Source organism: Dermacentor silvarum, chromosome 3 (genome assembly GCF_013339745.2).
Source record: "Dermacentor silvarum isolate Dsil-2018 chromosome 3, BIME_Dsil_1.4, whole genome shotgun sequence".
In the NCBI taxonomy this organism is placed as follows: domain Eukaryota; kingdom Metazoa; phylum Arthropoda; class Arachnida; order Ixodida; family Ixodidae; genus Dermacentor; species Dermacentor silvarum.
This window is the reverse complement of record NC_051156.1, coordinates 131,358,123-131,430,211: the sequence shown is the minus strand read 5'-3', so window position 1 is coordinate 131,430,211 and position 72,089 is coordinate 131,358,123. Positions and strand designations below refer to the sequence as shown.

Here is a 72,089-nt window from a genome sequence, read left to right as displayed (position 1 = left end):
GGAAGAGCAGTGTTAGGCTCCACCTAGATCTGGAGTCCCACGCGACAGATCCTCAGATCACATCCTCGTCAAGAAAAAGACACGAAAAATATTTGCGTGACACTGCTTTGTTTTGCACAAAGACTGTGAAGAAATACAAGCGCGCGTGAGCAACAGACACATCACAATGTTGGGTGGATAGCGGATGACGCTGTAGCCAGGTCAGTTCCATTTAAATTTTAATATGTAAATGTCATGGGACAACGTCACGGGGCAACCGCCGTAACGCGCAGCTGGTGGGAGCTCGGCCGAGCCACCGCCAGAGGCGCCTGCTGCAGTCACGGACACCGCGAGCGTTCGGCGCTAATGCGGGGAAACGGAGAAGCGCGGTTGGCGTCGGCAGCACCTCCGCGCGTTGTCTCTTTGGTGTTGCTACAATTTGTTTCTCTCTCTCGCTCGCTCTCATTTTCTCTTTGTCTCCCGAGCATAACGCGCGACGCGAGAACTCTCTCTCGCTCTCATTTTCTTTTTCTCTCCCCCGAGCATAGCGCGCGACGCTCGGTGAGGTGGTTTCTTGGCAACGCTGTGGCAGGCAGCTGCGGCGTCTCTGGTTGCCACGGCTACGGCGCAGCTGGATTTTTGTGAAACGCGCACGTTTTCCGGCTCGCTTAAACAGCTTCGCTGTTAAAAACGTCCCCACGGTCCTATCGTGTAATTTTTTCTATATCAAAGCTGGCCGTAGATGTTCAAATAACTCTACACACTAAACGTAACATGGCAATCATTTTCCACTAATATACACTTGGTGTGACTTAATCAAAACACTGGGAAGGTTGATTTAAAAAAGCTGTATAACTATTCCGAGTACCTCAATGAATTGTTTTGTACAAATGGTGCAATTCGCCTGCACAATTTCATCTTCGCATACACGTCATCCATAATGTTCCGGCAATTTTGATAAACTGAATCTTGGTGGCAGTTTAGGACGACAGGACGACGTGTTGATTGCGGCAGCGTTCGTAAAAGCAACTTATCAAGCTCGGTGGCATCTACGTGCTCAATTCACTGGGAATATAATAAGGTCCCACATTTTTGCACTTTTCGTACATATCACTAACAACGTTACCTTTATTTTCACAGAATATAAATCAAATTCCTTGTTTAGTTTACATAGAACAATTAATAGGAAAGCCTACAATGTTCCTTGCGGAACGCATGGACGTAGAGCAAGCGAGAGCTAAGTAATTATCTGCAAACCCTATACTTATACCAGCAACAGTACAGTTTATATACCCATTACAATTAATGTGACCATATTATTAAGCATGGTGTGTCGTGAAGTTTTCTCTGGACACTCCGAAAACAGCGAATAACAGTCATATCTCGCTTTCGTTGTATTTGTTGAAATTGCTTTTTTTTTTAGCGATAGGAATTATTTGGACCCTCCAAGCGGAGGGTCCAAATCGTCGTCTTCACCGTAGTCTTCGTCGTGAGGTTGCGTATAAAGTCCAAGGACGATAGAATCGTCACCGCGTGCCGTATGCTCTATGTGCAAGTGAAAGCGCACGACGGACGCGCTTTCAAGGACAGTGAACGTGCGGCGGAGAGCAAACGCGACGTCTTCCACCGTGCGAAAGGCCGTGGGGGATGGTAGAGAGGGAGGGGAGATGACGTTTAGCTGCGGCACCAAACGCGTATCTTGGGACTGGGCGGAAGGCAAACTGGCGACTCAATCTCCCACGCGAAGGAAGGAAAGCGGGAAGGCAGCTCGGGAGGGAGGAGGTACGGCTTCTGCTCTGCGAGCAACTGCGTACTTGTACTTTGCGCGGCGGTGGGCTGTCGCGCGCACCGTATCTTGAAAGCGATCTCCACACGACTACTTCGACGCGACAAGAAGAGAAAGTAGCGACAGACGTGGAGCGTGCTGCACAGTTGCAAGAAGAAAATCGGTGGAAGGCGGCGGCACCACAGGCAGTAAAATACCCGATATGGTAGCAACTTTATGATTATATTACTCTCGATTACGGAGAGCCGGCAATTTTTTTGCTTTATGAAAATTGTTTTAGGCTCCCAGAAATGCAAACGCGCTCCACAGTTAGTGCGATTGCAATTCAGATATTCATTGATTTATGGGCCTTAGCTTTCCAGGTAAACACTGTGGTTACGTGGGACACCATAGTTGAGGGGTCCGGATTAGTTGGAACGTGTAGCTATGAAATTGGCACTTGAATGTTTTAATTGCGCCTTAACTTTCTAATTACAAGAGCATGCATTCTCACATATTTAGACTTCTCATCAGCTCTGCAATAATCGAATGGCGTTAGCATCTTGTAGAAGGCGCGTACGAGTACGCTATTCGCACAGTATTCTTACCGAACGCACAAAGTAGCTGCTTTGGATCGCTTCTATATCAGTTCTTGAAATGGGCCCCAGTGGGCCCAAATACAAATTTACATTTTATAGCAACGTATTTTTCGTACCATGACGCTTGTGACTTTTTTTCAGACGGCGCCTAATTCACTTGCGATATTGCCTTAAATTTTCAACGTATTGGCACGTTTCGTTCATCAGATAGTTTTGCAGTTAAACCTGTGTATTCGTACCGCTCAATTACGCTTGCGCGTCTGCGATTAGGTTACCACTTGGAGCGCAGCCAGTCGCAACCAGCATGTTTTTACACCAAATGCAGAGATTCGAGCTAAGGCTAAATAAATACGCATGTTGAGGTTTTCCCGTTTATCTCAAAATTTAACCTGGCTCTTTAAAGAGTGCCCGTAACATTTTGCGAGTATTGCTATTGCATTGGTGTCTCTTGTGATCATTTCATGACCTACGTCCCCGGCAGACAGCAGATCTGGTGGCGTGGATGGTATCCCTGAACCTGGATTTTACCAACGAGGCAAGATTGGCGACAGTCAACCCAGTTGAAATGATTGTACGCTGCTCACTCGACCTGGGAGTCCCGGCTTTATTCTCCATTGTTCTACAAGAGGACTTGTTTATTTCGGAGAAGAGAGCGATAAAGGTGCGGCAGTGTATCATGAGATGTATACTTTGCAAGCCAACTATACGTTAAAGTGTGTTTGTGCTTTACCGAGGCTGTAGTGATGCTACCCGTAAACGGAATGTTGTCAAGGGTTAGAATATCTTGATGAGCTGCGTTCCTCGCAGCTAATAACTATCTTTTTCTTTGTTGTTGCATACGAACGCAGAAAACAGAAACCAACGAGGCGGTGTGTTTCGCCCGTTTGGTTTCGCTGCGCGTACATACAACCAAAATTTTATGCCCGCTAGCCAAAACTAGCATCGCGTCTGCAGATTCAAAACTCCTGATGGGTACAAAAGATGAAAAATTGAGTTAAGGAAGTCGGGTGTCGTCTAGCCCATATTGTAGCTCGTTCCAGCAATAATTTGTACTCGTTCCTAATGAATAATGTTATTTTAGTTAGAGGAATAAACGTGTGATTAAGGTCCCCAACGCCAAGTTCGCTTGGCGAAATGCACGACAGTTGACAGGTGCGTCCGGGTGACTGCATGACTAGTCTGTAGCCACTCAAGTGGTAGAAGAGGGACAATAGCCTACTGGAGTTCCAGTGATCTCAGACCAATGCGACTCTTTATTAGAAATTCAAATACTTTGGGGGCGGCCAGGAGTATTTGTATATAACACAGGAGAGTCAGCAAGGCGTGCACATGAGCATCATAACGTCACCTACTCAGCACCAATTTATTATGCGAAGCAGGACACACAATGCATATTTTGTGGTTTCAAAATATCCTGGCGCAGCAGCCAAAGTTGTCGGAGTGGGTCTATCGTTTGAGAGAGCAGTGGGTCTATCGTTTGAGAGAGCAGTGGCTCTATCGTTTGAGAGAGCACCATCGGCGCTCTCTCAAACGATAGACCCACTCCGACAAATTTGGCTGCTGCGCCAGGATATTTTGAAACCACGAAATATGCATTGTGTGTCCTGCTTCGCATAATAAATTCTAGAATTGCATATTGCATTCTTGTTGGGAAATGGCTGAAGGCTCCTGACAGTCGTCACCCGTCGTTTCTAGTAGCGCTAATGCTGAGCGTCGTGTGAATGAAAGTCATAATTTCAAGATAAGCACTGCTTTCGAGCAGATACCACAAATGTATGTCACATTGCGATGGTACAAAAAAGTGCCGTCTCATCGGTGGTTTGGAAAGCGCCCATTGTTCATCCTAAAGCTTGTGAATTTGGAAGCCTAATGAGCTAAGCTAGAAAATTAATGCTCCGTTGAGTGGTCTTACATACGTGAAATATCCTTGACTGGCACCCGTTATTAAGGCGAAAGCCTTCGATGGCTCATTGGTCGAAAATTTGACCATCCGGAAAATTCAATGCCCTCAAATTTTAATGGCACCAAAATTGGGGGTCGAATCCTCGACCTTTGGTGGGAGTCGAACCACCGAACATTGCTGTTAATTACGGCAAACGCAATTAGGAGACAGCTAATTCCGATAGCGATAATTAAGGCATTCGAACCCACGACCTTTGGTGGTAGTTGAAAGCACGACCTTGGGTGTTACTTAAGGTGAAGTTTATTACGATGCTGCCATGTGGTAGCACCATCATGCTACCGACAAAGGTCGTGGTTTCCAGTGCCTTAATAAACTCTACGTTAGTTAAGATAGAGGAAATTAGGGCACTCAAACCCATGACCCATGGTGGGAGTCGCGCCTGTGACCTTTGGGGTTATTAGGGCGCAGTTAATTAAGGCACAGTTAATTATGGTAGACTTAAGGTACTCGAACCCACGAACTTTGGTGGGAGAAAACAAGTAATAGTAAGTAACAAAGCATTCGAATGAAAATGTCAGGTAATTTAAGTAATGTCTGATGAACGCGCAGGCTTTCACGTTGATTATCTTTAGCGTATTCTAAAGTGGCTGTCTATTTTTCCCTTGAGAAAGTAAGTCCGCTTCCGTAACAAAAAAAGAACGGTTTCCACCGTAGTGTAGCTCGGTAGACTATTATTGCTCTAATGTGGGCTCATTTCCGCAGCTTTCCAGTGAGACAGCCTTGTGACGTTTTCTGAGAAGGACGCAAAGCAGACAAACGGACAGCAGGCGCTTTACTTTGTTAGGTCGAGTTACCAACTGGACACAACAGCAGAACACTAACTAGGGGCACACCGGCGCGGTTGCATTTTCTTCGTGGTCATGTACAGAGCTCAGTTATGATTTGCAATTTGCAGACTTCACAAGCACTTTAGTGATGAATTGCATGGGATTCATACTGGCTAAATAATTTGGCAAGCCAGCCTTTTCGCTGTGGCTTGATTTTGCGCCTATAGGATTGAAATCAAAATTCGTATAACAAATATTTCGTACACTATCAAAAGGAACGTACATGGTTAATAATTTGGTATTTTCATCAGCTCACTGAAGATTAATATGATGTAGATACTTGTCGTGCACTTCGGTACACTTGAAATCATTAGGAATTTGCGCCTTAAGGGTCGCATGCTGTTTAAGTAAAATATATCGCCGCAATGTTTTACGAGCACGATATTCCTCTCTTGCTTTTTCCTGGGCATATGTTAGAAATTTGCCATCATTATTTCTAGTTAGGAACTGAATTTTTACTTCTTGGTAGTTGCATTCCATCCTGATTACTGGCATTTTGGCTGCATTACAGCTCAGTAAAGAACTCATCTGCTATAATCTTTCCATTATTAAGGGTGCTTGTTATGCTTCCCTCAAGAAGTATGAAGTGTAGTCCATCTAAAAAATGTCACAGTTTCGCCCTAAGGGCGAAGCAATTAATGCGCTAGCAACACAGCAATGTCATACGAAGTAAGGTGAGCGGCTTTGGTAGCAATATGAATTGTAGTAAACATGAGCTGATTAAGTGCGCAGGTGTGCTGCGGCGTAAGTAGACCGACATGAAGAGAGACTCGATGACCACGAGAAGGCGCGTGTGAAACGGTGGTGTTGATGAGAAGCGCTTCCCGTGGGCAGCGCGTGCGAAGGGACACACCTGTAGCGCTGCACTGCCGATCCGGGCAGCATTGCATGTGTAGCGCGCGTTGGAAAATGTGGCCCGACTATTACTAACTGTGATGTGAGCGCGCACAAACAAACATGAATAGATCACACTGAATGACTGCAGACAACGACTGTCAAAACGCTGGCAGCAAGCGCATATACGCCGCAGCGGGCGAAGGTACGTGCGGTCTATCGCTTCAACGGAAACTGAGCGGCGAATGCACAGCGCATAAAGGTCAGAGCCGTGTGGAGATAAGAGACGGTGCGAGCGTGCGACGAGCGCGGTTGTTGGCAGAGTAGAAGTGCCCCCCCCCCCCCCCCCGCTCCCTCCGGCGCTCGCTTCCCGCTTCCTTGCTTGCGCGTGGGAGATGAGTGCAATCGCTCTCCGTGACAGCGTGCGTCCCCGCACGCTTCCGCTCGGGCATACGGCGCGCGGCGAAGATTTTATCTATACGGTAACTCACGGCGACGGCGACGGCGACGACGACGGCGACGGCGACGCCGATGGCAGATATCCGGTGGAAGTGTCCATAGAATTGCTATCGCAATAAAAATAATTTACGGGGTGTTACGCGCCAAAACCACGATACGATTATGAGGCACGCCGTAGTGGGGGACTCCAGATAAATTTCGACCACCTGGTTTTCTTTAACGTGCCCACAATGCATGGGACACGGGCGTTTTTGCATTTCGTCTCCATCGAAGTGCGGACGCCGCTGCCGGGATTTGATCCCGCGACCTCGTGCTTAGCAGCGCAACACCATAGCCACAAAACCACAGCGGCGGTTGTAGCCCATCTAACCACACCGACACTGAGGAAGGGCAGGATGTATTTGACTACCTGACGGTGTCACAAGTCATCCAGTAAATAAGAATGAATAGCCATGTGTGTATATCTGGTTACACTGACGTGTACATGTGCTAGTTGTGCTACATTGAAGACTCGTGACGATATACAACCATGGCCAAGTGATGAGCTTATTTCATATTGTTAACTTAGACGGTACTCAGGCAAAAAACTTAATGAGAACCTCTTACGCTAGCATGTTTGTTCTTGAGAGGAAATTGTTGCGACTCCTCATGTTGGGACATATGATTAGCGGAGGAGGCCGGTCAATAAATAGGAGCAAGTATGAATGAAAACTTTTGTGCATTTCGTCTCCTTCTCGTACAAGCGCAGCAACGTTTTCGTCGTGTAACTCCATGCTTCCCTTGTTATATACTCATTCCTCGATGTTTAAGGTGCTACTATTTCAAGAGACACTTGTTTTGTTTTATGCACATTTCATATTTGAGCGCGTTGAACCTCAAATTTGGTATACGTTTGTTATACTAGCGAGTATCGAAAAGAAACGCTCTTATTGGTATGTAATTCACTCTCAGAAATCTCTTAATTGTGTGCGTGTTTCCATTGGCCAAACAAACCGTTCGACAAGCATTTAAGCGTTCCTTTGAAAACTAGCGCACAGTGACAACTAATAACGCGGCGGTGAAGTGTAGCTGTCCGCTTTCAAAATTGCCATCTCTCAGCCTAGCGTCGTTAGCTGCAATCACAGTGTGGAAGTATTACGAACGCCTTCTTCCTGTATTTCTTTGCAGATTGAGTACAGCACAGAAGAAATTATTTGGCTAGAGAAGCGCTTCCGGATTAAGGAAGGGGATAACTGGAATCATTACGCATTGTTACTCCGCTGGTATGGTGTCAACCCACCTCGTGACTATGATCTGGCTGTGAAAATCTTCGCATACGAGAAAGAGCGTGAGAAACTTTAAGTTATTTCTCCCGGTGAATGGCCCAGCAAAGCGGAAGTTGTAGGCATGGTTTCTACCAAGCTGGCATGGCTGTTTGTTGATAGTAATTACATATTCTTAATGCGTTCCATGCTAGAGTGCACTGTTATTCATTTGCTTTGTTGTGTGGTGAATGGTAGTATAAAGCCTAAACACTGAAATTGTAATTTGTAACTAAATATACAGACGAAACACACAAATGCGACCTGTGTAACTTTCCAGCAGAATCTGTTAAGATGACATCTTTCTCAGAAACAGCAAGAAAGCGAATGCGTTGCGTGTTAAGTTGGTATGACTTTCACGTTAAGGGGCATCAAGTAGCTCCATGAAAGTCTAATGCGCTCTTCTACAGCTTAAAGAGCATTGTTATCCTCTATCGCTTTCGTATTTATGCCACTTTGGAGCTTTTCATCGAGTGAGAATGTGTTCCTGAAGGCTCCATTTTTTTCATCCATTCGTATAGAAAGTCTTGTTTCTTTTTCAGCTGCGTGCATTATAGCAGGAACACCCTGTATTTACTCCAGTGTGATAATGCAGCTATGATCATTTACTTATTGCACCAAATTTCAATTTGCTGACGTCCTGACTTTTTCATGCTGCAGTTCGAGATATAGCCAGAACAACAATTGTACGGAATGCTCCCCACCTGCAGTTGGCCATTCGTAGGCTCGGTACATACACAAAACCATACGTCACAGCAGGTGGGTGCAGTTTGTCTGTTATCTCTTGGCGACACAATTTTATTGGGCAAATTATACGGAGATGCTGCATACCGTAATTTGTAGTAAGGTATGCGACCGGGCAAGTTGGTGTTTATCCATGATGTTCGACAGCGCGAATTGAGACACAATGCGGCAAAAGTCGCGACCAACGGAGAGAAGCGCCAACTTACAACTGATGTTAATTTACGAAAAAAAGAAACATATCCGCGGGTAGCAAATGTTTTTGGAAATTAAAATCAGTTGAAAGTCACCGACTATCTCCGTTCGTCGCCTCTTTCGCCGTCTTTTGTCTAAGTTCGCGCTGTCAAACATCACGGTATTCTCTATAGTAAACTTTTGAGGTTTCTTATAGCGGTGCATTTATTATACAGGGAACTTTTGAGCGAGAGCGGCATCATAAAATTGCGCTGTGGCTGCTTGATTCAAAGATATCGCGTTAAAGATACTTCGCAGCGTTCGTAACAAACAGGACGGCCGTGCTGCAGCACAAGCCATGCAGCGCAGAGAGCCGCGCTGATCGTAATCCTCAACTTGGAGAGGCTCACATTATCTTGTCTCACGTACGGTTTCCTTGCGGTAAGCATTACAATGAGGAAACTTGGCGATGAGCAAGCGAAAGTTTGAAGAAGTGTGAAGAAAACTGCTGACGACATGAAAACAGAAGGCCAGATTTATTGATTTCGTGGCCGCAGAATGCCAGCCCTTTATTCTCAGATAGAGTGTACAATAACTACACTTCAGCCTAAGAACTTGCAAAGAAGAGATATAGCGAAACATTTAGCCAGAACTCATCGTATCTTCAATGAAATTGAATCTAACTATTTGTTTTTTATTTACTTAAAATAAATGGAGGGAGTTGAAGGAAAAGCAGCGACGAACGGCTTGAGGAGTTCTCGACCTCCTGTAGCAATTTTGGCAACAGCACAGAGCAAGAAAGCATGAACATTATACATAGAAGTCAAATTATAAGCCATATAAACAGCTGATAGAGGCAAGAATTACTAGAAGAAGAATACAAAGCCTAGTTACAACTAGAAACATGCGATATAAACCGGGAGCATTGGTGTCAGATGCCAGCGACGAAGAAAATATATACACAACTACTATGCCCAAGACTCTGGTTTAAAATGTACAGAATAAATGGAAAAGGTAGAACATCATGAATACATAAGTTCGGGTCGCGGCGCTACGACAAACCTATAGAAACAATAAACATGGCGCTGATAGAGACGAGAATAAGAAAAAAAAACGAGAAGTGTACAGTCTATGCAGCAATGCCTTCGAAGATAAATAGATGAGCACAGTCCGCCGGTCCTACACAAAAAGTATTATAACCTGACGCGTCACATTCAATCAACAAGCAAGGGAGGTATTTTTTGAACAATTGGAAACCGTACGTCGAACGGAGCCTAGAGACCTTCCAGAATTCTATCATTCGTGTTTTATAGAATAAAATATTGCGTTCTAAGCTCACCACGTCGTTTAACAGGAAGTCTTTTTTTTCTCTTTCCGAGGTACTAGGTGGCTAATCTTTACCGTAGAAGTCATTGATTCCTAATATACGGTAATTTCTGAACAATTGTGACGCGGATTCTGCAAAAAGAAGGTTATAAAACACACGTAAAGCCTTTTCTGAGCCTTCAGAATATGGAGTAGGTATGTCTGCGCTGTTCCTTTCCCCATACTAAGTGGCAATACAACTTACCATTATCGTGGAAAAAACAGTGTGCAGTCATTGCATTCTACCGTTGCTAACACATGGGGCAAAACTTGAAGGTCAACATGGAAGCTCGTCTACAAGTTAAGAAACGTATAAAGAGTGACTGAACGGAAGATGTAACAATGTAACATTAATAGACGTAATGTTACATTGTAACAATGTGACATTACGAACCCTACACAACAATTTGCGAGTTTCAAAAAGAAGAGATTCATTCAATTTGCTGGTTTCGAGAGAACTGCTTTTCAATGTTCTTTCCCTATCCTTCGAGCTCTGCATTACTTTTCCCTTGCTCTGACACTTGTTAGACTCCTGGTTAGCTTCGATGGCGTCGGTCGCGAGTTCAATTCCCAGGCAAAGAGGAATTTTTCTTCAACAGCGAAGCGTTACTTGTCAGAGAAACCACCGCTTTTCTGTTCTTTTTGTTTTTTTTTTTGTTTTTTGCAGCTTCGGCTACTGTCTGCTAAATGAAAAAGTCTCTGTCTTTATTTTTGTACAAATCAATATGCATAGAATTCTTCATATTTCTGAGAAATGAGCGGAAATTTCGGGACGGAGCATGAAATATTAGTAGGACTCTCAAATTGTAAGTCTCGTGAATTCTAAAGTTAGGCAACATACTTATCGTTTCTTTAGTAGCGAAAATTTATCACATGAAGTGCATTCTTACTGCCAGGTGACTGAAAAAAGGCACACTGTCGTTAAGTTTAGATTGCCGTATATTATGAAACCAATATTTTACCTAGCTAGATTGCGGAAATTTAGTATATCAAAGATTTTAACCAATCATTGCCTATCTCGACTACATTATCAGACGTTATTACGCGAGCCGCTCTTTTGTGGCAATTTCGTGCCACAACTGTGTTTCAAGTACGGTTTTCGGTTATGCTACACCAACGTTCTACTAATGTCGACGAAGTATTCTCGATAGTTTACGTGAAGCGAAAATCTTAAGCAAATAAATTAATTTTTTGTACTTAATAAGTGACGTCTGGGGTAAATAAAACTTGCAGAGCAGCGCCAAGGCAACTGAAAAAAAAACTAGTTAGCGTGCGTAACTTTGTTAACATTTCTGGTGTGTTCTATTTAGCAAGGCGATCCCATGTTATCACACCATAATCGAAGGTTCATTGGATAATTGTCTCAGAAAAAGAGATGGTGTTGAAATGTTACACCTCTTCCGAGTAAGAAAGTTTTGCAAGTTGATCTTTACATCACAATCAATGTGTTCGTTTTACTTTCACATATACGAAATCTATACTCCGATGTATTTGCATTCCACTATCTTAAACAACTTTGGAAAGCTCATTGTTTTTGTGGAAAATGGTGCTTTGCTGCGTTTTTTATAAACATATATCTGCCCCTTTTCGCCACACTTTATACACATTTTTTTTAAAGCTGAGTATATACTAAGTTTTTAAGCTAAGTCTGCGTTCCCAGCCTAAACATGACGTTATTATTCTAGGTGACATCGATAACGTTTGAAAAGAAATAGTGGTCCCAGAAATAGTGGTCCCTCAGAAACGTTGCAAGAATTTTTTAATTAAATTTAACTGTGTAGCGTATCGAAACTTCGCAGTAGGTTGTGAGGGATGCCGCAGGTGAAATGCCCTGGAATGATCTCGACTTCATCGAGTTTATTATTGCCCATCTAAGTAGTAGCACAAAAATGTTTTCAATTGTGCCTTCGCCATAAAGTGGTGGCCATGCGGCCAGGAATCACCCTGTTTTCATATAATAATATGTACTGCTGCCCATTTTTATGGTTAGCTGATTTCCATAGTGGAAATAGAGGGATTTTATTGTAGCACGTCACTTCAACCATAGCCTTATATGCGGCTCGCTATGAAACACTTCATAGAACTCCGTACAGAAGTCGGCAGCCTTCCTTCATTTTCTCCTATGGGCTAGTCGTGAGCTACATTGAATGCGCACTTGTGGAAATCCTCATTCTACTTCTTCTTCTTTCTGAGGTTTTACGTGACAAAACCAGTTCTGATTATGCGGCACGCCGCAGTGGAGGGCTCCGGATAAATTTTGACCACCTGGGGTTCTTTAACGTGCACTACAACTCAAGCACACGGGCGTTTTTGCATTTCGCCTACATACAAAGGCATACACGTGTATACGTGTTTAGATATTTAGATATACGCTTGCAGATTATGTATTCGTGCATTTACATACACGGAAGTTTGGGAGGTAGTTCGCAATATCGTCTCTGCTTCCGCAGTTGTGAAGCAGTTTTTGTGGGGCAGTTCCTCAGTCGCTCTGTATGTGGCCCTCAGTGAAGAATATTGATAAAACGACACTAAAATATTTGGAAAGTCGTTCAAGGTAGAACTTAAGAAACTCGTTTAAGATTGAAAGCAGGGCTAGTGGAGTGAACGTCTTTATAGAGGGGAGGAATATTGGCCTCCAGAGGAAAGAATGTTGGATTGGCAACAGTCCCAGCTGACGTCGCAATTTTCTCGGACAGGAGTTGGGAGCAGGTAAAGCAGCTACGAATTGCAGTAATGCAAATCTTCTTTCATTTGTTAAGAAGGGCAGTCATTAAAGCAGAAGAAAACAAAAGAATATTCTATGAGAGGTAGAGCGAAACTTTTTTTTCTGCCAGTTAACGCTCAGCTAAGAGACCAGCAGTTTTCCACTATGCCAAACTGCAAACTTGAATATGCATCCCATCAACAAAGGAATTTTAAGTTTAGCATTTTGAGAATAACAGTAGGTAATCCTGTTTAATAAAAAACTATCCAAAGTCTCGTGGCCATTGTTTCATTGACACTTTGCGATCTAAGGGCATTCACGTATGGATCTCTAATTTATTAGGCCAAATTGTAACTGACAACTTCTATCGATTGTCACCATATCGTCACCGGTAGAATGAAAGCGAGCAAGCGCAACCTTTTAAAAATAAACAAGAAAAGACAGATCACGTTTGAAATATGCTAATCAAATTGACAGTGGGCGATATGCTACTCTTACACTGCCGTAGTACTTATATTTCGTTCGTGTCCTGCGTCTTTTTATTTACCAGAGCAATGGGGCGACTTTTTTTCTAAGTACACCAACAACATCTATCGGGGAGTGGACTCTATCCAGCTTCAAACGCACGTGGTCAACATGCTCGCGAAGCTGCTCAAGAGCAAGTCCGTGGGCGAGAGAGGACTGCGACACCTGGTGACATGGAGCGTCTACACGCAGCTGGTGGAATACACGGTGCCAAGGTTGCTGGTTGGCCCCAATTTAGCAAGCGACGCTTGCTATGAACACGTCAGAAAGGCGATGAAGTTGGCTTTGGTCAGCCCCTACTTGCAGTCGAGTGCGTTTACCACTATGCTGATGGCACTTACGTTGAGGGCATCGTAAACGCGCTCGACACCTTAGAAGACATTCGGACGTCGCCAAAGCATCTAGGGATTAAAGTCTAGGTTTAAAGCGGAAGTATTTCGTTGTGTGTACTCTTTGTGCTATGTATTACTTTGTGCTCGTAACAACATTCAATTCAAATATCCAGCGACCAACTAGCCGTTTTATCAGCATTGTTTATTTAATTTGTACTTGCGTTACTGTATTTCTTGCGCGTTCGCAATCTTAAACTTTCCCAAGCATAATTTTATTCCGACTTCCTCGATAACCAAAATCTTAACAGTAAATGTGTCTTCTGATACTCGAAGACTATTTTCCGCTTGTGTTGTCGCTCTTTCTTGGAAGAGGTGTAAAGATAGCCCCCTCACATACATTCTTCCTTTATTTCCATGCCAGAGTTAAGCATTCCCGCCATTTCAGCACCCGGACTTCCTTCGTTCTACTTATTCAATTTGTTATTCTGCGTTGTCATTTGGGTGAAAAATAGTCAGTTAATAAACTCTGTACAAGAATGCAGTTGTATTGACGAACACAATTATCCATGCTGTAGCATTGGCCCGAACGACAGTGCGTGTTAGACCAGTGCCAATCACTAGCCAGGTGCTGAAGAGCACCTTTAGTTTCTAGTTTTTTTCTTTTTTTCTTTTAGGTTTCCCGCCTATTGGTCTACGCGAGATGGAAACAGAAATAAACGGATTTAAACATATTGATATTGGTTAAAGTTCAGTGTAAGCCAACGTCCGCTTTGATTATCTTAATTCGTTTGCATGTTTTATCGGCTATGCAGTCGTGAAGCCGTTCATGCTGGAACAGGTGAGGACCATGTTCGCCAACATACGCAATGTGTTCCGGGATGCGTTCAACTTTTCAACCTGGGTCAAGGGAGATGTTCGCGAAATCGCCCTGCGTAAGCTAGACAGCATGAAGTCATACGTGGGAAGTCCAGGACAGCACCTTGACGCCGCCTTCGTGGAAGAACTTTATAGTTAGTACTTATTTTGTGTTGACTGAGCAGATGTAGTGCACAACATTGTTTCCTGTAAGCCAATATTGGTATTTGGAAGCGTGCCCATCAGTGAACTGGATATTATGTATTCATTATACTGCAATCTAAGCTGGAGCTTTGACACAGCCATAAGCTGCATGAACGACAAGCTAGGGGGGCTAAATATATTGAAAGTCCTTGTAAACTGCTTTCCTTAATTTTCGCAGCTGTTATAAACAAGAAGCACTAGCCAAGTAAAATGTTGCATACGATTTTTTTACACAACATGAACTTTATTGCTGCCCCGCCTACCATTCAAAAATATTTACGCACTTTCATTTCACATCTCAGTTCTGAAGCATTTGATAGAGTTGATCTCTTCAGTGTATTTTGTAAATGAGGGTACTACGGAATAACTTGTTGTTAATTGACACCTTTAAATGGTTTTCTCCTTGATAGGTCATATTCAGCTGTTAATATTTATGCATGTAATCCGTTGCTGAATTTGTCGTTGTATGCAGCAGAAGCGGAAAGATCAGCGGCAGCAGTGGAGTGAAGTAGAGCAGTGTTGACTTACAAATTTGTCTCATTCACGAAGCATTCTTCCTGTTTACGTAGAGTAGACGAGCATGTTCTCTCAGCATCCCGATTATGCCATTCTTATGTCTCCCCTACAAGCTGACTTAACCTCTCTTAGATAGTGGTGCGACTCAAGTTGATTATTTTTGCATCAAGGACTACATTGATGCTTTTTACTGCGCTAAAAAGAAACTGCATACTACTATCTGCACTATGTGAGCTCACACGCTGACTTTATTTAAATAATGCTAATTCGTTGTAGTTGTTTTAGTACAGGTCCAGTTAAATGTTGATTCAACATTTTCTTACGCGAATAAAGCACTGATAACACAGAATACAATAAACGATGTATTTACACAGTGGATAGCAACGTTGGTCACTCTAGCTAACAGATTGTGCGTGACTATCTCCTTCGTCGTAGTTTTCGTCGACACGACAGCGTTGCGACCTTTTTCATGAACGTGCGTGACATAAAACGCGGCAACAGAAGCGTAAAGATCAGCGGCAGCAGTGGAGTGGTAGGATGTAAGGCGATAGGCATTGACGATATTACTTGATTGTGTTCAAGGTGACGTAGTAAGAGCAGTGGGAACGACCTCGTACGTAACGGATGTCACGGAACGAACCGCTTGGTAGGGTCATGTTTACCGAGAGAGCTCTCCTGAGAGCCGAACGGGATCAGAGTGGGGACCAGAGAAGCACTCGTCTCTTGACCTCGCAAAGAGGTCAAGAGACGAGTGTGCGCACTGTGGTGCGCATGGGTGGCTCAAGTAATGGCATTACTTGCATATTTACTAGTTGGGGCTATATAAGGCGCTATAAAAACCAACGTTCGAAAACCTACGCTACCTCTGTCCATGGACAGAAGTAATGTAGGTATTCGACCGTAGAGCAGAAAGAACGGAGTAACCAGCAGTGGCACGGCGTGATGATTGTAGGCGATTGTTACACAAGGCGCAGCGAAACCCCAATCGGTGTGGTCAGACAAAGCATACTTTGAAAGCATGTCTATAAGGGCCCCATGAAGATGTTCGGTGAGGCCGTTGATGAGAAGGTGAGATGCTCGGTGAGCATCGCGGGCTTGCGGCGTGTTGCACGCGCAGTCAAAATGCCAGCGATGGCTCATGAGACGAAAATGAAGTGACGATCAGTGAGCCGTTGGCTTGGTGCTTCATGTTGTCAAATACCGTCGTTTAGTAAGAAATCGCCGTCCTCTGTGGCGCAGCTTGTGAGAAGCGCTCACGTGAAGGCGTAGCGCGTGGTGCAATCTGTGGGGATGGTGAGGTACCTCTCAGAGAGAATACCTCTCTTAAGGGCCAATTGTCCTCTCAGCAGTCCCAAATCTCAACACTCCTATCCCGAATAGAAAACATCACTCAGTACATACACTCGCTCGAGTCCAAATTGGATAAGTCCCTCACCCAACTGCCCGTAACAACTACCGTCCCATAGCAGTAGCAGCCGCAAGCCGCCGGTGCAGGAAAGCGTAATGCCACCACTTCGACCGAATCGTTTCAAATAGACGCAGCCATTACAGGGGCAGTCACGAAAGCTGTAGACGAGACATTTCAAGCCAGTGACGCAAAGCTCCAAGCCCGCTTTAACGCCATCGATGCGAAAATCGAGACCCGTCTCAATACCATTCAAGAGGAGATATATGCTCGTTTCGCCAATGTAGAGCAGGCAATCGCCTACACGCACGCTTCGCACAAAGCTCTAAAAGAATACACAGAAAATGCGCTCGCTAGCGTTAATAAGCATCTTGGACGCCACCGCTCTTCATCGCACAGTCGCCACTCCGTGCCCCAAGAAACCACTCCCGTGAATTAACCATGGCTGGTATCAAGCTGATCGTATGACAATAGAACTCTAGGGGGTATCACAAATAACGGAGCCATCTGCAGCAGCTCGTACAGAAATTGCAAAATGACCCGCAGGCCAACACCGAATCGATTCCGGACGTCATTGTGTTTCCAAGGAATGTCCGCACCGGCCAGCCTTCCAAGCTACGCGGCGTATCATCAGCTCGGCCCACACGGCTTCCCTTGCACTTCCATGCTCGTACACAACAACCTCACGGTCACAGCACACGATATAGAATACAAAGACATCCCACATACACTCGGCGAAATCCTACCACTAAAACGCGTCGACCGCTCGCGATTCGCTCTCAACGTTTATGGTTCACTGTGCACGTGTGAACCTTTGCTGGTAAAAGCATGTATATTACGGAAAAGTAAGGATAACGGCGGGAACTAGCAGAGGTGATGTATATAAGAAAGTTAGGTGACCATTGTATCAGCGTTCCGTCGTTGTCTGTTTACAAAAATGAGTTTAGTTTACTTGATGATACAATGTGATTAGGCTTGATATCTATAATATGTGAACTCATTGTTTATGTTCTTGTATGCATGCCTGAGGGTATATAAGTGAAGCATCGGTGAAAATAAAAATCAGTTGCGAGTGTGCGCCAGTCCGTGTCTTTTATTGTGCCATCCGTGTCTAATTTTTGGCGCCTAAAACCATATCTAATTAATGTTCCCCGCCAAGCATACGTAGAAAACTTCTCTCGTCGTTTTCAAAAAACGATAGCGCTCGCCGGCGACGTACAACTGCTCGTGCTCGGCGATTTCAACGCACGTCACAATAGGAAGCTGCGCCGCCACGTCGAGGCACTCGCGCTCGAGATCGACAGCCACAGTCACGCGCTCGCGTGGCAGCAGTGGGGCCAGCTGTGCGACAGCCTAAACGGGCAAATGAGCAGCAAGGAAGCGTGGCATCTCCTGCGTCACTTGCTCGATCCCGGCACGTCAAAGCGGTCGGCGCAGAAACATCTGCAATAGCTCCTGCACAACTACCCGGGAACGGACGCCGACTTACTCGGCGAGCTAGCCGATCGCTATGTGGGCCTTGCCCCGCCTAATACACCGCTACCGCCACTACCCCCTTACAACGGCGACCCAAACTGCACGCTCGACGCCGATCCCGAGCTTACGCCACGCCACCTATGCCGACGATATTACACTGTGGGCGGCCACGGGCTAGGACGGCGAGATCGAAGAGACCCTTCAATAAGCCGCCGGCGCCGTTTTTCTCCGCGCAACGCAGCCAGGCCTCAAATGTTCGGAGAGTAAATCTCAACTCCTGCTTCTCAGCCCTTCCGACCGGCGCAAGATCAAACAACCTCATTTACCGACCATCCAAGTCTACGTAAAGGGCACGGCCTTACCGCAAGGTAACCACATGCGAATCACCCGTCTTCACGTCCAAACAGGCCAACACAACACCACCACACTTGACCGGCTGACCGTTGCGGCCACGCAGATGGGGTCTCATCGCACACGTGTTTGCCCACCGGGAAGGCATGCGCGAAAAGGAACTTTTCCAACTTATTTACGTATTCGTGATATCGCGCATCACCTACGCACTATCGTACCTCCGCCTTTTATGCACCGAAAAGGACAGAGTCGAAAGGCTCATTCGCAAGGTCTGCGAGCTAGCTCTAGGCCTTGCCCCCACCACATCCACGACGCATCTCGTTAGGCTCGGTCTTCACAAAACTCTCTACGAATTCATTGGGGCCCATCGCACTGCCCAAATACAACGTCTTTGCGGAAGCAAGACCGGGCGATGGATCCTCAATCACATCGACCTCACTGCATCGCCTTCGGGCCAAGAACCGATCTGCCTATCCCTTTCCATACGACAACGCTTCGTAGTCAAACCACTACCGAAACACATGCTGGCCGGCCACCACGACGGACGTCGACAGCCGAGGGCGCAGGCCCTACACGAGACCTACGCCTCAAGCACAGAGGCGGCATACGTATATGCGGCCCGTTACACCTCGCAGTCGAAAGCCTATACGCACTCAGAATTATGGCTAGCCACACTCCCTCAGACATGACCACTGACTTACGCATCGCCGGCTACGTCCGCGCCCAAAACCCCGCCGAAGCCGAAGAAGCGGCTATCGAGATTGCGGTATCTTCCGGTTACAGCACGATACTTAGTGATTCGAGAACCGCCATATTTCACTTTGCTCGCAGCACCGTCGCCCTTGGCACCCTACGCCTTCTTCAACCCCTCGCTCGTCAACCTGGCGACGAGGAGCCCCCACCCATCTCGCTAGTTTTGGTCCCGGCGCACGCAGGCAACCCGGGAAACGAGAGCGCCCACCAGCAAGCGCGACGATTCGTCAACCGAGCGGCGAGTAGTGCCTAGCATCCCGAGAAGGGCCCCGGCGAGCCTCTCACCTCGTACCACTAAATCGCGCAAAACTACCGCCTTGCCCTCCAAACGAAACCACCTCCGAACCCCGAACTCGCCGGACCCCGGCAAACCATTCGGCGCCGCCTCCAGACCTATTCGTTTCCTTGCGCACATATATACAGTCCCATATACCACGACCTATTTAGCCCACACTGTTCGCAGTGCCGCACGACCGCCACCCTTGCCCACATACTCTGGGACTGCAGCGAGGACCCATCCCCGCCTGATCTCCTGACCACTCCCCCACCTAAAGCGTGGGATAACGTGCTCCGGGACTGAAGCCTCGACATGCAACGCCGGGCCATTCAACCAGCCGAGGAAGTGGTCACCATCCCTCCGTGAAATTTACTTTTAAAACATTAATACCACTGCAGCCACGGTCTGCTTTATAATATATATCTAAATAGTCATTGGCGAATCGGAAAACTTTTTAACTATACCTGGTAAGCCATTGTGAATGTTTTTATCCACTCTGGCAAGGAAAGTATCGCTGAGGATTGGGGCAACCTTCGAGCCAATAAATATCCCCGAATTCTGCACATACATAGCACCTTCCCATCCGATAAATCTCGATTTGATATAAAGAGACAAAATTTCCAAAAAATTTTTCAACAGATATTCCACTATCGTTTCTGTACAAGACTTCATCATTGTCGTAACATATGCACATGTTGACGATTTTCATTATTTCTGCGCGAGGAATCGAGTAGTATAAATCCTGTACATCAATACTGAAAGTTCCACAACCCTCTGGATTTTCTTCTCTTAAATATTCAACTCGATGGTCTAAATAAATGTTTTTCTCTCTCTTTCTCTTAAATATGAAAATACCACTTCGGAAGTGGTGCCTAGCATTCGCATTTCCTAGCAAAACTTAGCCAAGCCTAGTAAAACCTGGAAGAAGCTAGGTCGATCACCAGCTCCGCTGATTGCTCAGCCTTGCACCACCAGTGCAAGCTGCCCACGTTTTTTTTTTTTTTTTTATTAGTGAAAACATAAGAACTCAGCACACAATGACCCGAAGGGAAGGCTGCGGGAAACTATATGTAGTCCCTAACTAAATTCTAAAAATTTTAACTAATTGGAAAGAAAGTGGAGCATGAACTACTCGCAAGGCGGGTGTCTTGGTAGCACCACCTTAATAACTATTTGTGAGGTCGTGCTTCCCCTTGGCTGTCTTCTTGTGGCTCCTAAGCTTCCCCTTGTTAGTGCTTAGGAGCGCCACTAGCCATGATATTTCGCCAACATTGATAGTTCTTGTCGCAGCATAATATTCTCCGCAGAGAAATGTTACCTTACCTAAGAGAACATCCTCTCTCAAGAGGGTCGCTCGTTACAGATCTTTAGAAATTGTCTCGTTACGCTATTTTAATTTCATTTGAGGCCAATAGCAAATATAGTATTCAGAGTGTGTATATAGTAGTAACGCTTGTTCCGAGTAGCGCTAATTCGGACTAACTTGTTTTTGCTATTCTTTTACGCTGCACAGGACCGTTCCCTGACGTACCCCAATATGGTCTTTTCCCGACATGGATCAAGGCTTTCTCCCTTTCGGCCCATTATAACTGGACCGACCAGACGACGACGCTGTACGACGAGGCGGCTGTGAACGCCTTTTACGCAGTTTCCTTGAACACTATTGTCATACCAACCGCAATCATTCAGCGGCCTTTTCATTTCTACGATGGTCCACTGGCTCTCAGCTACGGTGGCCTCGGAGCGGTGAGCGTTTGGACATTATGTCGTTAGGTTGCACGAAAGTCGCACTTGCACGAGACAATAAGTACTGGCTGCCAACGTCTCGAAGGACCCGACTAGAAACCACGCGTGCTTGAGTGGCGGCGCTTCTTGCTCAGTTATTGATGCATATTTCACTCGTGCTCGATATATGAGCTGGCGTGAATCAGGTCCTTCCGAAGCACATTTAATTTGCAGCAAAGAATTCGGCGCTCATTTACTCTGTTCACTTTATCTGAGTATATTTCTTAATTTACTCTAACTTTTTCTTTATATGATTAAATTTCTTAACACTTCATTCATCCTAATTGAGTGGTTTTGCCGGCATTTGCGAGTTTGAATGCGACTCTTCCTAGCACATCTTGGTTTGATCCATCGACACCACTTTGCCGTGTGCGGTTTGTGCAGGTGCTGTGGTGCGTTTGCTCTGCGGAAACGTAGACTTCCGCTTTACAGCGTCTGCGTGGGCTAGTGAGACCTCTCGGTTAGTAACCTGGCATACATCCGGCATAAAGGCCCCTTCCCCGTCACAGAACCTGATTTTCCTCTCATCTCTTTTAAGGCGAAGCTGTTTAGCGAATCCCCCGAGACTTTCCAGGCCGTGGCTGCTGGATGGCTGCGGCAGCGGCGGCTGCTACTGCTGCTGCTGCCGCCTCACCGAATAGATCGCGCGCAGGACAGCAGTCCGACCTGTACTGCCCTTACAAGTGCCTTATTTTCTGCGGGATTAATCAGTTATGAAGCAGGTCATAGATAAAAATCCTCATTGGTACAAATATAAGCCAAAAAAGCGAAATCATTTAGTTCAAACTTTAGTTAAAAACAAGGTTTGATAAAAAAAATATCTATGCTTCGGGCCTTTTCTAACCATTGGGTCCCAACCGCACGTATATTTCTGCGAACGACCGCTGCCGTTATGAGATGATAACAGCGTGTTGGGTGATTTCTGTACCATGACACACACCCAAAGCGGGGCATTGGCCAAGGCAGGTACAAATTCATCCAAAGAAATAAGAAGAGAAGAGGCTGACGCAACTATTCTATAAAGATTGGCGTTTAGATCTTTCTAGGTTGAATTGGGTGGACCGTGCAAGACCAGTCTTATGCTCAAATTTTCATGCCAAACGATCAGATAGCAAGAAGCATTTCCAATTCACGCTAGCAATTCACGGGCGCTGCTGCTCTTCGTCGACTGGAAACCGACACTGCCGAAATAGATCACAACACGCACACACCGTGACTGATGATGCATGTCGCAAGTTTGCGCTGTCAAGAGAAGTTTCGGCGTAGTGTAGTTACTGCTGCACCAAACATTTACACAGATGTTCCCAGACGACCTTTTTTGAACTAGCATCAGGGTAAGTTCTTTAGAGAACGAGTTAAAGCATCCCAAAATCCTTACGCAGCACGCGACGGTAACACATTAGAGCAGCGCCACGCCGGCTCACTCAAGCTAGAGAGGAGGAAATGCTCTCTGCGTGCTCTGTTCTTCTGTTCTTCCTTGCCCGATGAAAAGCTCTATGCACCTAAATTATTTAGAATGCGAGGGTTCACATCACAAAAGTACAGAAATGGTTATGAGGGGCCGCCGTAGGGCGGCGGGTTAATTTTGAGCACCCTGTGTTTTCAGCCTCCATCCACAGGTCAGTGTTCTTGCATTGCGATTCCATAAGAAAGTGGCCGCCGTCACCGGAATAAGAACGCACAACCAACGCCATGGCCAATAAGCCACCGCGCAGGGCCCAAGTAAACGCAATGCATACTGTTATCTTAATTTTCCTCCTGCTCTATTTGTGCTATAGTGTAAAAACTTGTTCTCTAATCTTTAAGGGTATCCGCACTGTTCGCATTTTTTTGCCGTGCAATGTTTTATAGTACACCTTTCAAAAAATATTGCGAAATGCAAACAGCAGTTGATACGACAACAGTGCAATGTTCACGCAAAAATCCCACAAAGGTGAAAGCGATGTTTGATGCTTGGGGAGGGAAGAATCGCGATCAGGTGTGATGCTCAGCGGACCGAGTGCGGCACATCTGTAGATTTCTATAAAGGATGTTTTACATGACTCATGCCCAGCCTTGAAAAATGGGCGTGCGCGTTTTGACTATTGAACCAACTTAGTATTGATCAGTCTTTTTGAGCAAATCAGAGTATTTTAACTATAGGGTTAGTTAATTACTTACTAATGTGGAACTATAGCCAACTTTTAAATGTCATGTTTTAAACGCAATATCTTCAATAGAGGAGTTGTACAGCCTATTGAAATATATCCGGATAATTTATCTCCGTGATGATTGCTGCGGTGGTGTTGATGTTTTTGCAGATTTAAAGAAAGGGCGCGAAATTTGAAAGACACCACGTTACTTGGATATTGCGCGCTGCTACATTAGCGCGCTCAAACATGCTACCAACGATTCATCGAAACCACAAGCAGAACGAAGGCATGAACATGAATTCAGCAATGGACATGGATCGAGTACAATGGTGTTTGCTTCCATGTTTGCTGAGACGTTTGTTGAAGCAACGAGGCGAATGGAGTCAGGGTTTATGCTATAAAATGCGCATGACAATTTTGAACCTATGTTCGAACTTCTGCTTTCTCGCACCTTTAGCAGACGGCCATTCATTGTTATCACATTTGTTCCTCACCAGATGTTTCCACGCGCTAGTTAGCAATTACGCGGCTGGTAATATTGTTTCTAATATTGTTAGGCACCAATTTCAACCTTTCACAAAAGACTGTGGTCGGCTTACAGATAGTGGGCCACGAGATTATGCACGCATATGACGTAAGAGGAATCAAGGTTGATGACAACGGCATAACGCGACCCTGGGCAACGCCCGAGTTCACAAGGGAATACACCCAAAGGGCGCTCTGCATTCGACAATCGCACAGAGGTGCTGTAAGTACATTCACCTAGACACTTTCTGTTACGATGCGCGCTGTTATGCAACTATCTGAAGGCGTTCATTGCAAGCGCATTCGTGAATCATTAGTGCCGAAATGGGGATCTGTAGTTCAAGCCACGTAGCTATAGCTACTTACTTCAAGGCCCGGGCAACTAGGTGATGCTAAACGAAGAATGTAACACTGAGGGGCACGACTGCTGTACGGCACCTAGGAAAAAATGAGCCTACGAATGAACTTTATTTCCTTGCAGTTATTTCTGTACCTTGTGTTATTAATAAATATGCGATTATGTATAGTTGTAGTTATCACTCCCAGAACACAGTTTACTAATACAGAGAACTGCTTGTATGTTGTGAGTTTAAGTTGGTAGAAAGTCTGGTGGTTTCCGTGTGCACTGCGACAGCAGGGGATTAGTATTAACAGCCATGCTAGCAGTACGTAAATTTGGCATGCATGAGCAACAATAAAACGTTCTGATGCAGTGGATAGGTTCAGTTTGCTGACAGTGTGAGGGAGGGCAGGCGACGTTTAGATGTGGCACCAAATGCGTATCTTGCGACCGGGCGCAAGGGGCACTGGCGACTCAATCACCCACGCGAAAGGAGCAAAGCGGGAAGGCAGCGCGGGAACGATGGAGTGCGGCTTTTGCTCTGCGAGCAATTAACTGCGTACTTCTACGTTGCGCGGCAACGGGCGGTCGCGCGCACCATATCTTGACAGTGATCTGCAACACGGCTCCTACCTTTGTATGCGATGTGCTTTCGCGGCTCAGCTCAGTTTCCGTTGTAGTGATAGACCGCATGAACCTTAGCTCGCTGCTGCTAACGCGCTTGCTCACGCCAGCGTTTTGACAGCGCACGTCAGCAACCCGCAGAGCTGTTGTCGACGGCGGCGGCGTTTTGCCCGCGTTCGCACGATCGCGCGCGGCTTTGGTGACGTGTTTACGAATAACGTGCCAACCTTTGCCGTGCACCTTATGGCGGTGTACCGTAGCGACCATAAGGCCATGGTCCCGTGGCCACTAAATAAATGAAAACCACCGCATCATATATATTTCTCATTCTTTAATAGTTCAAATAACCAATTACACGATCACATCTTGATAGTCATAATTGGAAATGCATAATTCCCACCATAGTACAATCTTCACTGGTCTTCCGTCTCCGCCCCAGTGGAAGGGCTGACAGTTTTTTTACGCGTTCTATGGTTTGAATAACCACATGGCGCACATGGAATCTGGAACATCATAGCTATTACAAGGGCGCTCTCTTCCGACCTCTAAGCCAGTTGGGAAATGACTGTAAGTGACATCCCGTACCAGAAGTAAGAAGTGTTGAGTTTGTTTTCTAGTAAGATTCAGAGGACGCTTTAGCTCTCGTGGTCCTATCTAAATGCACGAGAAGGGACGAATTGTTTTCTTCAGCCATGGGTTCACTCATTGTGATTAGGATTGCTGCACCTAAATCAAATTAAAATGTAGTAGCTCTAGTAATGACGCAAACGATTTAAGACATCTTTTTAAAAACATGAAAATTCCCCAATTTCTTAAAGCAAACTATCACGTTAATAATCCTAGCTCAGCATTAAACTATACGACAGTTCCTTTAAATTGCACTTACGTTCTTTAAACAATTTCATGTAACTTGTAATTCTTATATAACATTTTTTTTCCCTTGAGGTGGTCCAACTGATAAAGTTTACAGTACTATAGCAGCAGAAAAACATCTTTATATACAGAATACGGACGGGTTACTACCCCAGTCCGCTAGAGGGGGTAGGGAGTGAAAAATGGAGTTTGTCCAGCAGGGTGGTGCCCCTATTGCAGGGGCACCACTCCCGGCGCTTTTCGCGGAGCCGTTCTCGGAACGCGAGCTGCTCTTTGGGCGAACGCACGAACGTGGCTCTACCATCATAGAGCAACATACTAAACGACAAGAGCGGACACTCAAGCCATTTGGCGGCCGAGCTATGGAGACTCGCCGATTCCGATAGGTGGCAGAGCACACCAAGCAAAAATGTGGCGGCAGCTGCGGCCGTGACTAGCAGCTGGACAGGCGGCACGGCCCAGCACGTCCGAAGCCCATTCAGGGCCCGTCGCCCCGTTGGCGGGCTCGCGATGGTATTATTCTGTAAAATGCGTCCGTGGATCGTTATTGGGTTCTTCTGACGCTACTAGCTTCGTCGCCGTTTCATGGTAAGGCCACAGGAAGTTCTCTTGCACGTTCTTAAAGACTTATTCTCTTCGTATTTCACTGTCTCACTGTTAGCCGTATGAACGAGCGACGGAGGGGGGCATGGCGGCCTTGAAGCCATAAGCAGCTGCTGCCCATTTGTAACTTTGAATTTTATGTTCCATTGTTCAATCTTTTTTTTTATTTTGCACAGCAATGAGTGGTGATGCCAGCGATAACAGCGATGCGGGAGCGTACGAGCTGTGAGACACGTTTGAAACAATGACGAAGCTCGAAAAGAAAAGAAAGTGGTTAATTATGAAACGCCGCCTATGAACACAAATCGTTTGTTGCAGAGGGCTTTGGGTTGATTGATTCAAGAAGGTTGCGCGCAGCAGCTTCTGAAAAAGTATGGTGAGCCAGTTTTGCAAAAGAAATAAGGTTATTTCTAAAGCCGTACACGTTTCATATATTATTTGCAGTATGGCAATAATGCGCTCTCTCTCATATTCTGTCCCAGGCTATGTGTGCTCAAGCGTTGTTAGCTGTTGTGCATTGAACTTAAGATACGTGTTTTCATGTTTTAATTGTGTCTGGAGTTTTTACATTAGAAAGTTTCTTTTGACAGCCATTCTTTGTGATGACAGACAATAATGCCATAGACTATTGATGTTTTAGATCAGAAAAACATGCATTACACCAAGGAACATGGCATCTTCATGCAAAAGCTTTGAAGGCTCCAGTATTGCTTACGTTCTGCCTCTGTCATTCTAGCTATTGCAGGAATATCCACTATTCCTTCCTCAAAATACGCTCTACAGCCAAAGGACATCATTCATATTCAAGGGCCAATTTCCAAGTATCAGAACACAATTGCAAGGCTTCGAAGACACCACGTGAAGCCCCCACACAGTCAAAGTGCTTAATTAGCTGACATGCCAAAATTGCAATGAGGGACTCATTGGATTACTCACATGAGATGATTATGTTGGCGCGTGCCGAATTGTTGATGTATCCATTATATTTTGGCACACAAACATTCACATAAACTTGCTACCTTAATTCAACCGCCCTCGTAGAAGTCCAAGAAAAAGCGTTATTTATTCCTTCTAAAATATTCCCATACCGAGTAAATTATTTGCTGGCTTGTCTGTGTAGCTTTTTTTTTCATTATCTGGATACGTGCAGCACGTCTTGTGTGTGTTGTTATGGTTGTGTAAAGATTATTGCCATCAGGCCATAAATTTCCGACTATTCTCCATAACTTGGATTTCGCAGTTTCTTCCCCTTTTTATGTGTCTGCCAGTTTTCTCACAATCTTGCTGCAATAAATTGTTGTCTGCTATTCTCGAGTTCTGGGCTGTCCAGCAAGCTGATTGATATTGAAGGAACATGACATATTTATTTACGATACTCCTTTCGGTGTGAGTTGTTAGAAGTGCAATATCACAAACGATAAAATTCCCCTTCGTCATTAACAGTTGGCATGATTGTTGTGCTAAGTTACAGCTTCAAACATAACCATATAAATTTAAATAAAACTAAAAAAGTGAGTAAGGCCACGGTGGGTTAGGCCTAGCGACGGGTTCGGCGGCTGCTTCCGTCCGATGCCTTGCTCAAGTGCCGACGAGGCGCCCCGGGGACTGTGTTGCGTGACTTCGTTGGCTTGTCTTCGAAGGGGCATTGCTGCTGGGATACCAGGGACTACCGTGGAAGGCTGCAGCAAGTCCGAGGAGCCTCGTTCGAACGTCACCGAGGTCGATGGCCACGCCTCGGAATGCCAGCGTCACGGCCTGCGGAACCGAACACCCGATGCTCCCGTCGCCAGTACAGTTCTGGCGAGCCAACCTTCCTTGACCGAAGCCACTCATACAATGACAGCTCATTGCTGTTCTACAGCTTAAGCTGTTATAGGCTCATTCCAATAGCCGTTTTGGTTCGCGATAGTGTCCGCCGCCTCCGCTGGGGACCGTAACCGCTATCGCCGGAAATGCGAAAAAAAACGTACCCGGTCCCCACCGGGATCGAGCACAGGCCCGCTGCGCAGGAGTCGGATACTTTAGCACTGAGCCACGCAAATACTTGCTATCAGGCAGCGGAAAATGCCCTATAAACGCGCCCTAGGCAGGCGCGCAGGTGCAGATGACCGGAGCCTCCACCAGTATGCTGGCGCCATCTAGGTAAGGCGCCTGCAAACGCAGCGTGCGCAGGCGCAGACGACGAGATGCGATTCAGACGAGGAGCGCAATCATCGCGATCCCGAGCTGCCTGAGCTTCCGCCAGTATGATGGCGCAATCTAGTTAAGGCGCCTGCAAACGCAGCGTGCTCGACATGTAAGTTGCATAGAGCAATTCTATGCTGCATGTAACTGGACCTGGTTCACTCAAGCAGGCTAGGTGACTATTTGTCACCAGCCCGTTTTCAAGATTCCAATAAAGAATCATCATCATCATCATCATCAACAACAACGTACCGTGCCACGGGTCAAGGGATGTGAGATGTGAGCCACGCATTCTGGATATCTCTTCGGTACACGTTATAGCGTCTCCTCGAAAGGTACGAATCGCTGCTGAAGAAGCAAGTTGTAGAGCTACGTGCGCGGCGGCTACAACCTGGCTTGATCGGGCACAGCAGACTGCTGTGCAGAGAGCATTACAAGCCGCAGCTCGACGTCGACGCCAGGCGGGCAGTTAAGATCATTCTCGTCAAAACGACGCGAAGAGACTTTGCGACGAAGACCCTGTTGTGCTTGGTGCAGACATTGGAGCTACTCTTGAGCCGCTCCACCAGATTACGCTGTGACTGTGCTGCGTGTGACGCACAGGCCTCTGACTTTTTTTTTATTTCTCTCACGAGGCGGCACTGAGACAAGATCTCGAAGTCCCGTCGTGGGAGACCTGATCCCGGGTCGTTAAAACTGGAGGACAATTCAATAAAGTTATTACCATCCATACATCCATCTCCATCACGGCTGGAGTCTCTCGCCTCGAACGCTCGTGCTCTTTGGAACACTGCGTGCTCTTCGTCGTCGTTCTTCCACGTGTTATCCCTTTACTCATGACAGGAGTACGTTTTTGTCCTTGTATTTGTTGAGCGACGATTGTATTTGTTCGTTACGAACCAAGTCGTCAAAGAATTCACCTTCCTCTCACTGCTTCTCACAGTAAAAGCGATTCTTCTGCTTCCTTACTTCTCGAAATGTACTGAAACGAGCTGTTGTAGCTCACGCGATAGTTTGATTTATTTCACATTTGCCTTAGAGATTTAATCTGTACCGTGATCGCAATTCGCAGATTACGCTCAGGCCCCGGCATCAAGTGGTGAATGACGCGCTTGACTCCGAAAATATTGCCGACTTCGTGGGCGTGAAGACTACGTACGATGCCTTCACTTCGTTGTCCCACCAGGAACGGATACTCAAGTTGGCCGGCCTCAACATATCGGCTGACCGGCTCTTTTTCATCAGCCACTGTGTCAAGTGGTGTACTCAGTACAGCCGACAAACGACCCGCTATGCGCCATACCACTCCCGGTGTATAGTGCCATTAATGAACATGCCCGAGTTCTCGAATGCCTTCGGCTGCGTGGCAGGGCAGCCCATGAACCCTAAAAAGAAGTGCAACTTCTGGTCATAAAATGTTGCCGACTCGTCGTCTTCTCGATACGGTTGCACTGCAGGTCTTCCTTCACATTTTTTGGAGCAGTGAACCGAATAATTATGGAAAAGCATTATTAAATGTGATTTCGCAACTTCAGCACACCAATTATTTATCACTTAAAGGAAAGGGGCGGCATATTGTAATAATTGTATTTCAGGCGGTATTATTTTTGTGATTAGTCTGAGTGGCAATCCACCCAATCGGACTAATCATGAAGTCTCAAAGCGCGAAGACAAATAACACAAGTTGAATTTTAAAAATAATTTCGAGGAGCTTTATCAGGTGCACATGCAGTGTGCGGCTTCTTTTTCTTCTACGGTACAGTACAGAATGCAGTATTTCATATTGAGCCATCAGGGCTAAACATGGGGAAAAAACAGTTATGCTTACTAACTTCATCTTCAACCTCATGTCCGAAACGTGTACTAAGCAACCACGGCGGGGAATACGACCCGCCGTGGTTGCTTAGTGGCTATGGTGTTGGGCTGCTAAGCACGAGGTCGCGGGATCAAATCCCGGCCACAGCGGCTGCATTTCGATGGGGGCGAAATGCGAAAACACCCGTGTACTTAGATTTAGGTGCACGTTAAAGAACCCCAGGTGGTGGAAATTTTTCCGGAGTCCCCCACTACGGCGTGCCGCATAATCAGATTGTGGTTCTGGCACCTAAAACACCACAATTTAATTTTTTAAGGGGGAATAGAATAATTATGTGAGACTTCAAAGCAAAACTGTCGTCGCCTACTTCGCCAGGTTATCTAGGCTGGCTGGCTGCTGAGTGCTCTCTGCTGTAGAGTCGGTCGCCATCAAGGCGGATGGATTTTGTAGAGAAATAAGCGAATCGTATATGAAAGTACTAGCGAAGTGGCTAGTACAACCAATGCATGCTGATCACGCATATTGTTACCTGTAGATTCCATATACAATACATATATTAACAAGACAAGGCACACAACGCTGCAGGAATGGTAAGGATAGCGCGTGAACACCAGATAACCACACCGTCGTCGTCGTCATTGTCCAAGCACCGACCACAAGATCGCCGCTCGCGCCATTACCCGCCGGCGGCGGAGGGGCAGTGTCGCAAACTTGCTCCGCCACTCTTTCGGGATGTCTTATCTTGCTGCTGTGTTGTAAGGGCAGCTGATGTTCAAGTCCTCCAGCACCTTGCACCACGTTGTCGTTCCTGCCAATCTGGCATACTGACTTAATAGGTGGGCTTCAATTAGCTCATCTGTTGTGTTGTGCACCCCCAACTGCAGCAAGCGCTCCGTAGATGTTTTGACCGACAGTCCCAGCGCCTTCTTATATGCTGTTCTAAGCATGACATCGAAATGATTTAAGTCACACTTCCTCATCTGAAGGTACGGAGCCACGTACACGATTCGGCTGAGTATAAAGGCTTGGACCAACAGAAGAGTGTCGTTTTCCATCATCCCTCTCGTCTTATTGGTGATACGAGTGATCATACGTATTACTTGTTCGCATGTCGTACGGAGCTTAGCAATCATTTCTGCGTTGGCACCCTTGTTGTTAAGCAGTAGTCCCAGGATACGCAATGACTCCACTTCAGGGATTGCGGCGTCGTGAACCCTAATTTCTACCGGGGCTTCATCTTGTCGTCTGCGCATGATGAAAAGAGACGATTTTTCCGGAAAGCAGTGCAGTCCGCACTCATCGGCATATCTTTGGACCATCGAAGCAGCCTCTTAAAGCGCCTCTTCCATGTGCCCCAGACTGTCCTTGGTAACCAAAATAGTGATGTCTTCTGCATAGAGGGCGTGCCGAATTCCCTCTATGGGATCGAGTTGTTTCGGCAAATTCATAAGGGCGATGTTGAAGAGCACAGGAGAGAGGACTGCTACTTGCGGCGTAACCCTAGTGCCCATAGGGATTGGTTCGGACCTAAAATCTCCAATCGTTACATGAGCTCGTCTGTCTTGTAGAAAGTCTCTGACGTATTCAAAAGTTCTTCTTCCACATTGTCTTTCGCAGGTTGTCCAGTATCTTTGAGTGCTTCACATTATCGAAAGCACCCCTGAGATCCAGGGCTAAGATGGCTCTACTATTGCGGTTTGCTGGGTGGGTCAATAACTTCCATCTTGAGCTGCGACAGTACGTCTTGCCTGGATAGGCGCTCCCGAAAGCCAAACATGGTGTGGGGCATGAAATGGTTTTCCTCCAAATACGCTGAAAGCCTGGCATGCACTGCTCTCTCCATCAGCTTGCCGGCACATGAAGTGAGCGAAATCGGACGGAGGTTGTTAATGCTTACCTATTTGCACGGCTTAGGGACAAAGCTGACGTCTGCCGATTTCCACTCCAGGGGCAGTTTTCCAGTTCTCCAGCACTCATTGATGTAATCCGTCAGGTGGCTTAGCATCTCCTTGTTCATGTTGGCAAGCAAGTCTACCGTGATTTTGTCATGTCCTGGCGCCGTACCTGTTCTCATGCTTAGTAACGCCGCCTGTATTTCTTCTTCATCGAAGTCTCTGTCGCGTAGAGAAACCTCACGCAAAAAAACACTCGAAGAGAACCGCTAATATATAGCAGCACCAACGAGGCAACGCGCAGAGCTGCGGCCGACGCCGTCCGCGTTTCCCCGCGTTCGCGCCAAACGCGCGCGGTGTCCGTGACTGTAGCCGATTCCTCTGGCGGCGGCTCGGCAGGTTTTGACCAGAGAACTAGACACTTGCAAAGTAGCGTAGGAAGTCGCTGCCTCTTCTCGCCTCGCAATGTTTCAATATAAGTTCATGTTGTAGATCTGCGTTTACTTGTGTTTACGCAATTGGATCACGTGCAACACATGCACATGTAACACTCGGTGTAAGTAACACTGCTTCGCTGTTCGATTATCTTCACGGAGCGGAAGAAGCGGTAATTTTCGTGGTGTTTTCATGAAAATTGGTGCGACCGCTTTTCAAATATTTTTGTAGTATTTTTGATATAGGTAATACACACCGTTAAGTTAAAGGTAGAGAGAGAGAGAGAAAAAGGTAACGGAAAGACAGGGAGGTTAACCAGAGGTTATCTCCGGTTGGCTACCCTGTACCGGGGGAGGGGTAAAGGGATGCGAAAGGAGAGAGAGAGAAAAATACGTGAAAATAAAGAATAAACAAAAAGGAAGGAAACAAGAAAATCACACACGCACACAAAACAGAACTGTTTCTGTGGGCACTGTCATGAAGTCCGCGAAGGCGTTCTCGTGTTGTATAGTCTGAACGTTCCGTCCTAAGTAACACAATGCAGAGTCACAATTTGTCACTGAGTCCGGTGAAGTTAAAGGTAAGGAAGGCACTGCATTATCCTTGTAATGCGAATACAACAACTTCGAACACATGCTCTGGCTGTACCCTGCCAACGCGGGCACGGACTTTCCTGACCAGTCCTCCTGGGACTCAGCGCTCAGAAGTGCAGAGCTCATCGCTCAGCTCAAGGCTGTCCAGAGGGCCCGGGCCGTCGCCGAAGGACTCTGTCTACCGGCCCCGACCTGGGTGGAGCCACCAGATTGATTGGCGGGGCCTCCGGCCCCGCTTTAATTCTTTCTCCTCAGGACCTCAATAAAGTTCGTACTCACTCACTCACTCTATTGCGAACCTTGGCCGAGCCTTCCTAGTGGGTACGTTCCATCTGTTAGAGGCGATAACAACAATAAGGTGTTTGCTGTTTGAAATATGTAACTGCTAAAGAAATAGCACAGATTTCCCTACATTTTTGTTTCTACTGAAAATGTTCTAATATTGTTGGTAGGTGAAGCAGCGAATTATCACCTTTTCTCTAGTCACAATCCACGTGGCAACCTGCGCCGGTTGTACCAGTCCGGTTACCTGTTCGAAAGAGAAAAGGAAGAAAGTGAAACGAAGAAGAATCATGGCGGCAATATCATCTTCCTTTTTTTTTCTTTCTTTTTAACTTTTTCTAATTTTTTAATCCATTTTCTCCAAACCGCCCACTGCTTGGCCGATCCCCCACGGTCGGTATGTGCCATTTGTACTGTGGATCATCATCATCATCATTATCCGCAGCTCCAAAGCGACCCTTGAAGAGCATCCTGCGCCGCGGCAGCAAATCGGAGGCTGCGGGTGCTGCCGCAGCACCGCCAGCTTACGACCCGGACGCGGGCGACGGCGATCTCGGTGGCGCTGGCGCACATGTCCCCAGTACCAACTACCTCAGCTACGATCCTGCCGAGAGCAGCAACCAGGCGGCCATGGCCTCGTTCGCCCTATGCGCCCTCTGCGGCCTGGCCGTGCTGGTGTCGGCCGCCTCCTTCTACGTGAGCCGTGCTGCAGCCGGTGGGGACGACGTGACGCCCGCCATGGAACTGATCCCGGCCAACGTTAGCGAAGCACTCGACCCGACGGCGCCCGATGCGCGCGCGGCCGAAGTCGACGTGAGGAGTGCAGAGGGCTCGGACGCGACCGACGCTGAGGACGCCACCAATGGAGAATGGACTGGGGAGAACGAAACGTCCATGCCGCTTGATGAATCAGAGCAGGTGGAACGGGCCCCGATGTTGGTGAAACACGCGAACCTTTCGGTGAAGTCGGTTTAAGGCAGTTCCGTGAAAAAGCGTTGATCCGGCCACTTGCCCGATCTTAGTCCTATTTTTTTGTTTTGGGCTGTGGCCGGATATGAATTATTTGTATAAGCTGTCTGATTACACTATTGGGAAAGTACCACATTTTTTAAGGCTCGTCTCTCCTCTCAATATTTGATGGTGCGCGTGAATATGCGAGCATTCACAATCGCGCTATGACACGTTTGCATGTTCTGAGTAAGAACAGTTTACAAGTTTTGTCATCGTTTACTTGTCAATGACTGCGTCATGAGTGAGCCACCGCTTAAAGCTGCAGAGTGTAAATACGAAGCGCTCCGCAGTGCTGGCTCAAATAACGAACGCGCGGCATGCCAATTTGTACGATTGCTCTGTTAGCAAAGGAACCTTTGTGAATGTGCCCATCGCCATATTTGAACTAACGGTCATACCGTTATCTACACAAAATAAGAGAGCCGAATTGGTCCTAATAGTTCGTAGAGAATAGCATCGGTCGTCGTAAAAACTTGTTGGGGCGATTTAACAATAAATGCCAGATAAGGCCATGAGCATTATGTCGCACATCTTTGACGTCCAGGATCCATGGTTTAAATCACGTTCACCTCATTGCGCAGTGTTTAAGGGCTCTCTCGACACACCTCCTGCCTTTTCGCAGAGTGGCATGCAATTGACGTGGTCCGGAACAGAGTGCCGTCAGTTGCAGTATATACAAGGCGAAAGAACCAGCGAAAAAAACCAAGACGCAGGACCAGATTTTTTCGCTGGTTTTTTTCGCCTTGTTAACATGAACCAACTAGCCCAGCAATTCACGCTTCTAAGTTGCAGTATATACAGGGTGTTTCAGCAAACACTTTCAAAGTTATTTTAGGGTTGCCTGTGGCAGATATCACAATTCCAGTTTATGAGCTGGTCTACTTGAAGAGGCGGACATTACTTACACAACAAATTGAAATGCATAATCGAATAATTAACAAAAATTAACTGATGAAGTTTTTGACTAATTACCTTACGGCCAATACTGCAATTTACAAATTCTAGTCGCGGAGTTCGCAAGGTGGATCGATTTGGAACGAATTCTCAGGATGACACCAGTTTCGAGATAATTTCCGAACTTTTCGGAGAAATGAGCTCCGCATTCACAGCCCTTTCCCTGTCGAGAAACGGGGGGTAGCGAAACTTGTGGCAAGACGACGCTGTCGCAGGCGTTTCGCTTCGTTTTCCCTAAACTCAGGGTCGGCGGCTCTTTGCTGACGTTTGGCCTCAACGTCATGCTCCCGCAACTCGGGGTCCGCGGCTCTTCGCTGACGTTTCGCCTGGGCTTCGGAAGCCCTCACGCTAGAATCGGCACGTCGGCGATGAGCCCTTTCCCGAATGTGTTTGCCGCGCCGTTGCCCACACGCAGCCTGCTCATCAGCGGAACGCATCACGCGAGGCCTTCCCATCCGGGCGCTGAAACTGATCTGAGGTGAGGGAAGCCCGGCGGAGCGCGTGCCAACCCTCTTTCCTTGCCTATCCCTCCCCGCGACACTCCAAACGACCCTGATTGGTCGCGCGCGTCACCTGATCCGGCGCCGGTGCCACTGTCCCCGCACATGCTCTTTCTTTTTTTTCCTTCCTTCCTTTCTTTCCTTCCTTCTTTTTTTCTTTATTTTTTGTCCCTGGCTCATGCCCGCATATCCAATCCGGGTATGCGCTACACGGGGCGTTTTGTGTGACTACGCCACCGCCGAAATCTGTAACGCAATACAAGCTTCGCGTGAAAACTTTTGATCCCTGGAGCAATAATCATTCGGCGGACATGCTTAAGCACGTCTAGGCAATAACATGCGAAATAAGGCGCGCGATAATGGGGAACAGGAAACAATGTGTCTATGAGTGCAGCAGAAATTTCTTTACGGGATGCAGTGAAAATATAATCCATGCTAAAGCGAGCCTTAGGAAAGCAACGCAAGCGCTTGCTTGCAGCGACGCGAGTATAGACTCGCGATGTGACATGCGCACCGCGTAGTGTCTCTACGCAAGTATTTTGCATTGCACTTGCATAATATTACACCAGGTGGCACGCCATATAGCAGTTGCATACGTAACGGTACAACGTAGATAAAGAAGTCTTGAGGAAGAAAAAGAAGTTTATGGTGATGAATAAATATTGCTGTAATGAAAACATGTATGACATACCTGATTAATTCAAGCAGGCTAAGTGAGTGTCACCATCTCGTCGGTATTGGAGTATGTCTACGTTGGAAATCAAAATTATTTTTCGAAGTATGTCAATGAAAGCAAACGCGGTGGCTCTTGTTTAAATGAGGGATAGATGGCGTAGTGCGTGTGTGTAAACGCGCAGCCGTTCCGTATGCGCGCGGGGTAAGCGAGGATTTGGCAAGAGTTTTCAATGAGTACGACGTTTGGGTTGCGCATGTCCTGTCAAGCAAGTTACGTGGTCAAATTATGCGCGTAAAAGACTCCTTGGAACGATCCAGTTACCCCAGAGTTGTGTATAAAATAACGTGCAGGGATTGTGACGCAACCTATGTCGGCGAGACTGGTAACTTCAAAAAACGCATAAAACAGCATCAGTGCGATGTCGCCAAGGGCTACTCATCTTCAAAAGCTTTATCAGAACACCACGAAAACACAGGTCACTGCATAGACGGGGAATAGGCATCCATAGTCGTCACAGAGAAGAAACTGCCTGCAAGACTAATGCTTGAATCGCTGCGCATTCAGGCGACGCAACATGCGATAAACAGGACACGTGGGAATCTGCCAGAAATTTACACACGCGCACTACGCCATCTATCCCATATTTAAACAAGAGCCACCGTGTTTTCTTTCATTGTGATCAAGGGTCCCGTACGCGACTCGAAACCGGAAGTTTTATTTCATTTTCTATTACATAAATTTGCATTGGCGAGTGTTCGTTATATTTCACTGTGCTCATTCGTCGCCAGACGGGTTTCCGTCGAACTCTGGATTATTCTCCACGCATCAGAATTGTACAGCACGATTTATTTCTTTGTTAATCTTACAACACATTACAGTTACCAGATTGGTCTATTTGCAACTTCTATTTAATTCAGCGATAATAAATTTTAGAAGAAAGTATTACAAACAAGAATAACTGACAGGACCCGACCACGTCTGCACAGTCGGTATTCTGTAACACAAAGCGCACCGCACTTATAAAGTAATAGAACAAACGCGACGCATGAAAAAGGCTAAAAAATATTCCGCGTGTTTCTTTAAAACGAGCACTATGCTAGGAAATGTTTAAAATATTTTTAAATGAGCGATTTCATGCACGCTAGTGCAATACGTTTTTTTTTTTTTTTCGAACATGAGCACGCTGTTTTTACAGCTGAGCTGTACATGGCTAGGGTACCAGAGAAGTTTCGTGTCCGCACACAAACTATCATCGTCAATGGCTTATACCACCGTAAGCAGTGCCTCATAATCCAGTAAAGCAGAGGCAATGGCTAATAGCTCCGTGAGGCAGAGGCTCCAAACGCACAGCAAAGTGAAGCGAACAGTGCTTATATTCTTTGGAATCACGCATACAACATACAGAACAGCACGTGGTAAACGGTCATCAACGACTGATACCCCCGTAAGGCACTGGCTACAAGCACTCATCAAATTGCGGCAGAACAGTGCACCACCGAAGATCGTGCCCGAGACAGGCCGACGAGTGTCGTGAATCGGAGAATGCGGCGAAGAGACGCAAAAGACTCTTCGATGTCAAAATTCGATCTCCAAAGGTTCATGACTACTCACTTTTCGTGGGTTAGTTACGAAGACACTGCACCTCTGGTCGTTGTCGGCGATTTCAATGTGAATGTGTCGGGACAGAAAAGGGAGTGGTTTACGCATTTCGCGTTGGATACATTTTGCTTGTTTTTCGCGGATGTGAAAACTGCTCTTTAAGGCGCCATATTTTCCATGATGGCACTGGTTTGCATGATATTCCTCATTGAGTGCTTTCGATTTTCTTTGGGTAATTTCAGAATGTTTACTAGAAATTAAAATGCATTTCGAGCTCCCTGACCGACGCAAAATTAGCGTAATATTGCGTGTTATTATGCATCCAAAATTACTTTCACAGCCCAGAAGTTGTAACACGGCTTTTCATAGACCACTGCAGCCTTGATGATCGATAGCCCGCATACCTTCCATTAGAGATTGACAAAGCGTCACAAACTGCAATTAATTTCAGGACTCTGTCATTTAAATAATAACAGTAATAATGCTAGCTATGAACGGAACACGCATATGCCGACGCGCATACTTTTGACCCAAGGAAAATTTATGGAAACTACGTGAATGCTCTAAACATTAAAGATGGCAACGGGCATTTTTAATTACTTAGAGAGGGATCAACGGCCTTAGAGGCATTCCTTCCGACCTGCTATGACTCTTAAGGACGCCCGGCTATATGGACCCTCAATTTCGTCCTCCTAAGGTTAGGTTAACTGCCACAAAATAGGTATGAAGGGCAATAAAACAACAGCCTCTCACAGTTTCCAGATGTTTGTCATATAAGGCAGAACTAAAATAGCAAAGACCATCCACATTTTATATTAGACCACTATGATGAAGGTTATTCGTACGCTTAAAAAATAGTAACCTTAGTTGATAACTGAAAACTTCTTGCTAAGCTGATTTCCGCAGGTGTTACGAGAAAGGTTGCTTAACGCTAAACGTTCATACACGTATTTAAAATGAGTATTTTCAGAAAAAGAATCACGAACGATTACGATACTCCCTAATGCGAAGCCTGACCGCGGCTCTTTAAGTGTTTTGAATTCGCATTATGCTTAGGCAAAGAATTTGAATCCGAACTACAGGGTCCTCTCGGCGTCAGCGCGGAACCTCAACTTGGGCAGCTCGGTTAGCAGCTGCGGCAGACGAAGCACTTCATCGGTTGCGTCGCTCATTGTTGAGAAAGAAAGCGTGAACATAGGAATGCGTGACTCGCGCGGAGCGTATTCTCTGTAGCGTCGGCGCCGCAGGCAAAGCAGCAAGGTAGCTCATGCGCAGTCGGTCCGAAGCCCACGCCAACGCTTTGTTTTCATACAAGATATCGGTGGACGCTGCTCACCCCACGCCTTAGTAACGACGTCATCGGCGACCGATGAAGTCGTCGAACAATATTAGTAACGACGTCATCGGCCACCGATGACGTCGTCGAACAAAATTGCTGACGCTCAAGCAAGCGCACTACCGCAAAGAGTCAGCAATGCCATTTTCGTGGAAAGTGTAAAGCTCTGGAAGGCTAAAATCAGTTATAAGAAGACAAAAATTGTCGCGGCTCACTGGGAAGAAGAGCGGATATTTAATCGAGACAATTAGAACAAGCGTTCAATTCAGGCTTCTCCTCTAGCATCTCACTCGCACACACGGGGCTTGTCTTCGCCGTGCGCGTGGTTGGGCATAGGTAGCGTCGCGGCATTTGTCCCCCTCCAGAAGGTTGCTACGCGCTGGGTGCGCCACTCCGAGCATCGGGACGATGCTCGGCGCGTAGCACCCGGTGTCCAGCAAATTAGGGAGTGTCCATGTAGTTTAGGAAAATAAGGTTTCATGCGCACCACGTGCACGGTCTCAGGCAGGTCCTGACGGCGCCTTGAGCTGGATGGTCTGTGAGGAACGACTTCATAGTTGACGTCGCTAAGGCGTCGTAGAACCTTGTACGGTCCGAAGTATCGGCGTAGAAGTTTCTTAGCGAGGCCTCGGCGGCGTACTGGAGTGCAAACTCCTGACCCCTTGGCCGGGCTGGTAGACTACGCATCGATGGTGTCGATTAGTAACGTCGGGAATCACGGTCTTGTGTGCTAGTTATGCAAACGCACGCGAGCTGTCTTGCTTCTTCGGCGCACTCTGTAAAATATGCGGCGTCAGTCTCAGAATCGCTGGAGTCATGAGGCCGCATAGCATCCAGCATAGTAGTCACTTCTCGACCGTGGAGGAGACTAAATGGCGTCATTGTTGTTGTTTTTTGGCAAGTCGTATTATAAGAAAATGGTAACATTTGGTCCCAGTTCTTGTGTTCCACATCGACATACATGCACATCATGTCTGTGAGAGTCTTGTTGAGGCTCTCCGTAAGTCCATTGCTTTGCAGGTGATAGGCTGTCGTCCTTCTGTGTGCCATGCCACTCAGCGTGAGTACAGTTCGCAAAAGTTCAGCTATGAACGCGGTTCCCCTGTCAGTTACGATGACTGCTGGAGCACCATGCCTCAGGACGACGTTCTCGGTGAAGAATTGTGCGGCCTCGGCTGCTGGGCTGCTCGGAAGTGCCTTCGTTTCCGCATATCGCGTGAGGTAATGTCTCGCAACTATGATCCACTTATTTCCGGCAGCAGACATCGGGAATGCGCCCAAAAGGTCCATCTCAATTTTTGCAAATGGCGTTTCCGGCACTCGAACGGGATGTTATAGTCGGGCAGGTTTCGTAGGTGGCAGTTTGCGTCGCTCACAGACAAGGCACGTTCGAAGGTAGTGCTTCACCTGTGCTGCGAGCCGTAGGCAGCAGTACTTCTCTTTGATCCGTGCTAATGTTCTGGTGTAGCCGAGGTGGCCTGAGGTAGCTTCATCGTGACAGGTCTGCAAGATCTCATTGCGGAGAGTTTTAGGGACGACTAGTAGATATCTCTTCCCTGTTGAACAAAAGCTCCAACCGAAAAAGAACGCTGTTGCGTATGCAGAATGATGAACCGTCCCTTGAAAACACTTCAGGCTTGTTTGTGGTGCGGCCTCCTAAGAAATTATTTGTGAAGCAAGCTCCTGGTCCTCTTGCTGTTGTTGAGAGATGGTTGCCGCTTCAACAACTCCTAAAAATCCTCCACATTCGTCATCATCTGCGCCTGAAGACTAGATCTGGAAAGGCCGTCAGCATCTAAGTGCTGGTATATTTTTTAACTGCGCTAGCCCACACGGACAAGGACAAGGCAGACAAGACGTCTGCCTCGTCCTTATCCGTGTGGGTTAGCGCAGTTAAAATTATACCATGCATGTCAATCAACTAGCCCGACTTGGAGCTCTATATCTAAGTGCTGCCTTCCCGATTTGTAGACTACTGTCACGTCGTACTCTTGAAGCCGCAGGCTCCAGCGTGCCGAACGTGCAGATGTATCTTTCATGTTGGTCAACCAACTGAGAGAATGGTGGTCACTTAGGGCTTGACATGGACGGCCGCTTATATACCTGCGCAACTTGATAACTGCCCACACTACAGCCAAGCATTCCTTCTCTGTGGTGTAGAAGATATACTCGGCTGGTGACAGTGTTCTACTCGCGTAAGCGATGACTCGCTCAGCGCTGTCTTGCCGCTGAACAAGGACGGCGCCTAGACCCACGTTGCTGGCATGGGTGTGGATCATTGTCAGCGCATCTACGTCAAAGTAGGCAAGAACAGTGTTTGTAGACGGTGCTTCAACTCGTTAAATGCCGCCTCCTGCACCTCTCCCCACACAAACGTGACATATTCTCTTGTTAGGCAGATGAGCGATGTGGCGATGCGTGAAAAACCCACAATAAATCGCCAGTAATATGGCAGACGCCCAGGAAGCCTCTGCACTGCTTCTTGTCCGTAGGCCTTGACAGCAAGTCGACGAAATGCTTCGACGGGATGTTATTCGACCATCAAACAGTCCCTGGGCGTCTTCGGTCGTTCTTGTTGGGAAGGACGGTTCCGTCCGGTTCTGCATGTGTAGACTACCGACGGCTCAACAAGATAACCCGCAAGGACGTTTATCCGCTGCCAAGAATAGACGACGCGATTGACAGCCTCCAAAGAGCTGAATTCTTTTCGTTGCTCGATGTGCGCTCAAGGTACTGGTAATCCCCTATCGCTGAGGACGCTCGGCCGAAGACAGCCTTCGTCACGCCCGACGGTTTGTGCGAATTCAACGTCATGCCGTTCGGACTGTGTAATGCGCCCGCGACCTTCGTGCACCTGATGGATACCGTCTTGCGCAACCTGAAATGGCACACGTGCTTGTGCTACCTCGACGACGTCGTCGTTTTCGCTCCGGACTTATCCACGCATCTTCAATGCCCCGGCATGTTTTGACACGTTTGAGCAACGCCGGCCTACAGTTGAACCTAAAGAAGTGCCGATTTGCAGCACGGCAGCTGACAATACTGGGCTATGTCGTGTCCAAGGATGGAATTCTTCCTGATCCAGCCAAGCTTCGGGCCATAGCCGAGTTCCCCAGACCTACGTCCGTCAAAGAACTGCGCAGTTTTGTAGGAATGTTTTCCTACTTTCGACGTTTCATTCGAAACTTTGCCACTATTATATCACCACTGACCAAGTTCCTTGGCAGTAAGGGGCCCTTCGACTCGTGGTCGTCAGTTTGCGAGGACGCGTTCGCAAAGCTCCGTCGTTTGTTGACGTCTCCGCCCACACTACGCCACTACGACCTTACGGCCCCTACAGAGGTACACACGGACGCCAGCGGTGTTGGCCTTGGCGCTGTCCTTGCGCAGCGCAAGTCAGGGTTCCCTGAATATGTCGTGGCGTATGCAAGTCGTACGCTTACTAAAGCCGAGGCCAACTACACCGTCTCCGAAAAAGAATGCCTGGCGATCATCTGGGCCCTTACGAATGTTCGCCCTTATTTGTATCGTCGCCCGTTCGATGTCGTTACCGACAACCATGCACTATGCTGGCTGTCGTCATTGAAGGATCCCTCAGGCCGTCTCGCCCGTTGAGCGCTTCGTCTGCAGGACTACGACATCCACGTGCTCTACCGCAACGGACGCCAACATTCCGACGCTGACGCCCTCTCGCGCTCCCCCTTACCCGACGACAACGCCCGCTGCTCAGGAACTCAGCTGGCCGTTTATTCCATCGACCTTCACACCATCGCTACAGAACAGCGCAAGGACCATTGGATTGTCTCGCTGATAGACTTGCTCACTGATCCGTCGGCAACACCCACTCGCGCATTGCGTCGTCAAGCCCACCATATCGCCATTCGCGATGAGCTCCTTCACCGACGCAATTACAGCGCCGACGGCCGCAAGTGGTTACTGGTAGTACCCCACAGTCTCCGTTCTAAAATATGCGAATCGTTCCACTCTGATTTGCACTGTGCACACTCTGGGGTATACAAAACTTACCACCGAATTCGACAACGGTACTTTTGGCGGGGAATGTACCGGTACGTGCAGAAATTTGTTCGCTCCTGCCTCGATTGACAGCGCCGGACATCTTCGCCGAACCTCTCGCCAGCAGGTCTACAACCTTTACCTTGTCCTAAGGAGCTGTTTGGGTGCGTTGGCATCGATTTATACGGACCTCTTCCTCTGACGTCGGCTACTAACCGCTGGGCCATCGTCGCTGTTAACCATCTCACGCGATACGCCGAAACTGCCGCCCTTCCAGCGGCTACAGCACGAGATGTTGCCTCCTTCCTGCTCCACCGATTCATACTGCGTCACGGTCCACCCCAGGACTTACTCAGCGATCGAGGCCGTGTCTTCTTGTCGGAAGTCGTCGAAGCCATTCTCAAAGAGTGTCACGTCGTTCACCGCAAAACTACTGCTTACCACCCACAGACAAACGGTCTCACAGAGCGATTTAACCGCACGCTCGGCGACCTGCTCTCAATGTACATCGCCGCCGACCACACAAATTGGGATGCCATTCTGCCCTTCGTCACCTACGCCTACAATACCGCCCCTCAGAGTACTACTGGCTTCTCACCGTTCTTTTTATTGAATGGCCGCCACCCGTCGCACACGATCGACACGATCCTTCCATACAGGCCAGACACGTCTGAGTATAAGCCTATATCTGCCACAGCCAGACATGCTAAAGAGTGTAGCGACCTTGCCCGGACCTTTACTACAAATGAACAAGAGCGGCAGAAGAGCATTTGCGGTGACACCACCACTACTGCGCCCACGTTTCTCCCTGGGGCGCTCGTCTGGCTCTCAGTCCCTACCACCACAACTGGATCTCTTCGAAACTACTGCCCAAATACAAAGGCCACTACCGTGTCGTCGAACGCACGTCCCCAGTAAATTGCCTCATCGAACCCGTTGAACCATCTTCGGACATGCGCCGACGAGGGCGCGACATCGTCAATGTGAAGCGCCTCAAGATATACCATGACCCACTCATGGTGACAACCTGTTAAGTCGCCGGGCGGCTCCCTTTTCACACCCGGGGTAATTGTAGCGAAGCGATGGAACTCTCAAGTGGGTCGTCCGCTCCAGCGGCTTGAAGTGGGTCGTTTTCTTCGGCTCTTGAGCGCCGCTCGTACTGAGAGTCCGTGCTGTGCTTTTTGGACTGTCGCCCTTGCGCTGCTTCAAGTGCCGTCCAATAAACATCCTTATAATATATATATATATATATATATATATATATATATATATGTATACTTCGCGACAATACTTATTGCTTAAGCAAATGATCGAAAGCGTTATATGGCCATTACCAGCTATTTTTCCCAGTGTCGCAAGAGAATTCTACGTCACACTGAATTTACATTCGGTGGGAACAGAGGGCCATTATAATTCTAATGTATGGTGAAAACTCAACGTTTCTGGCTTGATTATGAGCTTCGCAAATTGATACGTGAAGATGAAAACTCTCCGCCGATTATTTATAGCGTCTTAGCATTGTCCATTTTCACTATCTTTAGTACTTTCTCATGGTGTCTCATACCGTAATGGTCATTGTGTATAATTTGTAACTCCTAATTTGTGTAAAGGTTTGTAAATATGAATATTATTTTGTTCCATTGAGAACGAGATTCTTGTGCGTTAGAACTGCTCATTTTACCTTTCATACCAAAGTAACGCCTCTAACCTGTTTAGTTTGATTTCCAAGTGAACCAGAAATAACAGCGAGTTTCCTACTCATGTTCCAACCAAACTTTTCAAGAATATATGCAGAAATCCCACTATAGTTGCCTAAGTATGCGTAAGCATTGTGCCACTTGCTCATCTCCAAGCATACAACGCGCCGTATGTTGCGTGCCGTGATTGAGGAAGCAGTAGACGCTTCATTAAATGTATCCTTTAATGGCCTTGTAATCTGTTTTGGCTCTTGATCTCACCAGTATAAACCCTTATCGGACTGCATCCAACCCTTTTCGACCCTTATCAAGATTTATTGGTGGTTAGCAACCTTATCGGACGCGATCCGACCCTTTTCAACCCTTATCTGTCCTTATCCGCCTTACCGGACATGATCCGATCCTTACCAACCCTTATCGGTCGTTATCAACCTTATCGGACTTGATTCGGCCTTTAACCTTTATCGGTCCTCATCAATTTTATCAACATTGCTAAGCCCTTATGGCTCTTTAGAACATTATCTATCCCCATCAAACCATTATCAACCGCTATAAGGCCAATATAACCCCTCATCACTCCTTATTATCCTTACCAACTCATTGACTTTTTACCTGTCTGTGTTGCGCGACAACACAGACAGCACGGTACAACACATTCACATGGTTCAGATATATTCGCCTCCTGCAAGCGTGGGTGTTTAGCCCATCAGATGAGGAACTCGGCTTCTGAGCGTGGGTTCGTAGGTTTCAAACTGTTTGACCGACAGACCGACGTGCAGAGTTCCTAAGTGAGTCGTCTAAGAATGCGTGCGCATTAAAAAGTTACTTAGTCCACTTCTGTAGAGTGGCATGCCAGCTTGATTTATCACTTAGTCCAACATACAACTTGTTAACGTTAAATTCAAGGAATAAGCACTTGATAGGCATCGCATCAAAAAAGCCTTTATTCTTCGAGAGCCCTTGCCACGCTTATGAAGGGCTTGCGTCGTCATGTGCTTGCCTCCCTAATTTTTCTTCGGCCTTTCAATGCACGTAGGTCCATCTGGCGTATCCCCTCTTGGCCAGCAGGCGCATTTGCCGGGGCATGCTTTATTAGCTTCATGGCTTGTACACTAGAAAAGACAAATTGCGTTGCGAAAATATCACCGTAAAATTCTAGGGCATATACGTGAACAACAAAGGTAGCTCTCGTAGGTAAATGCGTGAAAGCAATCCACCTTCCACCACTGTATTCTATTCAAAGTATAACTCGTATGTTGATGAAACGCGGGATACATGCGCCTCCACTTGTATCCTTTGCTATGCAGCATCTGCAGTTTCCGATCATTGTTAGCTATATTGCGGAGGTTCCAATTCAGCCGATTAAAGTTTGAAAATGAGTTCGTTAAACTATTGGGCTATGGAACAATTTTTAAACATATGTTTCGAATCATGCAATGTTTTTTGTTAAGTTATTTCAATACTGCTGCGGGAATAAATTATATGCGTCTATCTCTCAAAAGCGGCACAATGTCAAGGAAGTGTGCAGGAATGTTGCACATAGTAAGAAGCGCTCGCTCAATTTAGAGAAGTCAGTATTCAAGGAGGAATTCCAAGGGAAGCTCTAACAATCAGAAGTTCATCGATTGTCTAAAGGGGCTCATAGTAAATGATAGCAGTATGGCGTACCATCATCCATAATTTAAATAATAGGATAGAATAGGTCAGAACAGGATTTTGACTGAAAGTGTAAAATGTAGAATGCACCATACAATGTAATGGTACCATAGAGAACGTGTAGAATGTACCATAAAATGGTCAATGAAATCAGCTATAGCACTACTGCCAAGGAATGAAGTTAAAGGGGACTTGATGCCACCAATAATTTCCAATAGAATCAGGGCTACACTTGAATTCAATTAGCCAAGAGAAAAGGCTGCCTTCAGGAAGGGATATTCTACAATTGATCCCGTTCATGTCATCAATCAGGTAATCGAGAAATATGCTGAGTGCAATAAACCTTTCTATCAGGCTTTCATAAATTATTAAAGGGCATTTGATTCAGTAAAGACACTAGCCGTCATATAGACATTGTGTAATCAAGGAGTACAGGAAGCATGCGTGAATATCGTGGGAAATAGCTACAAAGATTCCACAGCTACATCGGTTCTCCACAAGAAAAGTAGCAAGTTACCTTATCTAGAAAGGAGCCAGGCAAAGAGACACAATCTCTCCAATGTGATTCACTACATGCTTAGAAGTGTCGAAGCTTTTAGACTGCGAAGGCTTAGGAGTGAGGATCAACGGCGAATATCTCAGCAACCTTCGGTTTGAAGACAAGACGACAGTGTCATATTCACCAACAATCGAGACGAATTACAGTTTATGATTATTATGCAGAAGACATAAATATTGTTCAATAGCCTGGCAAGGCAACAAGAACTGCAGGATCGCAAGTCAGCCTCTAGAGTCTGTAAATGAGTACGTTTACCTAGGTCAATTACTCACAGGAGACCCTGCAGTCAAGAGAAGGAAATTTTCAGAAGAATAAAATTGTAATGGAGTGCATACGGCAGGCATTGCCAAATTTTCACCGGGAGCTTACCACTGTCGTTGAAAAGAAAAGTTTATAATCATCGCATTCTACCCGTGCTAACATATGGCGCAGGAACTTGGAGGTTAACAAAGAAGTTCAAGAACACGTTAAGGATCGCACAAAGAGCGATGGAATGAAACATGTTAGGCCTAACGTTAAGAGACAGGAAGAGAGTGGTGTGGGTCAGCAATCAATCGGGGATAGCCGATATTCTAATATACATTCAGAGAAAAAAGCTCGGCAGGCCATGTAATGCGTAGAATGGATAACCGGTGAAGCATTAGTGTTGCAGGATGGATACTAAGAGAAGGGAAGTGCAGTCGGGGACGGCAGGAAACAACGTGGGATGATCAAGTTAGGCAATTTCCATGTTGGCATCAGCTAGAGCAAGACAGAGGTAGAGATCACCGGAAGAGGCCTTCGTCCTGCAGTGGACAAAATTATAGGCTGATGATGATGATGATGATGATGATGATGATGATGATGATGATGATGATGATGATGATGATGATGATGCCACCTGACTGGACTTCATGCCTCGACACTGCACACAGCAGCCAACAGCACACGGGTATTCTTCCTAAATACATATATACACTTGCATATATGCGTACACACACCTACACACACACGCACACACACACAGTGTACACTAGAGAGACACACATGCTTAAACACATACATAGAGAAATACACAACACAAATACGTAAAATTCTGAACATAACACACACGAAAATTTGCTTAGTTTCAAGTAACTTTCAATATAAAAGCACTTGACTGAACCATTTGATATATACAAGGAAAGACATACAGAGGACGTTTGCTATTACAGAATTAGAAAGAGCTACAAGAACAGAATGAGTTATTGTTTAACTAAGAAAATACTTTTTAGCGTTTTATATTATTAATTATTTACAACAGTAGGATCTTTCAACAATTTCACACAACGAAAAAGTCGCAACACGCTAAGCAAAAGAGAGGCGAAAGGGTAGGGTGTTCTTTCCTTTCCCTTGTCTTTTTCTTAGGTGTGTGGAGCTTTTTTGTTGTATGAAGCATGCACCAACTAGCCCAACTGTTATTATTATTATTATTATTATTATTATTATTATTATTATTATTATTATTATTATTATTATTATTATTATTATTATTATTATTATTATTATTACGCGTTACTATCTTTATTAAGACATCTTTCAACAATCTGTGGGTGTAGGTTGAACAGTTCTACAGCTTGGTAATCTATTGAGTGCATGCCATATTTAGTTGAAGTCCATACCATACGTAGCCTGCGTGCCTCGATTTATAACCACACTATGGACGCCTGTAGATTTCCAGAATTGCTGAATTGTCGTCTTTTATGCTTTTTCAATATTGATGTTGCAAGACGTTCATCAAATGCCTGATATACATTTAGAATTTTGGTGCTTATAAAGTAAGATAGGGTGTGATCTTGGCAACCTAAATTTTCTATAAACGTGATGTTCTTCTTCTAGAGAAGAATAAGCTGTTAAATATTACCCTGGCCAGAGGTGCCTCAAACTTATGTTCAGTAGCTTAATGTAGAGAAAATCATAGCGGAATACAATTGGCACTTAAACCATTGCCAAAGTAATGTTCTTACGATATGGAAAAGGCCTATTGTTCTTGATAAGTTGTTTCTTAGGTCGGTTATGTTCGTAGGCCAATTCAGGTGGTCATCAAAGCAAACCCCTAAGAACTTTTGAGAACTAACTCGTCCAATTCTGTCACCTCGGAAAGCCAGCTTTGTGGTACGGTCAATTACTTTATTCTTAGCCCTAAATATTATATATTGGCGTAGATATATATATATATATATATATATATATATCTACGCCAATATATAATATGCCTGATCAAATGCTCAAATGTATATATATATATATATATATATATATATTATACGAGACTATAGCTGACCCGGCTAAAAACTACAAACTCGCGTCTGTGCGAAACAGTGTTATATAAGAAAAACGCCGTATCGCAAGGTGTGACCTAACGCTCTGCAATACGTTATCCACAATGACCTACATCCACCATTACAACCATTCTTTCATAGTTTTCTGCACCCCACGAGGACATTTCTAGCCTCTTGACTTTTACCATGTCACACCGGCAAGTTGGCAGACTTGGATGAAGATGCAGTCTGAGTGTATTGTCCTGCATTGGTTTAGCGCTGTTTGAAAGAACGACATTTACTATGCTCTTCACGCATTTTTCTATCATTGCTTTGTGTTACTTGGTGCAGCAGGTTTTACTTCAACTATTTCAACTTCAAGTTCTTTTGCACCAAATTCATGTACTGGTATGCGCATCATACCACGCCACTCGCAACGAAAAGCTGTTAGTGAATGCAGCGTGGGTATATTCAGCAGAACGTTCTCAGGTTCGAAACTGCTGCAGATGTATTCCTAAAATTTTTTCACGAGCATTAGGATACTGTTTGGTAAAGAGATACCGCAGCGATGGCAAGAAAGTGGCTATAAATTTGCATAAAAACTGTCAGCCATGCAGGGTACAAGGAGTAAGCAGAATCATGCGTTGTCTATGTAGTTAATCTAAGGAAAGCGGACTTTCAAAATTTGCCTGCAAGGTGCTTTATCAATAAAATACACACGTCGATTTCCTTTGTTCACGAATTTCAATATTTATGCAAGCCACATGTACTTAGAATGGCCCGAAAAAATGTTCTGCTTGGATTTTGCTAAATTTAGTGTGAAGAATGCTGAAGCAAACGCTGTTTTTCTTGTAATTTCTTGATGTTATCACTACTGGTAAAAACTGACAACGTTTTTTTTTTTTTTTTTTGCAGGATAGTCAGTCATTTTTAGCGGAACGAGCAATCATAATATAACGCTTATGTCGTGAGAAGTTCACAGGAAAAAAACGTATTGATATTGTGTCAAATGCATAATTGGATTTCCGAACCCATCCCGTGTACGACATCTCAAATCTTGCAGGGCATATTAGTGCCTCTGATTCGTCGGCGAATTGTTTGATTGCGTAGTTTCCCCCATTTCGGGTTTGGGTTGCAAATTTCAAGTTAACTTTTTCAATGCAGCCAATGCAGAGCTATTGAACAATCATTGCACGAGATCCAATAGCAAGCAACAGTTTCACTACTGCTCGCCATAATCATTTTCGCTCTTTACAGGTGACCATGAAACGTGGTGCTAAAGGTATGTGTGTAATAAAGCTTCAAAAAGAAATTGTTTCGTTCGTCGCCTTTTTTCTGAAATGTTCCCCATTGCACTCATTTTTAGTTAGTTCCTGGGTGCCTTTGCAATTCGCAATTTTCCTGTAAGGCTACTTCTATAAAGTCGTCCTGGCCGTCATTGGCGCATAAATATAGCGGGACGTCTGCCTACCAGAGCTGGACAATTTCTGCATCACACTGTTACGCTTGTGTGGGTCTTTTTTATTATTCATTCAAGTGGCGCGGCCTGGTTAAAAGGATACGGACACAAAAGTTGGCGGGTGGTTTTCTGCGTTGGAACAAAAGTTGAACTGGGGTGCTATGCAGGATGCGCCGAGTTTCTCGTTCACCCGAGTTTTACCCGAGTTTGCTCGATGGCAGTCAGTGAACGAAGATAGCAAGGAACGTGCAATACTAGCAGGCAAAAAGAAATGTCGAGATAAAGTCGCGTATGACAACATGAGCGCACCCTGCGCGGCACAGTGCTGCCGGGCTTCAAGCACAGAGGACTGCGCAACAAAACGCGCCAGCGCCGCGTATTGTTATCAACGTATTATCGCAATTTAGCAATACCGTCACTGTCCCGCTGTCTATCTGCACACTTGCCGAGAGCCGCTTGCCACGCCTTTCTCGGGCGCGTCAAGGGCGTGCCTTCTTTTTCGGGCATTATCTTTCTATCCTCCGTCGAATGCGAACAGGGCACATGCGGTGCATTCTTGCACCTATACTTTCCCTCAATCGAATACTTTGAAATACAGCAAATAAAATAACCAACATTTTACTTCTTAAAGTATCGGTTTTTTTTTTGAATGCTGTAAATTTGTGATGACAAACGGACATATAATGAATTATTAAATTTTGTACTTTTTTGCCGCGAGTGGCGACAGTGAGGCGAAAGCTTACAAGCGGATACATTCTAGAGGGTCACACGCACGAGGGAGTTCATGCGGTGAGCAGTCGCCAGGGGCGCTGCAGTGCTATGTTCGATAAAGTCAGTCATGACAACGATCTGCCCATTCCCTGTCTAATAGGGGAATGGCAACGCAGCGCTGCGGCATGGCTGTTCACCGCAGGTGCTTCACTGCGGCGGCTATTAAGGCCGCCGCTTTACCAACTGAAACGACACTTTAGCCATAGAGACGGGAGCAACGGCTGTCGCTGCAAAATGGCTGTGCGGTACTCTGGGTCCGTAGTGACGCAGCACAATGAAAATGCACCAGTTTATCTGCGTGCGCGAAGTCTCCGCGATGCATTGCGAACACGAGCGTGCTGCCCAGCGACACAGTTCGTCGCTCGTCACCGCTTGCCCATTGAAGGTGCCTCCGTGCGCATGTGCGCAGAATTTGAGTGTGTTGTTCACTCCAATGTGCTTGCCGATTGCCTCTGCTGCTGAGCTAACAGCGATCGCAGATGGATATCGTAACGACAGCGCAGCAATCGCATTTTGGTGGGTGAGGGCTCTTGTGTGCAGTTAGGAAATTAGACTTCGAACGCAGGAAGGTGTTGCAATTGTTTAGTGTGCTGTGCTTGTGATGACAAAATGCCATTGCACTGGGTGTGTTTGCGCTCACCGCTTACCGTGTTTGCTGCACTATATCATAGACAGAGCAGCCATCTCAAATGACAGCTGCGATACGTTGTCGTTGGAAAACACTACGCACTGCTCAAGATCGTCGTCCACCACTGCGCATGGACGCCTTGCAAGCAGCTACACTGACGTGCGGATAATTATTTGCTGTGCGCTACGTAGCCACAACGTAGGCAATGAACCGTGGTGTGGGCTCATCACAGCCCAAGAAGACATATGCATAAGGCCGCGAAAGTCGACGCTTTTTTTTTTTTATATATAGTGGTGCTGAGTACATCACCGATGACAGTGCGTTGTGCGTGTTTTATTTCGCCGGTCAAGATTGTTAATGCCTCTCAGTTCCGCACCACGTCGCGGTTGTCGAAAAATAAGTTGGGCGTGGCCAAACCGTGGTGGGCACGCACAAGAGTTACATGCCTCGCTCGGGGCGTGACCTATGGTTTTGATTGACACGCGAACTCGGGCCAAACTCGTACATCGCGAAACCCCCCTCGAGTTAAACTCGGGAACATGGCGGCGGCAGCAGCAGCCTGTGTCATCGCATCCAGCGGCGGCAAGCGTCAATATCACCATCTGGACCCGTTCAGCTACATGACCGACGTAGAGTTTCAGCGTCGTTTTTGCCTTTCCGAAACGTCAGTGCGCTGGCTGTGTGACGAGTTAGGCGAACGCCCTTGTCTGCGGAGACTGCGTGGCGGGCATATTATGCTTTCCGAGCACAGACTGATGTGACTAGGCTGCGGAGGAAAAGTTCGTGCGATCGCTTCGGCTCTCTCCTGTTTCAAGCGCTGCTCGTCCACCGCGCCCTAGCCCCAGGCCAGGTCCGGCGTCGTCATCGGAGTACTGGGGCACCTACGAGCACCTGGGGTTCAACCCGGGCCAACCAACCTGCGTAGGCGAAGTGGTTACATTATATTGGAAGACTCAGAATGGAAGCCGGGCTGCCTTCCGATGCAACATGTGCCGAAATCAGTTTTCGCAGTTACACGGTAAAGCTCCACTGCACGGTCAGAGAGGCGAAGGACGTTAGTTCGCCAACACGGACCGCCTCGGCCATCCGAACGACCACCTCTCCAGGCGGCAAATGATTTGGCTCACGTACTGCGTGAGCAAAAGCGTAGACATATGGCTGTTGAAGGAGATGACCGGCGACTTGTTTCCTCTATAGGAGCACACCATCGCCGACAGGACGAACTACCCCCGTAAGGTCGCGAGGGACGAGCTGCTGGCGCGACCTCCACTTGGTACCCCGGGTAGATAGCGCAAATTGATGAGTGCCTTCTTCGCGGCGAGCAAAAGTATACAATCCAGGCCGCCTAATGACGGGCGACAACTTTCCGCCAGCTGCCAAAATTACGGCGGTGTTAAAGTTGGGGGCCCATGGGTATTCGGCATGGTCTGCGCGACCAGAGGGGTGCTGCGACTTTCAAAGTCGACCGACGAAAGGCGGCGACGCTAGGCGCCATTATTGCAGCCAATGTTCAACCGGGGACCATTATTCATAGTGACGAATTGGCCGCATACAAATGTATCCCAAATTTAGTGGATGCTAACGGGGCTATGCCTCAATCCGCATTGGTAGACAGTCAACCAAAGCGTGAACTTTGTGTACCCCATCACGGGCGTTCACACGCAAAAAAAAAGAAAGTTATTGTCAAAAAGTGAAGCGCTCCATCGTCAGCGATGGGTACAGGGTAACTGCACCGATGCTGGAGTCCCACCTGGGATGCATGTGGTGGCAGTCAACATCCACTTGTGCTGCAAAGACCCTTTCGTGCGTTTGTTAGAAGCCACGGATCGCTCGGGCTAGCCACTACAAAGACTCTTTCCTGCGGTTGTTAGAAGCCATCGCTCGACGCTTGTCAGTATGGAGGTGTATCGCAAAGTAAAAGAAAATAAAGCGTAGTTTTCTGACCCTTGTATGTGTGCTTTCCGGCATTCCTGTGTGCTTACACGGTAAGCGCGCGGCAAACCACTTATGCGCTAGCCGACGCTCACTTCGTCTTGTAGCTGGATGCGCGCGCTACTCGCAGCTTTTCTTTAGCGCGAGCAACGAGCGATCTGTTAAAAGCCCAGTGTGAAAACCAGGCGCACACCAATCTCTGCTCGGAAATGGGAGCGCAAGCACGTAGCGAGCCGCACCAATCCAATCTAGAGCAAAGGAGCAACGAGCGATCTGTTGGAAACCCAGTGAGAAAAGCAAGCGCACACCAATCGGTGCTCGGAAATGCTAGAGCAAGCACGTATCGAGCCGTGCCAATCGAATCCAGAAAAAAAAAAGAGGGGGGCGAGCGTCCCCTCGTGGCATAACGCGAAACGTATTTAAATACAAATTAGTCTAGTACACATTCCGTGTACATCGTGGAAACATTAAAATGCTTACAACCCACGTTAATGTGACTAATATTATTTTACTAAATGAATTTATTTTATAACTTGCTTGTGCCTGTATTGCACTCGGTGGAACGACAAACAAGTGAAAGAAGGCACGACCATGCACCGACCGTATGATCACGTGAGCCCCAGTTTGTCGACCGCCCATATGGCAACGCCCAAGGGATAATAGCCACCCAGAGTGAATCTAGATTAACCAATGAAACTGGAGGCGTGCCGATGGACAAACTTCGTCTTGTTACCATTTGCTCTTTGATCTTGGGGCGTCGCCAGAGCTCGTGAAGGTCCCGAGTTTCGCCAAACTCGGGGCATCCTGCATAGCACCCCTGTTGAAAATAACGAATACAACACGCTGCTTTGAAAAAAGAACGAGAAACATCTTTTGGGGGATTTTCTGTTGCTCCTTGCCTCCCACCGTCGGTAGAAGCTGAAATTTGACGTCATAACATCCACCCGAGCGCGCGCGCACGCGGCCAAGGTCGGCCGCAGCCGCCGCAGTGTTTCCGGGGGTGTCGGTCCCTTTCAGCATTTGTTTAACCCCTTTTCCGCGATCTTCGCACGTAGTCCGTCTGAAACATTATCCCTGTAGGTGCTCCACGCAGCTGGTGCGTCTTACATGCGCCTTCCGGCGGTCGTCGCTTGGTATTGACGCGTTCGTCGAGGCGGAAGGAAACGCCCGGACATTGCTGTTATAACAACATCGTCGGTCGTGACACACCGTCGCCCACGTTTCCCCAGAGACGAGAAGGTGCGTAAACTTTGGATACCTGCCTGTCAGCCATCACGCCCAGCCTGGAGACCTCTAAAAAATGACTTCATTTGCGCGGACCACTTAGTCGACGATGATTATGTGAACAGCCCGGCTGTGCTAAAAAGCCTCGGCATGCCGCTCAAAAAGGCAACGCCTAAAGCCTGACACTGTGCCATCGGTCTTTTCACGAAAACGCAAGGCAGAAATGATCAGCGGTGCGTTTGAAAAGAGGAAGCCAAAAGACGTCGGTACTGTTTTCGTTCACTTGCAGCCTTCTTGAGCAGTGTCAGGGCGAGGCTGAGGCGAGATGCCCGAGGCTGGGCACGAAGGCAGTAATGTCTTTAAAGATGTTGACAAAGCATAGTAAAACAATGCAAGCCTACAAGGCTAGAGCGCGCGAGCGCGACTCATGAGATCAGTCCTACATCTGTCCTACACGAGATCAGGTGTTGCCATCTGTCGGGCAGCTGGCGAAGTGGACGTGAGAGACTCAGAAGTACTGATACCTCACAGCAGTTGCTCACGCCGACGGCATAAACTACTATTCCGTCATCCACGCAGTGCTGAAGTACCCCGCAGCTGCCTCGCCTGCGTGCGCTCTTGAAAAAGCAAATATATAGAGGAAATGACAAATAATTCTTGCACAAGTGTCGGGTGCAGAGCGAGATCTTCGCGCTACGATTCGTGAAAACCTGACCGGCACTTCCACGGCCGCCTGGTCGTCTTCGTCGCTTGACGCGGAAGGCTGGTAACCGTAAGCGGAAATATTTCTTGCCAAGTTGGAATGGTCCTCGTCTTCAGACGTGTACTCATCACTGGTAGAGGCATCAGAACTTGAATCCATGCTCGCGATGGCGGCGTCGGCGCGCTTCGAATGACCGCGGCCCGTCGGCTGGCTATCCGACGAGGGTGTCGTGACGTCACGCCTTCCAACTCCCGCGGGTCGGGCGGCGAGGCGCGTGCTCACAAAAACGCCAAAAATAAAGCCACCGGCTTAAAAATGAGCGAAGTGACTACATCTTTTCCGCGTAATCACATACTGAGGATTCATTTGCAGCATTTTCATAAGATTTTCAGATTTTGTGTCCGTATCCATCTAAAGAAAGGGCAGCTTAAAGCAAGAACGTGTTAAAAGTACAGGTGTTCTTGCTTATCACACTTGCATTTGTATTTACTGACTCGGTTGACTTGCATTTCTACTGTTATTATTAAAGAAACTTATGGAATATTCGTTGGCGGCCTCGTGAATGAACACCAGAGAAGGCTTGCGCAGGCAGATTCCTAATATGCATGAATTACAAATGACTGAACGCTGAGTGGTCTCAATGCGAGAACTACCGAAATATGAAGCCGTGCCTAAATAATTCAGCACAGACACTCAATACTGCTCATGTGTGGGAATGCGAAAGCATTATAATCGTTTAGGTTAAGTGGTTTCGATTAATGTTTTTGATATGCATTAAAGTTCTTTCTGCTGAATCGGTGTGTGTGGGCATGCGTATAGGTTTCCCACAGGCTGGAAACATTGGGAATATTCTGCTGCAGACTCACAGCTGCCGCTGAGGTACACGCTTCGCATTGCATCCCAGTACACAGAGCACTGATGAAATCCGAAGAGCAAGTGACGCGCGTGAGGCAGCGACGTGACGTGTGCAATGACGCACGCACTAAGCACACCTCATTTTATGCACTCATGATTTGGCGTCGAGAGTGCATCGCAGTCGACACAGCATCGATGAAATCCGAAGAGCAAGTGACACGTGGGAGGCAGTGACGGAGGCAGTTACGTGACGTATGCAATGACGCATGAACTGTGCACACATTTAGTCAACCAAAACTGCGCAGCCGCCGTGGTGTCGAGGAAGCGTGCTTGTTTCGCACCCCGGAGGCCCGGGTTCGATTCCCACCAGGACAAAAATTTATGCAATATTCCCTTCAGTGGATTTAACTTGTTTTTTAACAGGAACCTCCCTGAGAAATTTGACGGGAATCCGGGTATCTTTGACGGGTTTTTACTTTGGCCATTTTTGGTACCATCATTCGGCCACGCCACCCACTACAACGCCGGATTTTCGAGTAATGGGGCATATCATGTTTTCGCATTAATACATAACCCAGACGAGGGCGAAATTTGCTATCACCTAGCTCATGTAGAGAGAAAGCAATGGAGCGTTTGAGGAGCCTTGTGACCTGTAATATTTCAGTTGTCTTCTTCACCTATTTTTAATGTATTTGATACATTGTTCGCTTTCCAACCTGCTGAGTTAAGACGAATGTCAACGCTTGAGCGAAGCTTTTGCGCGTTCAACCACGTGCCAGCTTACACTTCTGCATGTTTTAGTTTGGTTGAGTTCGTGTGCACCCTGTTCCATTATCTTACTTCCTCGCTAATCTTCGTACTTCTTGACTAATTTTAATCGGAGAATTATTATTCAGGTAAAGGACTTCCATAAAGCGAATATTGTAAAGATTTTAATGATTTTACATAATGCCACTTCATGAACACAGTTTTGTGCAGTTCAATAAAAATTTTCGATACAGAAAAAAAATCCTAACAGAGTCTGGTCACACATTGACCTAAATATAGACCGATGTGTTTCAGGATAATGCTTCCTTTCTGATGGAACAAATGCGCCTCTATTATCTTTTGTTTGCTGCTGCTCCTCGTGTTTTTCTTAACGAAGAGCCCGAACAATGAGAATAAAAAGCGATAGGTAAGGGCGATAAAGAAAGGGATCTTGTTAGGTTGATCTGCGATACATCTCGGCGACAACTGAAGCTTCATGACTTTATTGCTGTATTGAAACACAATCATTCATGAAAAAAAGCATCCTTTAAAGAATTTAAGCAACTGGGTCAAAATGGGTCTACGGAAGTAACAAGTAACTAGTTTAAAACAATTATCAGAACTCACGTCACAAGGAGACCCTTCGTATTCATCAGAAGAGAAGGCTTGCATCCTGGAAAAGTCGAATCTATTGTTAAAAAATATTCTCATTTATCTGCAATACACCATTTCATTAACTTTCTATGGGTACAGAAGGACGGGTGCATGTTGTTTAGGCGTTAGTGCCACAGAAGAGAGAAAAATACATTATTGAAGAAGTGCAAAGAGACCACCCTGAGGTATAACTGTCCCCTATAGCCGGCTACCCTGCTCAGAGGGAAGAGGATAACAAGAGGAGTGTGAGGAGTAACAATGGGAATAGGCAGTAAGATATGGTTATATACACGTTAGTCTCCGAATGGCCCGTTCCAGTTTTGCATGTAGGACCATGGTAACTAAATTCCCAACAGAGTTTTGGTTGTTTGCTTCGTTGATTTCATGCCCGGCCAGGTGCCCAGCAGCAAGTTTTTACTCAACGGCCTGTACACAATTGAAGTTAAAAAGAAGGTCTGTTCCCCGAATTATTTACGACAAGCAACAAGCATGCTTTCCTCTGTCTCAGGAAAATTGCAGATATCACAATCTGACGAGTCGGCGCGTCAGGTGCGGTGGAAATTGCTCGAATGGCTACACAATAAATATGTCTTATTGCATTGTTTTTCTATTGGAACAAAATGTGTGCTTATGGCATTTCATGACTTGCTTGCTTTTTATTTGTGCTGTTGTACGCGCTGTCTGCTGTTCGTAGAAGTAACAGACACCACAATAACAAAACTCAGAGCCCTTTCACTACTCGGAAGATGGAAGCAAGGGAAGCTGGGACAATGACTGGCCTGCTGTATTGAATATTGCTATAGCGAATTTGTACGTCATCATTATTCATTATATTGAGCGTCTTGTTTTCGGCCGCGCGATGGCCTGGTAGTGCGTTTGCTGCGCCAAGGCCGCCCCATTGTCATTGGCTAGCGTATGAGCCACATCGTTCGTAACCGCCGTACACTGCACGGCAGCGTCAGGATCCTGTGAGATCTCTCCCGCTCCGGCTCTCGGCGGTGGCTCATACCCACATATCTAACGCGGGTATGAGCCACTTGATTTCTTTCTTACCTTCCTTTTTTCTTTCTTTATTTCCCTCTTTCTTTATTTCCTTCCTTCCTTCTTTCTTTCTTATCCCTGGCTCATACCCGCATATCCCTGGCTCATACCTGCATATCCAATGCGGGTATGGCCCACACGTGATCATATTATCGTTTATCGCGACGTGACTGACGAGCATCAGTCAGGTTAATCATCTGTTTTTACACCTGTGCTAAGGCATAACTGGCGGGAAACCACCACGCACATGGAGGCTAAATGATGAATACGATAGTTTTTTACACGTGGAAACGATCCTAGAGGAACTAGCCCTTAATAGCTTCGCTGTAAAACATTATTTTTTACAAAACTCCTAGGTATCAGTATGAGACCCTCTTTTTTTCATGCGTATAAGGTGTGGTTCCTTGTAGTAGGTAAGATGCGTAGTATAAGTTTTTTTGTGCAAGTTCGGTTTAGTGCAAGTTGACCTTAATACATTACATGGTGCATGGGAATGCGCGATGTACAGAGAAAGTCTCGTGCGCAATACAGTTTCCACTAACTATTGGGCCATTCGGCATAATATTCCGAGCGTTTCTTTGATGCTCAAGATGCTTCCAAAGTTTTACGCTGTGTTCTGTGTTGTCTGCCGTCCTCTTTGGATGACCAGTATGGATGTAACAAAACAACCATGCAAAAATAAATACGCCAACTGTCTAGATAACATGGTAACGTGAAATAATAACTGCTTTGTCGTTCAGATCACTTTATGCTGTTTGTGTCTGATAACTGAATTACTGTAATGTATCACTGAGTAAAACTGTGTTTACAGCACTACAAATGGGTTCCATTTGCCATTCAGATAATTTGAAAATCTGCATTGTAAGACCGTGATATGACAATGAAAGCGGTGAGTTTCTTTATCCTCGGCTACAGCGCTGTGTTTATAGGTTAAAAACCATCAACAAAGATTCCTGTGTCAGTCTTTCGTAAAATTTCAGTCGTGCCAGTCGTCTTCATTTCAGCGTCGCTGTTGGGCTTTACAGGCCACATAGGTTTCAAATGTAGCGACCTGGCAATGATTGCTGATAAATTACTGACTTACAAATTAGTTTCCTATACATGCTCAATGTTCTGCAAATAGTATACAAAACTTAGCATCCCACCTTATTACAGCAACAAAACAAATCCGCAGAGGAGGTGGCAACAGGTTAAAATTTCGCACAAAGATGTATTTTTGGTAATTTTGAAGGCTTATTCTTGGGGAAGCTGTGAAAAAATCGCCCCCTGAGGTGGTGGCAAATCGCCCTCTAAAGGGCGATTTTTTCACAGCTTCCCCAAGAATAAGCCTTCAAAATTACCAAAAATACATCTTTGTGCGAATATTCAACCTGTTGCCACCACCTCTGCGGATTTGTCGCATTTCCATGTGAGATAGCCAAGAGGCGAAAGCTAATTAACTGACAACTGGAATAGTAGAAACAATTCCTACAAAAGTTAATTTTTGGTGCATACCCGGGGTACAAAAATATTTTCCAATAGTGTTTTTGTTTGAATTTGGCTCAGTTTCAATGTTATAATCCCCAGAAGCCTATAAATTTTCTTTTTTTCAAAATAATTACTGCTGGCACTAGTACAAGCCTGAAAGCTTTGATGTCGAATGGGTATCCAATAACCGAATAATTTGCTCACTTCATTTAGGGTCAGTGTGCCAGAAAACAACTATCCTGTTTTACGGTTCGACGTACTGCTATTCATCGGTAATAATACATTTGTTGGCCAAACGTACCATAGGCAGAATACTGAGAAGAGAAGCACCAATGCATTTTTTATTCGGTTGAGATAAAACGTCTTCACGCCCTGGATTCTGCATTCTGTTACTTATTTGCTGCAATGTAACTGACAGTATCATGAAAGTAACGTCCTGCGTGCAAGGCTACGAAGTAAAACAATATCTTCCCTTCGCGAGAACATTTTGCGAAATGTGCGTTGTAACTAGAGCAAGAAAGTGTAACCAATAGAACAGGTGGGAGTGATCTGTACCTTCGTTGTCACGCGCTTGTTATTCGCACTATTTAAAACAGTTCACGTTTGATTTAAATGCCTCTAGTGCTGACATTATTTTTTATCTTGGTGCAGGAATGATCGTACACACGTGTCCTTTAAATAAAATTAGGTTTGGTAGGAAGTTTCTTACACTTATACCGGTGTTATGCTCGTGTTTAAGGTAACAGTATGAACATTTTTACAAAATAAAATGAAAATGCACTGCACTAGTACTTACCCGAAGCATGTAGTACAAAGTAAAAAGAAAGTTAAGGCGAAAAGGTAAGCAGACTTCATAGTGTTTCGAGGAATGCTTTGCCGCGCTAACGAGAGCTGCACCAAGAGTGCATGCCACCTAAAAGTATGCCAGTTTTATACCTCCGTGCAAGTAATCCTTAACTATGGTCAAACTTTCTGACATACTCAAAGATGTAATTTTTTGCTTATTTTGTTGAGCACGGACACAAACTTTATTTACCTCCATTAGAATTTTTAAAAGGTTACTTCCTGCGGAATTTACCTATATGCAAGGGTCACTAAATATGACATTTCGCAGAGAAACGAACTATGTTGTCGAAGGATGAGAAGGTTTCCCAGAAATAGAAAAGTTGACAGTCACATTAGCATAAGCTAAAGCAGATGAAGGCGAAAGCCTGCGTACTCTCGAGACGTTTAATCCTTAACTGTGGTCAAACTTTCTGACATATTCAAAGATATGAATTTTTGCTTATTTTGTGGAGCATCGACACATACTTTATTTCCCTCTATGGGAATTTTTAAAAGGTTACTTCCTGCGGAATTGACCTATAGGCAAGGGTCACTTAATGTGACATTTCCTGGAGAAACGAACTATGTTGTCGAAGGATGGGAAGGTTTCGCAGAAAAAGAAAAGTTAGTCACTTTAGCATAAGCTAAAGCACATGAAGGCCAAAGCTTGCGCGCTCTCAATACGTTAATTACGTTACTTGATATTCTCGTTCAACTTCATTGTTACTTCCTATAAGTTGTTTTCTCCCACCAAAGGTCATGGGTTCGGGTGCGGTAATTAGTTCTATCTTAATTATCTGTGTCTTACTTAACTTCGCCTTAAATAACACCAAATGTTCTGGGTTCGACTCGTGACCTTCACGATGTCAGTTGGATTCCAACTCGGAGATTGGGCCGGTTCGTCAACCTTGCTGCTTTTGAGAATCACGGGTTGTTTTTGGCTATACTGAGTTTGCTCAAATATTTGAGTTGTCTGAAAGCTTTGAAAAAGAGCTGACACCAATAACATTTTCAACCGTATACTTGCCAACCCTCCCAAATTTTTCTTAAAGTTTACGAATTTCGGCTTTTTTAAATATTTTTATGAATGTTGCACCAAGCTTTACGAAAAATAAATTCTGTTCGTGTAATTGTTTAACTCATCGGTCTTCCAACTTTGTGTTCGGATGTTTTCCCCTGTTGAAAGGACGCCGGAGGCTTCTTTCTTCGAGCGAACTTATGCAGAAATGTTCCTAAATCAGACAATATCAACACCAGGAGATTCGCAAGAAAGTCACTGTAATCAAAAATATGTTTTCCTTGCCATTCTCTGCTCTTCCAAGTTTGCTGCTGGCTGTGTTCAGCGTCTAAACGTGAATCGTTGTTAAAAAGCGATGGAACCTATATCACGATAAGTGTTGACAGTAATTCGTTTAGCATTGCATCTAAAACGCGACACAGCGTATACAGGGTTTCAGTGTTTTCAAACCTCGCTTGCCGCTGATTGGTTGCCCCATCGGGCCATCGTTCCCGCAGGAGAGCTAGAAGCACTTCCGGCTATGTTGTTTGAAGGCATGCGTGACGTGAGGCCGGCGTGTCCGATGTTTGCACTGCTTGGTGGAATCTGTGATTAGTTGATTCTACATCGTGAATATTGTCGAGATGACGAGCGACTACTTTAGGGCGCTTAGCACCGAAGCAAAAGATCGGTATCGCCACAAGCTGATGTTTAGAGGCAGAGAGCTGCCTGATCCGCTGGACGATGATGTCGTGCGATTTTCGTTTTCGCCAGGTTCCAAACACCTTCCTTCAGTTACAGCCCCGGAGAAACAAGCGGAGCACCTTAGTGAGGACATGCAATGAACGCAGACTGTTGTCTTCAAGGCAGGTAATGGGACTGCCGAAAACTATAACAAACTTTAATGGCACTTTTTTCTTCTTTCTGGGGTTTTACGTACCAGAACCAGTTCTGATTATGAGGCTCGCCGTAGTGGAGGGTTCCGGATTAATTTTGACCAACTGGGGTTCTTCAACGTGCCCTACAACACAAGCTCACGGGCGTTTTTGCATTTCGCAATGGCACTTTTAATGCGGCAAGATTGAGGATGAATTGGTGCATGTGTACATGCACATGTTTTCTGCGTCATATGCCTTGTTTCTGCTTTTCAACATGCATTCACCAATAACTGCACATTTTGAAAAGTCATTTAGTGCAAGAAGCCTAGGTCGACTGAAATGGGACTAACATAAATGCTCATGAATTTAGCACACTTCTAACAAAATGAAACCTGTAGTGTTCGGCACGAGATTGCAATCCATAATTGTCCTCCGTTAATTCGTAAATGCTTTTAGAATGTGGCCGAAACTTCCTACATGCATGCACGGAAACCGCAAACTTTTCTGCGATTCTGCTCTGCGATACCGATACGAATGCTCACATGCCGCCATGTTGGCTCAGTGGTTACGGTGCCCGGTTGTTGACTCGAAAGACGCCGTTTGGGCCCCCGCTGTCGCATTTCGATCAAGGCGAAATGCTAGAGGTCCACGTACTGTGCGATGTCAGTGCACGTTAAAGAACCACAGGTGGTCGAAATTATCCGGAGCCCTCCACTGCATGCGGCGTCCGTCATAGCCTGAGTCGCTTTGGGACGTTAAACATGATAAACCAATGCGCACATGTACCTAGGTAGTAAAGCAGCAGAAGTACACTTGTGCCCCAGATACGAAAAACATTAAAATAAAACGGCGGCAGCATGGCACCCGCTAAACAATAATTTTAACTCATGTTCGTAGCATGGCGATCCACGCCGAGGCAAGAAACTGGACGAGCGGGCAAACTCGGGGCGAGAGTCGAGCTGCTCTCGCATGAGTTACACAACATACGGCCCGAACACTCGTGCAATAGCACTTTTATTATTCAGCATTATAGCAGTACGGCTACTCCATGTAGTAAGGTACCTTGGATGAAGTGAGCAGAGCAAATCTGGGAGCTCTTGGTAGGCTCCCAGATTCGAAAAACACCGTTGAGGAGTAAACGTAATTAAAACAGTCGATGCTCCAAGAGCTACCCGCCGTCACGCAACACACTGAATGCCACAACTCGCACTTATATCGATATACCCGAAAAATAACACAGAATATGCGCAGGACGACCGCGCGAGCGAACGACTACCAGTAAAAACGAGCAAAAGGAACGGCTACCGGAAGTTTCCTAAGGGCGCCGGATGCCGGCGCACAGCGTTGCCAGAGCGTGGTGGCGCTGGATGGAAGCGTCTATTGCCACCGTCGAAACGAGTTATGTGTGAAGCGTGTACTGCACTGGCACTCCTCTTTCGCGCTTCGATGTTATGAATGGATGCTATGAGCATTCCCTTAGGAAGGGGGCGGTGGGTAATTGCGCCACCAAGCTCTAGTTATTATTCTGCCCAATATCCCACTCACGAAGAAATGTCCTACGAAGAAGTCCCATCACCAAACTTTCTGAACCCCAATTGGGAACATTGTTTTTGAGCGTCTCAATGGATTGTCCTCTCCCTAGTTTTCTTCCACCAAACTTCCAAATGCCTCTTACTAATCTATATTGCGGACATGTTTACTTTCCCCCTGCTCTTTCTGAACCCAAACGCTTCAAGGAATCCAAAGGAGCCTTTTAAATCGACCGCGGGGCAGATTTCACATTCTAGTAGAACATCCCTAGGAAGACTCGGCGCTATCTAGCGCCTCCACTGCGAAGCCTGCGCGCGACCTCCGAAATGCATGGCCCGCCAGTGAGGCCCGCCGAGCTGGAGGAGAGAGGCCTCAGAGAGAGTGAAAGGAGAGTATAAAAATAGCATCGTCCAGCATAGCGGATGTGAGGTGGAGAGGAGGAGTGAGGCATTTGGTAGTGGGACACGTAGGGCTGCTGCCGAAGCCGATCGCGTTTCCCCGCGTTCCCACCGAACGCACCTGGTGTCCGTGACTGCAGCCGATGCCTCTGGCGGCGGACCACGATGACATGACAACCATTAGACGCCGGCAGCCCGGGCCCCTAAAGTGCTTCGCACTTAAAAGGGTGACAAAAAATGAAACAAAAGTGTCTGAATTCGGTCCATGTTCTTTGTTGTGCAATATCTGGAAGAACGAAATAAACTATTAAATTTGAGTCGCTTGCAGCATCGAAAAGCCGAAAAACATGCACGAACGCTCTCAACACAACACCATAAATAGAGAGTTTTAGAAAGTGTGCAGTACAGAGTCTGTGTAAGCTCAAGCTGCTCAGCGTACGAAAAGAAACAACGTGCGTAGCTTTCCACGTGCCTATTCGCGTACGCTCAGTATGGATTAGGGTTCCAAACGGTATTTCTAAAACTCTCAACAGACACGCACAGAACTTTCTAAAACGTGAGAGAGGCGTTTGAGATGGAAATTTTTCTTAGCGTTTTGAGCTCACTGCTGCTAATTTGCGTAACTGCTAAATTACTTCCTACCGCACTGTTTGCCTAGAGAAAACATTCTCCGCAACGTGAAGTATAAAGGAAAATCTGTTTCAATTACCGCTCCCGCGTCAAGAAAATGCCTGCAGAAAAAATAAATTTTCGCAGGGAGTGCCGTGATACTGACACTGCATATGGATTAGGTTGTCGTAGGTTGCCATTTGCGGCGCTTGATCCTTGCATCCCATACAATTCTTCATTTTTGGGTCTCTCGGAAAATGGAACAATCGCTAACCATTACTGGAGTGGTTTGAGTGCAGTGGCACACAGCAGCCGGGCATTTTTCGCGACAACGCTCAGCGAACTGACTCCCACAGCAAATTACCACACTGGTTCCCCGTGTCATGAGCAGGAACGTGACAGTATCTCCCATTCTTGCCTCGCGGCAGCTAACGCTTTGAGGCGATGTGTTAGACTGCACCCCCGCCTTCGGGATCGGCCCACATTCCCCAGTTGATTCCTCGTAGCAGAATGCTGCGAAGACGCTGGGCGGCATTGTACCGCCTTAGAGGTCGAAGCAGGTCATAAAGAAACAGGTTGTAACGTTTCGCTCCCGGTTAAAAAAAATGAATGGTCGTAATGCTGTCGCCGTCATACTATCTTTGCCGTCTTGCTTCTGTCGACGCAGACCGGCTTGCGTCAAACACAAATGCTTTCTTTTGCACAAACACGTCAGTGCGTATTGTAACTCTTTGAAGAAACCCGAACGATGCGGGATAGCCAGCTGCCTGCAAAATGCTACGCATAACATCGATGTCCACAGTGCGTGGAATTTGCAAAACATTTTCCATTTCGTTTCCCTCTAAATGCGGTCAGTTCTGTTGGGAATCGAAAGCGTGCGACCTCGCGCTTGCAGCCCCCCCCCCCCCCCCTCATCCCCTAAGCATCAGATTACCACAGTCACTCAGCCACTGCTCTGAGAACATATAAGTGGAATGGAAAGTGGCAAGTTGCAAAGCAATAAAATTCCACCATTTGCAAGGGCCAGGTAGGTAACGGAGACAGCAAAAAAGTGTTGTTAGAATTGATCTAATTTAATAAGAAGGATCACCCGAACTATCGCAATCAATACCAGCAACTAAGCGAGAACTCAGAGAGTTAGATGAAGTGTCCATATTATGTGTGCACTCAGATATCTGTCTTGCGGAAATTTGCGGAAATTTGTTTTGCCGCGATTAGCGTTCCGTACATTTCGCCTAATGTGGAATGCGTACGTTGAAGTCTCGCTTCATGAATGATTCAACTTTATCTCGATATTCAGAGCCTAGCAGGCACTGGCATTTGCCATAAGTTCGTCAATTTTTTTTGTCCGAGGTGCTATAGCATTTGCATATGTGTTTAGAATAAACATTGGGCGTTCGTTGTGCAAATAACGGCGCTTCGCTGCAGCTACGAGCAATAGGTAATACGATACTTGGGGGTGCGTAAGAGCCTACGTTATACTTGGAACGTAGCCACATGTAGTTAGCCTTGCTCATGCGTATTCTGCAAAACCCTTCAAACCGCTGCCCTTAAGTTTGCTTGTACGGGAACTGAGCCATTGCACGCTTGAGATCACAGTTCGTCGCGTTCAAACTCCACTTTAATCCTTCGCGGCTTCCTTACAAGCAGAAGACTGCAACTACAGCAGTAAGGCCACGCGCAAGCACAGCACTATTGACTTTTGAAGATTTCGTTACCATCACAGTATGCACGAAAGTTGCAATTGTGCTAACGCTGCTGCTTGCATTTGCAGCATTCACATTTTTTGAGCCCGTCAGCTCGGCTACTGTTTGACTTACACTAGATTTGAACGTGTACGGTCAAACCTCACCCGCACACGTAAACGCGGTGCGGCCGATTTGGCGCGGGTTATATAAGACGAAGCTCATTTCATCCAGCCATCTCTACCGACTAACTTTCTTTATAGAGTACACGACGGTGTCGACCAGCCTCAAGATGCGCGTTCTTCTCGTTTGTGCTCTCGCGGGGCTTTTCCGGCAGACTTCGTGCGCATCAATGGGTCTCCGAACCGGAAGCCATGGAGCAAGTGAAGACAGGAGCACAACTAGACCAGATCCTGATTCCAAACAGGCAGCGCGTATTACAGCAAGACCTTTTCCTTCGCTCGGAGCGCGTGGAGCCAAACTTAGTCATCCTACGAGCTCAACTGCTCAAGACCTGCATTCAGCCTTGAACGTTACCGTGTTTCACAACCGGCTTACAATCAGAGCCAAGGACGAGGAAGCTATTGCCAGCAATAAGACATCAGGTGCAATCTCCGATGAAGCCCGCCAGCGACACAACTCAGCGCTGAATATTGCGAGACACAGTGGTGATTCAAGGAAGCAGCTTCTCAGGAGACACGCAACCCCTTCTTCGAACTTCACATCACAATCGAGTGAGCGCGCTTTTGGAAATGAAGCAGTTTCGAACAATGCAACGCACCTCTCCAGGCCGACGACGCAAAAACAACAGGCTCCAACAGATCTTCAGCTGTCTGGCGCAGTTCACAAGATGGGAAGGAGGGACATAGGTACAGGAAGCCGGAAGCCTAAAGAGAGCAAAGAATCTTTGCCGCCTGTCGCATACAGCAAGAAAGAAACGTTGCTGACCGGGGAAGGGCATAGTAACGAGCTCAAGGTGAACAATACGAAAGTCGGGTCAGGGAAAAAGGGCAGAGGCGTACGCTCTCTTGTCGCTGGGACTGCAACTACACGGTCAAGAGTGGTGACGAGCGCAGTGCGAACCACAGGTTGGCTCGTCTAAGAAAAGCCTGAAGACTTGAACGATAAGCTTCCAGGCAACGAGTCAGATAAAACTGCTTACTACTACACCGCGCAGCACAGCTCAGAACAGCAGCATCGATTAGGAATGTATGAGTAGTAGCCCATTGAAACATATCGGCAGGATGTTCAGTGGCAATATATATGTATACCTGGCATAAAGTGAAGAAAATAAAAGCCCGATATTTCCCGACGACGTAGTTTCGTCTTTTCTTCCAAGACATTAAAACTAGAAACACAATGGCACTCGCAAGTCTCTTTTAAAAATCCTTATCTATTAAACAAACACAATGGAAAGAAACCGACTTATCTTGCAGCACCTTGAAAAATATACTGGGTGCGCGAGGTCTTTGAGGACACGGCTTTAAATCGCCATAGACATTAACATTCTCGTTCATCTGTCTAGGTGCTTAACATCGCCCGTGCAAACCCCTCTGTCACATATGTACAGTTATTACAGATTATTAGCTTTCAGCCTTACAGTGGGATGAAGTCGTACATTATCCTAGTCACTTAGCACGCCGACCACGGCGACTTGGAGATCACCACCTTCTTGAATGTCTCAAAATTATTTGTTTTCTGGGTGAAACAGGAGTTCGTGGCCAATTATCACCTGTGACAAAGACAATTAAGCTCTGCCAGTGGCGAGATGTTGGTTGAATTTCTCCAACACGTGGAGGTCATAATGAGTGATAATTCTGATGCGCCTATTATGGCCACTGGCGATCGACTTCAGGTGGAAGGATAAAAAAAATCAAGCTTCCGGTGCACATTTTCATTAGGCACCACTCCTAAGTTATGGGTTCGCTTGCGCCCACAGCGCCTGCGCCACCCAAGAACGTCTGGTCACGAACTTCAGTGGCCACATAACCCTAAATATGGCGTCCTAGTTCCGAATATCAAAACCTGTACGCCGCTATGTATGGCGGGCGTCACTGAGAAAAAAATAACGAGCAGCTCCACAATGATAAAAAATGATAAACGTCTGCTATTGTGGAAGCCCTGCCTAACATCAACACGCACTATTGAATCCGAGTGCATACACATTATTGAAGTTGAACTCGGTCAGTAATTGAGGGTGAAGATGGTTTTATTTAAAAAGTAGGAAAAGAAACACTGAAAAATATTTGGAACGAGTATATACCGAATCTGTCTGAAATATCAAAACTATTCCTGAAGTCGTCATTATGTCCTCAAATACCTGGCGCACCCGGTATAATACTTCTTCTTTCTGGGGTTTTACGTGGCAAAACCAGTTCTGATTATGAGGCACGCCGTAGTGGAGGGCTCCGGAATAAATAATACCGGCTCCCGGTATAACAGAAATAAAATCGATAGAGATGTACTAGTTGTGCACCAGAGAGCTCGCTGAACGCCTATCAGTACATACCTTGTTACTTGGGTTTAAAATCTGGCTATCGATCCAAATTAGCACACCCGAGAATAGTGAAAAAGTAAATAACACTTTACGACCAGAGAAGCTATTCTGCGTTTAACAACTAATTAACGTACTTTAGCATTACCTATTTACGTCATTACCTGCTGAGCACGAGGTCGCGGGATTGAATCCCGGCCGCGGCGGCCTCATTTCGATGGAGATGAAATGAAAGAACGCCCGTGTACTTGCGTTGTAGTACAGTTTAAGGAACCCCAGGTGTTCAAAATTAATCCGGAGCCATCCACTACGGCGTGCCTCATAATCAGAACTGTTCTGGCACATAAAACCTAAGAAAGATGAGAGTTCTTTAAGCTGTCTTTCTTTTGGCCTAAATTTGGAGCAACAACATCTATTGGCGGATCTTGGAACACCTGGTGAAGTGCAGAAATCCGATAGTATAAAATTTTAAACTTAAATAGGCAAAGGTGCGCCACTGCGTAACGAGTTGATTGCATTTCTATTCCTGCAAAATTTTATTGCAGACGTATAAAAATATAGACTGGTTGAACTGGTGTGAACTACACCTGCTGGCATTGTTATCTCGCCATCTATTTCTGACTTCTTATGATAATAAGAGCAGTAAAAAACTTTTTTAAAGCTATGACCAGGGTCTATCTTATAACATCTGATAGTGCGATTCCAATAGTCTATATCTGAAATACGTTGCTCGGTTACTGAAACTAGATCCCTTAGCTGTGCCACAAAGATGTATTTTACGGATTCTAACTCGATATTCTGTAGAAATATTGCTTACAATTTCCTAGAAAGATACATCATTTGTGCTAATGCTCCAGTAGATTGCAAAGTGCCCCGAACTAATTTGGCAGGTATTGTTCTAATGCTTGACTCAGGTGCACAGTCGTCATACTTGCGCACATAACAAATCTGGGAGGCTACAATCCCAAATATACGGGACACGATCACTGGATTCTAGGATACTGTAATGCACAATATTGCATGAATCCTAAGCAAATTATTCGTCATTTCTGGCATCTTACTTGTACCGTACGCAGAAAAGGTCCAGAACAGCAGAACAGCACTCGTACTTAAGGTAATAGATAAACAGAGACTGGCGCCGAACAAACCGCATAGCACAAAACATTGTGCTCTTCTCTGCAATCTATTTTTCTGTTTCAACTTTCTCTGTGTGCATTCATCACAGAAAATAAATTTCGCAAGGACGAAATGAGACGAAGAGGCACGCGCCGACGTCAGCTGGTACGCAGTGTATGCTTAGAAGAAAATAAGTAGACAACGTAATACAATAACGCGAGAATAAACAAATGCAGAGAGAGAGAGAGAGAGAAGTCATAAGGGAAAGGCAGGGAGGTTAACCAGGCTGAGCCCGGTAGGCTACCC

The 72,089-nt window shown here is 46.2% G+C and overlaps 1 long non-coding RNA gene across 1 annotated transcript; it reads right to left on the bottom strand.

The window, feature by feature from the left end:
* Positions 1 to 46,210: 46,210 nt before the first annotated feature.
* LOC125944540 (uncharacterized) lies at positions 46,211 to 62,159 on the bottom strand. The gene is made up of 3 exons (XR_007466264.1): positions 62,048 to 62,159; positions 58,717 to 58,762; positions 46,211 to 46,388 (listed from the first exon to the last, which is right to left on the bottom strand). It is a non-coding gene; the product is annotated as an uncharacterized LOC125944540 (long non-coding RNA).
* Positions 62,160 to 72,089: the final 9,930 nt, after the last annotated feature.